Source organism: Elgaria multicarinata, chromosome 12 (assembly GCF_023053635.1).
Source record: "Elgaria multicarinata webbii isolate HBS135686 ecotype San Diego chromosome 12, rElgMul1.1.pri, whole genome shotgun sequence".
In the NCBI taxonomy this organism is placed as follows: domain Eukaryota; kingdom Metazoa; phylum Chordata; class Lepidosauria; order Squamata; family Anguidae; genus Elgaria; species Elgaria multicarinata.
Window position 1 is genome coordinate 25,883,811 of NC_086182.1, and position 69,731 is coordinate 25,953,541.

The window sequence follows — 69,731 nt, forward strand, 5'->3', positions numbered from 1 at the left end:
TGTGTGAAGAAGTCCTTCCTTTTATCTGTCCTGAATCTCCCTCCAATGAGCTTCATGGGATGACCCCTTTGGGTTCTAGTATTAGAGGTAAAATGTCTCCCTATGTTTTTTCTCCACAACATGCATAATTTCTTACACCTCTTTCATGTCTCCTCTAAGTTGTCTTTTTTCTAAGCTAAGCAATCCTAGATGTTCACAGCTTTCCCTTATATAGGAATCGCTCCAGCCCCTTGATCATTTTAGTTGCCCTTTTCAGCAATTTCCCAACTCTACAATATTCTTTTTGAGGTGCGCTGACCAGAATTGTACACAGTATTCTAAGTGTGATCACACTCTAGATTTTTATAAGCGCAGTATGACATTGACAGTTTTATTTTCAATTCCTTTTCCTATTGTGTCTAAAATGGATTTTGCCTTTTTCACAGCAGCTGCCCACTGGCTTGACATCTTCATCAGGACCTTCACCACAACCCCAATGGTCAGTCACCATTAGCTCAGATCCCATCAGTTTATACTTGAAGTTTGGGGTTTCTGTCCCAATGTGCATCACCTTAAACTTGCTCACATTTGCACTTTTGATGCCCAATCTCCCACTTTGGAGAGATCCTTTTGAAACTCCTCACAATCCCCTTTAGTTTTTCCTAGTTCTCACTGAGGCGGATTATGTGTTTGGACTTGTACTACTTCAGGTTGCAGGTGTGTATGGCTCTGTATACAAAAATAAAAATAAAATAAAAGAAGAGCTCCTCACATACAAATATAGTATATAAGGAAAATGGTTGTAGAGTGGCCATCTCCCTATTTTCTATGTGCAGAAACGATTAATGTTATTTTATGGCAAAGCATTCAATGATGTGATTTTCTCCAACAGTCATGGAAAGGGGTATAGGGCATTTTATTATCTCCTTCTATGGAAAATATAGATCAGCCTTCCCCAACCAGATGTGCAGATTGCAAATTCTATTATCTCCAGCCAGCATGGCAACGTTGGGTGATCACGATGGGAGTTGTAGTCAAAACACATCTGGAGGGTACCAGGTTGGAGAATGCTGGTATAGCTGCAGAAATCTAGATAATAATGCAGCAACATGTGTGTGTGTGTTTGTAAATGTGGATGCTGGAGAGATTACCTAAGGCCTCTGTGGCTGTAGGAAGAAACCCACACATGAAGTATGGAATTATTAAGGAAAGTGGAATTACCTAGTATAGTATGAGATGGGGAAGAAAACCACAACAGAAAAATGGCTGAATCAAAAGAGGGGGGAAATCCTTAATGAGAAGATGGATTTAACTGTGGCATATTCTCCCCAAGGGAAGTGAAAGGAAGTTCACCACTCAGCACATCTAAAATTAACTTGAGGAAAGCAATGGAGAATGGAACACATAGGAAACAATGCTATAGTGGAAGGGGGAATGGGTGAGGTGATGTCGTTTGTTACACACAGCCGATTTCCACGGAAATCAACCCTGTGGGCCTTGCTGTTCAGCTGGAAATAACCACTGCTGTTTTATTGATGACTTCAGCCAAGATGGGCGGCGTTCTTTGCAGGGATCCCAACCAAACTAGCAATTCGTACATCGTCTTCTAGCAAGTCCCTGTTTATTGGGGCCTGGAAACCTAGAAATCTCCACATTGCTTTCACTGGCATCTGCTTCAAGGCCCTACCAGAGTTTGTGCGTGCGTGTGTTTTTAATACAAAATATGTGTACGCCTATAAGGCCTAAATTGCTTCTTTTTAAATTGTTGCACATTTTAATCCAAAATGTTGAAATGTTAAGAATACAAACATCTATTACATACAAGGACAGCTGTGAGTTCTACTTCACAGTGGTGCCAGAGGGCCCTTTGCTAGCAATCTAGGGATGGTGAGCAGGTAGGACTCTAAATTAAGCATGGGCTGATATCCCTGTTCACCTGGTAAGTTGTCATGGGCTTGCATTGAAACCTATGAGAACTATGCAAGAATGTGATACCTTTGTAGAGGTGTGGTAGAATAGAGTCCTGGGCCAAATCTACATTACTGTAGCTGTAATGTTATAGATAGCTCTGGATGACATCAGTGATCACGTGATGTGTTCCTTATAACATTATACAGAAAGGTTTTGCACCGTTTTACCTTTCGTTGTAACACTTCTGCGTCGTTAGACTTCTTTCAATGTGCTCCATTGTTACGATGTCTTCTGTGTAGCATTGTGAAACTAACGTCACATGATCCCTCACCAGGCTTCCTGTCTGATGTAACTTCCTCTACGCACCTTCAGTAACCATTGTTAGAACTGGTGAACGGAATGTGTTAAATCTTTCTCATTTTTTAAACATTATTTCCATGGGATTACATGCAACCTACCTCGGGTAAAAACTTAAAAAAAAATATTAAAGCATGCGCATATGTGCATCCTTAATTTATTTTTTTAAAAAATAAATTAAATTAGAAATGCGCATCTTTTAATATTTTTTTTTTAAAAGTTTTTACCCAAGGTAAGTTGCATGTAATGCCACAGAAAAAATGTTTTAAAAAATGAGAAAGGTTTAACACATTTTATTCACCAGGCATCCCTACATTTCCTCAAGAGACAGACAACTCCGACAATCCACAAACCACTCTCTCTGAAGAACTCCCGCCACAAAGATTTGAAATTAAGAGCATGCACATAAAGGAATGTTAGCTAGAGAGGCATGGGAAATTCAAAAACAAGGAAGTGGGAGGCGCAGAGATAGGACAGTCTGGGAATTGCAAAGATCACAGAAACAAGAAGAAACATCACAGACAATGGGGCAACGAACAGTGTGCTCTGCAACAACGTTGCAAGAAAAGGTAAGTAACACTACTGAGCAATGGTATACAAGGTAGCGATACAAGTTACAATGTTACAAAGGCTCCAAAAATCGATATAAGCAGAAGTGTAGATCCACACCTGGATGCACCCTTGAGAACGATGGAACAAATCAATGCTGAGCCAGATTCAAGGAGTGACTGCATAGAAAGCAGCATTGCTCTGCCCATTTGGAATCCTGAAGACTCCATTCCACTGACTGTCCCTGCATGCAGGAAAACCCGGAGATGGGTTTTGTCTTGGGGAGAGCTTCTGTTAAAGCACATTCACCCTTGGAATGAATAGCTCTTTGACTGGGTGTGTATTAGGGGAAAACTTGTTAGCTTTGTTATCTCTGGTTTTGCTTGCTAGTTCAAATATTTTTTTTGCTATAAATGGCCTGATTTATTTATTTATTTATTTATTTATTTATTTATTTATTTATTAAATTTATATACCGCCCCATAGCTGAACCTCTCTGGTCGGTTTACAAAAGTTAAAAACAGTGAACATTAAAAAGTATACAAAATTTAAAACCATCAAAATATAAAAACAACGGTATAAAACAGTATCCATTTAAACAACAACAGTTCTGTGGTCCATTAAAAAAAAAACTTAGCATATGTTGTTAAATGCTGTTAAATGCCTGGGAGAAGAGAAAGGTCTTGACTTGGTTCCAAAAAGATAACAATGTTGGAGCCAGGTGAGCCTCATCGGGGAGATCATTCCATAATTGGGGGGGGGGCACCACTGAAAAGGCCCTCTCCCTTGTTGCCATCCTCCGAGCTTCCCTCGGAGTAGGCACTCGGAGGAGGACATTAGATGTTGGGCGCAGTGTACGGGTAGGTTCATGTCGGGAGAGATGTTCTGTCAGGTACTGTGGTCCCAAGCCTTGTAAGGCTTTATAGGTTAAAACCAGCACCTTTGCTTTAGGACGGGATTACGAGATTCTGCTGAGAACAGCAAGTTCTCTGGGCAAATTCGACCCCTAGCCCACCCAGTAACGTGTGGCAACACTTACTCCATGAGGTGAGATGGCATTGCTACCTTGCACATCACCTTGCTCCAACTAGCCAATGATGTGACTTAGGGGCAGGACAATGAACAGCATGGTGGTGACATAAAACGATACCAGGGAAAGTGTTACTCCAGCTCTGAGGAGGGGGGAGAACTCAACTCAAGGATGCCAATTTCAGTGGCATCTTTGTGTCATTCGTAATGTGTAGTTTTGCTCCTGAACTTTTACCAGATTGCTAACCTCGTACGTAGTATGCTGATGCAGTCTTTTCGTTCTTGTCAATACTGGATTGCGCCATTTGAGGGCACTCTAAGGATGAGGGAAACCTCGCTTTGCATATGGAATTTTGCCGTCAATTTTAGGAGAAAGCTGTGACTAGTATTTCCTAAACCTCTTCTGCAAGATATGCATTCCATTCACCAAGGAGCCTTGTGGATGGGAAGAATGGTCAAGCAAACACAGTTCAGCTATGATCCACGGGGAGGAGGGCTGGAATCAAAGCCCCCATATGCAGGTTGCGCCAGGGACAGGGAAGCCCAGCATTCCCCTTCAAAACTTATTTTCTTCGGAATTTTATTATACCCTGTGTGGGACATCTGGCACAAAGTTTATATGACAGTTTACTTTGGCTCTGGAATGGGTTTGGCTCCTGCTGTGTTTAAATAGGATTGTATGAATTGAACAGTCACCCTTTTTCTATTTTGGGGAGGAGGTAATGCTTCAAATTAAGGCCTCCACATATGCCTTTAATCGATTCACTAACACACTTATTATATGCTAAATAAATATCAGCTGATGAAATAAAACCCATTCACTGAGGATTAACCAAAATATAATCCAGCAGATCCAATACAGCTGTTCAACCCACTAAAACTTTAATGCCGTAATCACCAATTTTTATTAAGATCATAACTGACCTATTACAATAATAAAAGGACTCAAGGAGGCTTCAAACAGGGGCATGTCATCTCTGCAATCTCCCTGGAGCCTTGTCTGGTTCTAGAACTGCATGGAACACAGGAAACTGCCTCTTTGGGTCAAACTATTGGTTCATCTAGTCCAGTATTGTCTGCTCTGACTGGCAGCAACTTTCTTGGGCCTCAGGCAGAATGAGACAATATATATAGTATTTTTTATCTCACTCCTCAGCCAAAAAGGTTCCCAAAGGAGCTTTCATATAGTGCCTTTCCACACAAGGCTGCTAATCCTCTGTATGTACTTTCAGTTTTGTCACAGAATTGAGATGCAAGCTCTAAGCAAAGAGCTTTGCCTTTCCTGCTTTTCTGCTACATAACCACTAGGTGGCACAGTGCTATAGTGGAATGACACAAGTATACAAGTAGGAAGATACGTTTTCTTTTGCTTTCAGAAATAAGACACCATTTCCCCTGTTCTAAAAGCAACAACAGGAAAGTGCTCTTAAAAAACACAAGCGAAACGGGAGGGTCACGATGTTGTCTAAAGAACAACTCACAAGGAAAAAAGAATGGGGAGGGAAGGAAGGGAATTAAGGGTAAAATTCTATGCATGTTTAGGCGGCCGGGGGGGGGGGAAGGCCTACAACTCCCAGCACTCGCCAGCCAGGATTGCTGCTTGGGGGATTCTGGGAGTTTTAGGATTTATTTTCTGTCTAAACATGTATAGGGTGGCACCCTAAATCTCTCAGCAGGGCTGGTGGAATGACTCTCCTTCAGCCTTTCCTATCACCTGCTATTGAATCTTGACCCTTCTGCACGCAACACATGTGCTTACTAATGCGCTCCCCATATTCTAAGAGGTACAGCACCCACCCCTACTTCAGTTTGATGGAACATGGGATTAGGAAATGGTCAGAAGGCACATGAGGCAGCTAACTTGCTGAAGCTAAGCAGGTCTGGGGCTGGTCAGTGCTTAGAGGGGAGACCACATTGGAACCCCATGTAGCCACCTTGAATTCCATGGTGGAAGGAAGGTGGGATATAAATCTAATAAATAAATAAGAACATATGATCCAAAGGAGCTAAGCTCAATCCAGTCACTGTGTTTAACCAGTGAGCTTCCTAAAATATGAAATATTTTATGAATGTCTGTGTTACTATGAACTGGCACTCAATAGATGCATTCCCACTCCTATTTCCATAGGTTGGAGAGCAGCACTTTATCAAACGGGTGTAATCCTAGTGAGATTGTACCCATGTGTTGCTCTGACATTTACAATATTTATTTATTTATTTACTGCATTTTTATACCACCCAATAGCCAAAGCTCTCTTATGCCTCTTGGGCCATAGCTAGACCTAAGGTTTATCCCTGGATCGTCCAGGGGTCAAACCTGTTCACCTAGGTGACACACAGGGGATCCAGTGCTCAGACAGGGGTGAACCCTGGATGATCCCAGGATAAACCTTAGGTCTAGCTGTGGCCTTGGTGTGATCTCTGTGCCTGGGGAGGGTCAAAGGAGATTACCTGAAGGCTGGTCATTTGAGTGATGTGGTTGTAGAACATTGTGCAGACAAGCTTGTAAAGTTTGGAATCTTGACATTTCAAGTATGAATGTCATCAAAAATCTGACGTTCTGGCCACATTTTTTATATTCATCATTCCCAAGTAAAATTATCTGTCTTTCTTGGGAAAGTTTGGAAGAAAGTCTAGACTTAATTTGATTGTGATTCCCAATTGTTATCATATTGTGTATCATAATTGTATCATCTTTATTTGCAGTCAATTGACCAGAAAGAGAAAAATACAAATCAACAGGGAATCATTACATTGAATTAATTACAGAAAACATACCATTAAAACATATATGGAAATAATGCATAGGGATCAAGTGTGGAAGGGAACAGAATCAAAAGAAGGATACATAAATGAATGTTAGGTCTTGAGCTGAATATATTCAAACAATTATACAATCATACGTGGTCTAGTAAGGATGGCCAGGTTCAAAAACTTGGTGACCTGTATGGTAATTGTTTTATTTTGGCCCTGGAGGAGACTAATCGTCAGGGTCTCTGGGGATCAGCCGGGCAGAGCCTGTGTGACAGGACGCATATTGTGTATAAAAGATGAGTGCTTTCTGACCATGCTAGCATGGAGAAACAGGCTTCTATGTGTGCAATGCATGATGCTTCTCTGTACCTTTTTAAATCATCCATGGGTACATTTGGTAATTTGAGAAACTTTTGTAGGCACCACCACAAAATGGCTGCCATTCTCACAGAGTCTGGGTGTGTGCGTGCATGTGCTCATTGTCTTAAAGGAATAGCTTCCAATGTGTTTAAAGAACGCTTTTGTAGCCTGGAAGGAGCTAGTTCCTTATTTTTATTATTTATTTATTACGTTTTTATATTGTCCAGTAGTTGAGGCTTTCTGTGCAGTTCACAACTAACACCATAAAACCCAACACAATGAGCCATGATGTAAAGCTTTAAAAGTTTTAAAATACCACGTAAAATCAAAATAAACCCAGCAGCCATTACTGCCCAGGGAAAGCCTGTGTGAAAAAGTGTGTTTTCATGAGGTGTTTAAAAGACATTGCATTTTCTGCCTCCCACACTGCATGCGGGAGAGTTTTCCAGAGGGTGGGTGCCTCTACAGAGAAGGTCTGCCATTGGGCTTCTTCATGACGATATTCTATTTGCTTTGCAATGGCCAGCAATATCTCCTCTGAAGATCTTAAATGTCATCTGGGTTTATGTAAGAGAACACAGTCTGTTAGGTATCCTGGTCCAAAATTCTTTAAGGCTTTATACGATAATAACATAGCCTCGTACGTCATTTCATCATATTCCTGTCCTGAGGATGCTTTAAAATGCCTCCCTCCCATAATTGCTTCTGGTAGAATTACTCTCCTTTGGCATCTTTTCATTCGGTAACCTTCCCACGCACCATGACGGGAATCGCCATCTCAAACCCTTTTAAAGGAAGTGAAGGAACATGAGAAGGGAGGGGGGGAGGGAAACTGTTTTGGGTTTGAAATAGATGAACTAGCCAACTAGGTCTGGGAGGAAAGCAGTAAGTTTTCCAAATCCTGGACCCATTGACATTGTCCGTTAAAACATCTGTCTTTGGGGCTGGTCCAACCCCATAAGAAATGCAAGCAGTTGCCTGATGTGACAGAATTCTTGGGGATCTTGGAGAAAATAGGAACCAGAACGTGGGAAGTTGCCTGATAGAGCAGGTCATACAGTGGAGACTGCTGACTCCCGTATCAGTGGGGTGGTGAATCTGCTTCGGGTTTCCGTCAGGCCCAGTCAGAACTTTAAAGAGAGCTTTGCACCTTGGATGGTTCCTTGAGTGGAAGCCTCCAGCCTCCACTGAGGTCAGACCATTTCTCCACCCAGCCCGGCATTGTCTACTGCTGGCAGCTGCTCTCCAGTTTCTCAGACAGAGGCCTTTTCCATCCATCCGCTGCTACCTGATCCTTTTGACTGGACATGCCAACCTGAGACCTTCTGCATGCAAAGCATGTGCTCGACCACTGGGCTATGGCCTCTCGCCAAAGAAACGCTGTGCTTGGAGAGTCGCCATTGAAAATGTCTATTACTGTACTCGCATAATTCGTATATAATATGATACTGTCAGGAGCCACCAGGTCTGGTTCCAGGAACCCTTGGCTTTGGACGCTGTAAGAGCTGCCAGATTTTCTGTTACGAACAAAGTCCCCCTTTCGCTAGGCCAGGAGTGGAGAACCCCTAGCCTAGCGAGAGGCCTGGGAGTCAAATCCGGCCCACTTTGGGTCATAATCCGATGCTCCAGGGGTCTCCAAAATGCCTTGCCCCTTTCCTTTGGCCACACCCCTTTTCCCAAACCACCAATCATTTGTGTCTTCCCAACTTTTGTGCAGTTCCCCCTCCCTCCTCGTTCCAGAAGCCCTTTCCTAAAGCTTAGTTTTTGCCAGGAAGAGCTTTAAGCTAAAATACACTGGTAATATGGCTTCACCCCTTTTGCCTTCCTTTCCACCCACCATGGTCATTTGTCCCTTCAGAGCTTCTCCACAACAGAATTTGGCCCTCAGGTGGAAAGAGATTTATTTATTTATTTTTATTAAAACATTATAGCACTAGGATCTCAGTGAAGCGTACAGATAAAAATCAGCTATGTAAAACCATAAATATGCACAGCTAAAAATGTATTAAATCATTAACAAACTTAAAACAACGGAAAAGTTTAAAAGCAATAAGAACAAATAAAACAATTAAAACCATGTGCAACCTTGGAGAATTTAGCCTTCAACGGCTTTAATCAAAAGCCATGTTTTAACTTGGGGCTGAAATGAAGCCAGCGTCGGTGCCTGTTGGGTCTCCAAGGGGAGAGTATTCCACAACTGGGGTGCCACCACAGAGAAGGCCCTCTCTCCTGTCCCACCATAGTGTATGTCTTGCATTGGTGGGACAGAAAGGAGGGGCCCTTCCACAGAACTCAAATCCTGGACAGGCATACAGTATATAGGGAGAGCTACTCCCTCAAGTACCGAGGTCCCAAGCAGTTTAGGGTTGGCGTCCTGCTCTAGGCCCTTCAGACCACAAGGCCGAGGTACGAGGGCAATTGTGCTCTTTCATTTCTTCAGTCGAGACCTCCTTTTTCTCTCATTCCAAACAAATGAATGCATGGAATTCACTTCACTGCCCCTCCTTTTTGACTGTTCCCTTCCCCCCCCCCCCCAGGAATGTAGTTAGGGAATTTTAGACTCTGGACTTAATGAGGGGTTTTTTTTTGGAGAAGGTAAGGTGCATTACTTTACTTCCTTCAAAATGTGGTAAGCCAGCCCTGTTTCATTGGGGGCCCCTGGGTCTAGAAACAAAGGTCTAGAAACAAAGCCCTATGAAGAGAGACTGAAAGAACTGGGCATGTTTAGCCTGGAGAGGAGAAGATTGAGGGGAGACATGATAGCACTCTTCAAAGACTTAAAAGGTTGTCACACAGAGGAGGGCCAGGATCTCTTCTCGATCCTCCCAGAGTGCAGGACACGGAATAACGGGCTCAAGCTAAAGGAAGCCAGATTCCAGCTGGACATCAGGAAAAACTTCCTGACTGTTAGAGCAGTACGACAATGGAATCAGTTAACCAAGGGAGGTTGTGGGCTCTCCCACACTAGAGGCCTTCAAGAGGCAGCTGGACAACCATCTGTCAGGGATGCTTTAGGGTGGATTCCTGCATTGAGCAGGGGGTTGGACTAGATGGCCTTGTAGGCCCCTTCCAACTTGCTATTCTATGATTCTATGATTCTATGGGCCTCCGCCCCAAAGTTCTGTCCTGTTTGCACCATTGGTGCTAGCATGAAACAAAGAAAGTGGGCTAGAAATGGCGGAAACCCAAGAAACAGAACTATCCCCCGCTCTCCCCCTCCCTCCCTTGTGGCATACAATGACTTGGGAAGCAACATAGCGCCAGCTGCCTTGTCCCGCTTTCCCTCTTTCGCTAGAGATAGAAACTGTCATGGCCACAAAGGTTCACATTGCGGTTGAGTGGTGATGCACAGGCTGCGTGTGTTCCAAGTCAGGTGAGATGTTACACAGGCCGTGAGCACAAAGCCGCCATCTTGGCCACGAGAAATAAAGGCAAGCCATGTGCCTCGGAAGCAAGAAATTATTATTATTATTTATTACATTTGTATATCACCTCATAGCCGAGGCGCTCTGGGCAGTTTACACAGGATTAAAAACACTTAAAAGCAATATACAAAAAAAAAAAAAATTAATCACAAAAACATACAAAAACAAACCCAGGCGAATTACATATTGCTAAATGCCTGGGAGAAGAGAAAAGTCTTGACCTGGCGCTGAAAAGATAACAATGTCGGCGCCAAGCGGGCCTCATCAGGGAGATTGTTCCACAATTGGGGGGCCACCACAGAAAAGGCCCTCTCTCTTGTTGCCGTCCTCCAAGCTTCCCTTGGAGTAGGCACCTGGAGGAGGGCCTTGGATGTTGAGCACAGTGTATGGGTAGGTTCATGTCAGAAGAGGTGTTTCATCAGGTATTGTGGTCCCAAGCCATTTAAGGCTTTATAGGTTAAAACCAGCACCTTGAATTGGGCTTGGAAACATGCAGGCAGCCAATGCAAGTGGGCCAGAATCGGTGTTATATGTTCAAACCTTCGGGTCCCTGTTGCCCCTTGAATGGATCTAAAAAGACATGGATTGAATGCCTCCCGCCCACCCTGAGTAGATGGGGATTCAGGGATGTTATCGGAGACACCCACCAGCTTCATACTTCAAAGGATGGGTGTCCAACCTCTGGAGCGCAACCTCTGGATCACATCCTTCCCTGTTTGCTTTGATTCTGCGTATGTGCTGCCATGTTCCCTTATTTTCTGAACAAGGTCCAAGGCTGATTTCCTGTGTGTCTGAATCCCACCAGCTTGACACAGCCTGCCCTGGAGATGAAATCACCAAGTTGGCTTGCATTCTGCCTGAAAGGAGTGGGGGAAATCCCTTCTTCGGGCCTTTCATCCACACAGAGGACGTTGATGCTCCAACCCAGGTGGGTCTCTGCCAAGTTCTTATGGCCTTGTGCCTGAGTAAGCTGGTGTTGGGCTGTTTGGTTTTGTGCATTTTTAATCAGCTTTTAGGCTGCGAGGATATATTTTTTTAACACTTAAAAATGATGAGGAGGGGTGGGGAAGGAAAGAAAAACAACTGTTCCTCTCAGTTGCCTTTGGTGAACTTTTTAAAATGAAGGCGTGTGAGTTATAGAAAGGTCAAGAATACAGTAACGCAGGAAGACAGGTTTAAGGTCAAAGACGTGTGATAAAGTTAGGGATGGTGTGGGTTGTGGTCAGTGGTGACAAGTGCTGGAAGGACAGCTTGCTAAGGGACTAGTCCTCATGAGATGGCATGGTGTGGTGTGCCTTTCCCCAACCTGGTGCCAACCAGATGTGTTGGATGACACTTCCTAGCGTCCTGCCCTAAGGCCATGCTGGCTGGGAGTTGAAGTACAAAACCCCTTTCCACCACCATAAGATCTAGAAACTTGCTTTCCCCCCATGTTCTGTTGTGATAAATCCCCAAGAGTCTTACAGTTCGGAGTTATGGGCTTGAAAATCAAACTCCACTCTTTTGTGATGTAGCAGTGGAAATGTGGGATGCAGAGACCCTTGGTTAGACCATGGTTTGCTGCCCTACCCAGGGTTTCTCTGACAGATGATTGACTAAACTGTGGTTTGTCTTTCCTGGGTTGTTTCCTTCCTCTCTTACCCAATCTTTCCCTACTGGCATGCAGAGCAGCTTTAGGTTTTGACCACCCTTGTCTGATCTCTATGTAGTCTGAGGAAACAACCCATGTTTTTTGGTTCACATATAATGATGACAATCATTATATATGAACAATATATAAACAATCCAGGGTACACAACCACCCCATGGTTTCTCTTTTGGTGTCGTTCGTGATTAACAAACCATGGTTTGTTAGCTTGGCTGGGTTCATACACCACAACAACCGAGATTCAACAACTCATACCAGGGATTAGTGTTACATGCGAAGCCAGACACCGTAAGCCGATGGAGTGTAGTTTAATGTAAAGGGATTTACATTACAATGTTGGGGTTTTTTTGACCAGAAGGAAAGAGGAAGGAAGAAAGGAAAAGGAGAATAACGTTTCAACTTTCCTTAGCTTGTTCAGATCCAACAATATTGTGGTTGAATTGATTTGGATGGGTGGCATTTCTGGGCACATGAACATGACACACCTCTTCAGCTTCAGACAAATCAAGGAATTCCTCCGCTCCATCTGTCCTCTTGCTGCTCCCTTGCAAATCCTATTCTTGGTTAAAAAAAAGAAGAAGGCCCAAGTGAGTCTCCATATGGTTATCATTCGATAGTGGGGGAAGCATATGGCCAGGATTCCAGCTCACATTTTCCTCTGGACCACACTCTGTCTGCCCATTGTTTATTGTAAGGGAAGGCCTGGAAAACAGAATCATCAACTCCGTAAAGGCACACAGTATTGAAATACTAATGATGAAAACAACTCTTCCTAATCAAGCTTGATTTGGTGGGTGAGGTGCCTTTGGCAGACGCATGCTATTCTTGTGTTGGGAACGTGGGCGGCAGAAGAATGGAGGTGCAGTTCTTTCCTCTTGCATTACTTGCAATCCACCGACTCGTGGACAGCTCTGCTGTTAGGCAGCTGTCTTGAATTGGCAGATTTGTGGGTAGGGGGGTTGAGTGGAGTAATCATTAAATAAAAACCAATTGATTGTCCCCGCCAGTCGCATGGATACGGGAAGTGTGACTTGAGCTTGAGGCGGCCATGACACTTAGAATCATAGAATAGCAGAGTTGGAAGGGGCCTACAAGGCCATCGAGTCCAACCCCCTGCTCAATGCAGGAATCCACCCTAAAGCATCCCTGACAGATGGTTGTCCAGCTGCCTCTTGAAGGCCTCTAGTGTGGGAGAGCCCACAACCTCCCTAGGTAACTGATTCCATTGTCGTACTGCTCTAACAGTCAGGAAGTTTTTCCTGATGTCCAGCCGGAATCTGGCTTCCTTTAACTTGAGCCCGTTATTCCGTGTCCTGCACTCTGGGAGGATCGCGCGCTCATCAAGTGCTGCCACACTGATGGAAATCATTATTGGCTGCTTACCTCCTTGAGCAGCCTGCCAGGGTACACTTTCTAGGCCACTGGGGGTGTGAGCTCTTGCAGCTTGGCAGTTTTCTTGCGGAATGTTTTCACCTCCCATTGTACTTCCCATGATTTAAATCAGGAATGTTGAACCTTTTTCTGTCCGGAGGCCAAATTCAGTTTTGGAAAATGATCCGGGGGTGGGGGGAGGGAGGCCCTCTGGGGAACCCAAATTCCAGGTAGAGGCCCCAGGAAGGGCAGATTTGTCCCTAAGCCTGAGGTTCCCTGATGTTGGATCCTGGAGAGGAACAAGTAGATATATCTGCAATATGGTTACTGCTCTAACATGGCACAGTGGCCACTAATTTTTCCACCCATGTACGTCTGTACCCACCCAAGAGCTCTTGTGCATTTCAGCTATTCTGTCTTGTGCACAAGCCAAGAGAGACAGACGAGTGGTGGTAAGCAGCTGAGGTGCTTATAAGAGAAGCCCTGCCAAACCATCTGCAGTCGTTCACTCCGGAGCAGGGAGGCGGGAGTCTTTTGTCTCTGCTTGTGATGCGTGCAGTTGGAGGCTGGAACTAGTCTGGTGGGCCCTCCAGTCTTTGCTCCCTTGAAAATACAGCCCCCATTTAATAAATAAATAAATCCTAGATGCTGACCAAGGCAGTAGACTTAAGACCTCTCTCCTCCTCGCTCTCCTGCCTCCCTTGAGCAGCAACCAAAATCAGCAAGTGTCCAATGCATCCAAAGTGGAAAGTGCTGTCCGGAGATTTTAACAAACAGCAAGAGGACAGAACATCTGGAAGGAGCAGATGGTTTTAATAGCCACGGAGAGTACATTTCAGCACATGCCTGCCAGTGCTCATCTGCCTACAAAGAAGCAGAACAGCAACAATAATAATAATCCCAGACGGAAGTAGCACCCCTTTTTTTCCTTCAGATGTGGGGGTGAAAACATAATAGTAACGGTGCATCCAGACCAGTGCTCTTTACACGTATCTTGGTTTGGTTTGGTTTAGTCCCGGTGGTGCTCTTTGCACATTTCCTGCACATATGTGCTTCCTTTTCCTTTAATTGTGGGTTCTATTTCTATCATTATTTCCCCCTTAAAAACAGCAAATGTACACAATTACCCATGTAATTCCCAAACTGTTGAGGCGCTTTTGTCAAAAGATGTGCGGATTTCGAACAACAACTGTGTTTTGGTTCGTGGATTGGTTTGAAAGTGTGAAATTAGGTAAGTTTGCATTAAAATGGGAAATGAGTGCATTTCTCTCCCTCACCCCATTCCCAGTTTCAAGTCTTGCCCTGGAGGAATTCGGTAGCTGTACTGTTGGAGAGCTTAGCAGTACAGCACATAAGATCCCAGGCCCAAGCTCTGGCATTGCTAGATTTAGACAGGCTCTCAAGTAGCAGGTTTGTAAAAGCTAAGAGCTCTTACCTCAGGCCTTGGAGAGCCTTCTGCACTTAGTCACTATGGGGCTAAAAGGGCCGCCTACCTTGGTATTGGGTAGCATCATATGTTACAAATCACTGTTTAAAAAAGGCTCTGATAAAAGAGGTGGTCTGAAGAGCTAGTAATGACCATGGACATGATGCATGGTTCATATCACAGATCATTAGAAGCTGTGGGGGCCACCACCTGAAAGCCCCTTGCTTCCATCTTGGACTTTGCTTGCTAAGGAAGGAAGAAGTGTGTCTTGGAACTATGATGGGCATGGCACAGACCTTCACAAGGTACTTTGGGGGCATGGACTCCATTTGGGTCCAACCAAGTCAGTGTTGGATCCTGGATTGGATCTGGTTTTTCTTTTTCCACTGTTTTTACAAGTACCTAGAGACCTGAAGAAAGTGAGGAGTCAGCAGAACAAGTATTCTCTTAAATGTCAAGGTCTCAGCTGGACACTTATTGAATTATTGAATTATTGTCTGGAAGCATTTTTTGCAATTAATCAATTAGTGATTGCATCATTGTACAGGGCTATGCTATATAAGTAGCTGTGTTCTGTATGTTTCTTACTTCCCTCCATCTTGATGTATGATGCTGTATATTGATCGTCTGTGAGTATTTGTGTGTGCTAAATTATTTGAAATGCCAGTAAAGGATTTTATTTTAACTACAAAAATCCTTTGCCTCTTTTGAGTCTTTGCTGCGTCCTAAACTGAGAGCCGCTGCTACTTCTGCTCAACTCAGGTTCAGAGTGTGATTTTCCAACAGTCAGGACATAGCCTCTGCCAAACTGCAGAGGGGATGCTGCAGCCATCTTTGTGTGTGGACTTCCATCTTACCAGCCATACTTCCATTTCTGGGGCTTTCCTGGGACAAGTTGCTTAAGCGCCCCCCAAAGTCAGATCTGGCCCTGGTACGGTCCTAATCAAACTGAAGAATACTTTAACGGCCTTTGGGGTCAGCGAATGAGTTAAGACTGTAGTTAACTCTACTACTTATTATTTTACGGGATTTAGAGGAGTTTAACTGTGCTCCTATTTTCCATAGCAATGATAGGAAATGTTGTGGACCTTTGACAGCTTTAAAGGCTTAGGTTGCCCCCCAACAAGGCTTTTATTATGCCTACCCCATTCATTGAATTCTACAGGGGGTCCAGACGTTGTCTTCCACTCATAGCCCTCTTGTGTTTTCCCACGGCCTCTTTCATCTTTTTTTTTTTTCTTACCGTGGGCAATCTATTAAGTAAAAAAACCCAGAAAAGATGGAGCAGCTACCCAGTGCCTTTGGACTGCTAGTGCTAAGACCCCACTGTCTGGAAACACTCATAGAGAAGAACCAGGGATGTACATATTTTGTACAATTGGTTTGTTTATTGTCAGGAGCCTTTCATTCCATCATCCACATGTTGGCAGAATTGGTGTTTTCCCCCCAATTACCCAAATTTGCACAAATTCGTATTTGTGCAAATTCACACTTGCGAAAATGTGCAAATTCCTCCAAATACGGAAATCCCCTCTGAGGAAATGCAGTATTTTGGTTAGTAGTTTTTATTGTTAGGTATTTTTCCACAGCTAAATTTCCATAAAATTCCCAGAAAGTAAAATAAGTTTGCAGAATCTATGCAACTCAGGAAAACCTGGTCTTCTGTGGAATCTGTGGCCAGATGCATAGAAATCCAAACTAATTTTTATTCCATTGTGGATTTCTCTGACATCCTTAAACAGAGCCCAGAAGAGTAGGGACAGCGTTGTAGAATGTAGCCCTAAATCGGATGGAGGCGGGTGTTACGACAGCCCTAGTGTTCTCCTCACTCTGGCCAATGAAATTGAAGTGCTGCCATGTTTTTGCTAATCTCTGGCCACAGATGCAGGGTCAGCGTGTATCCCTGTGACATGAATGTGCATCTCGGAATGACGTGCGTCTTGCTCCAGTGGTTTTATTTTGCCTAGAACGGGTTGCAGGGATGATCACTCTGTTGCTCGGCATCGCTTGCTGATATTTAGCACGGCCAGGTGCAAATCTTCTTGCCCTGGCACAGCACCATGGGCCCATCCCGTTCGTAAGAGCTTCCCCCACTCCTACTAGTGCTGCTACCAGACATTGTCTTCCAGTCATTGGCTTTAAATCTTCGGCTGTATTTGATTAACCCACACCAGCTGTTTTTCCACTTGGACAACAACCATAAATCTAGAAGCTTGTGTGAGAGAGTGTTTGTGTCTGAGAATGCATGTAAGTCTGCAAGGTGTGTGTGTGTGTGTGTGTGTGTGTGTGTGTGTGTGTGAGAGAGAGAGAGAGAGAGAGAGAGAGAGAGAGAGAGAGAGAGAGAGAGAGAGAGAATTCAGTCTTGAATCTGTTCTTGTCAGCATCAAGAATTCTCCCACTACCCCTCTGATTTGGCATCTACCAACTACTCATATTATGGCCGTACAAGACAAAACACGCAGCTAGTGTTTAATGAATTCTTATTCTTATTTTTAACCTGCTTCAAGTCCTTGGAAAAAGGTGGGATATGCAACAAAAGAAGAGCTGGTCTACCTATTCTGCAGATTGAAGTGATAACAAACAAATCCCAAACAAATAAAATCCCAAACCATAAACATTCTCTCTCCCTCCCTCTCCCTCTCTCTCTCTCTCTCTCTCTGATGTGCTACTTTACTATACATGGGGAATTTTTAATGCTGGGGAGCATTAAAAAAATTATATACACCCCATCTGCAGTCTAAAGTGTTACATCCCGTGTAGTGTATAGAACCACATTAACAGCACAATCCTCTACATCAGAAGTAAGCAGGTATAGGATTGCAGTTGCAATCCTAAACACATGTATTAGGGAGTATGCTGCATTGAACATAGTGGGACTTATGTCTCAATGAATGCACGCAGAGTTGCGCATTAAGAACCTCTTCTGATGTGTGGTTCGGGAGTTCGACAAACTATCAGTTTTCATTTCCGCCAAGAGCAGGTTGTTTGTAAAGCTAATGGGTCTTCTTAATTGCGTGTTGGAGACCAAGTCACCCCACAGAACACTTTGCACCAGAACAGTGAATAATATATCGTGGTTGGGAAAATTCATCTCTCCGTTTCTACTGTGAGACTTGCAGCTCAGCTCAGAGGGAACAGGGAAGTCTGGGCAGTGTGTGTGTGTGGGGAGATGATGTCAGAGTCCCTGCTAATAAAAAAGTGCCAGCATTGTGTCCCTGTGAACTCTGGTTCTACAAAACCACTGATAATTAGGAATCACACTTTTAAAATAATAATAATAATAATAATAATAATAATAATAATAAGAAGAAGAAGAAGAAGAAGAAGAAGAAGAAGAAGAAGAAGAAGAAGAAGCATGGGGTCAATTTTTATTGGGACTGCAATGTGTGATGAGGGAGCTTTAACCCTTTCCTCCCCTGCCTTGGAACTGATGACCTCCTCCATCCATGCTGACCTCCAACCCCTCCCCCCCATCCATGCGGGGAAAGGTGAATTGTACCCCAGATCTGAGCTGAATCATGGTGTGGGTAGGAGGGGGCATTAAGGCTTTGGCCCCCACTCTGGTCCCAATCCTGATCAAGACTGATGGGGTGAGAGGTGTGTATCTCATTTCTTTCCCAGCTTTGGAGAAAGTCAGACACAGCATCAGCCAGGTGCAGAGCAGAAGTGGCAGTGCTGTTGATGTGGTGTGAACATTGCCAGACTCTGGCCTCTGGCAATTGCCCAAATTTGCCAACCTCTGGAGCAAGTCCTGGGGCAAAATGGCTTGGGGGAGGGTGGGCACAGCAGGGACCTGCTGTTTGACAGTGTGCTGTTGGGGAGGTCATGGGGCCTTGGCTCTCGGGTGACCACCGATGCATCAATCCCAAAAGAGGACACCGATTTGGCTAAAATTGCATGTGCTAATTTATATGGATAGAAAGAAACCTAGGAATAATAATTGAAATAGAAATACAATACATCTCAGTGTAGTAAAGGGGTGGGCCTTCCAGATGTTTTGACTTACCACTCCCAGCACTCCTCACCATATTCTATGCTGGCTATGGCTGATGGGAGTTGTGGGCCAAAACATCTGGAGTTTTGGTCTGCTATACTGGGATGACTGTCACCAGGCAACCTGTGTGCCTGCTCAGTCATGAGAACCTAAGAAGAGCCATGCTTGATCAAACCAAGGGTCCATCTAGTCCAGCACTCCGTTCACAGAATGGTTAACCAGCTGTCGACCAGGAACCCACGAGCAGGACACGGTGCAACAGCATCCTACCACCCATGTTCCCTAGCAACTGGTGTATATAGGCTTATTTCTGTCCAGGTTCTAACTTATTGGCAACAGACAACTTCAAAGCTCCTTCACTCCCTTCTAGTTCTTTACCTTTAAACTGGATGTGGACAGCTCAGCCCTTCAACTAGAGAAGACCATCAAACAGAAGACTGTCCTGTGTAAAATCGGACACCCGGCCAGCCTGCTTGGCTCACTCCATTTTGCTCTTTTTGAAGAGACCTTCCAGCATTGGTCTGCATCTCAACTACAGCAAAGACCTGTAAATGTTTATAAATTAAATACACATGTGGCAGCTCTTAAAGTCCTGGAGTTGCCAAGCAAGTCGGCCTTTCCATGTCCGAGCATGAGGTGGGAGCAACATGTGTGTGTTTGTAACACAGAGAGAGAGAGAGGGAGGGAGAACGGCTGCATTTACACATGTGTGTTCCCCATCAGAGGAGGCCGTATGTTTTCCAGAATGAATCTTCCCTCTTGCAAATAGTCAGAATAAAAAGGGGAAGCGAGTTTGATCATCACGTTATGCATTTTATTACCTTATGCATTTTGCTAGACGAGAGAGGGCATGAGAGAGAATTAAGAAGTGTTATCCGAAGGCTATAAAAGGCAAACGTTTGGACAGAGACGATGCGTAGGGTTGGCCAAGGGACTGGAAGGCACGTGCGTGTGCGGAGTTGACAGTGCTCTGCGGACAGCACTTGGCGCATGCATTTGCACTTGTATAAATCAGCCACTTGAGCCTGATGGCTGTTCTTGCTGACAAGCTTTCAGCCTCCTTGGCTGGGTGAGCAGGACATGTGCTTTATATGCACTCGCAGAATAGTAAACTGTTATTAAAAGCTGGGGCGGAGGGAGAGTGTGCGAGAGAGAGTGAGCGAGCGAGAGAAATTTCCAGTATGATTTACGTGTGGCTTTGCCTGCTTCGGCTGTCTCAGAACAGAACAAACTCGTCCATGCCCAGAGCAGAATGTGTAAGCAGGAAAAGGATCTGGCTGGGATTCTCCAGCCAGAAGTTTGCACAAGTCTGCATTTTTGAGCTGTGTTTGTTTTTGTTTTTCCAAACCTGGGAAGAAGGCAAAACTAAGCAAGGTAATTAGTCGCTCACATGCCGGAGTTTGCAATAGGCCAAAGCCGAGCAAAACTGGGCATTTCGTTTCTGTTCTTTTCTTCATGGGTTGCTTTGGCTCATCCTCATAATGCTAGAGTATGGTTTAGGGTTATGTGTGAGTTGGACCAGTGCAAAGGTGCCTTAACACAGGGGCCTCCGAGACTCTGAAGCCAGCACTTGGATCAGAGAACAACCGACTGTTTTCTTCTTCGCTTCTGGCTGACGTGTGATAGGCTATTTCAAGTGGAGGCTATTGGCTCCGATGTCAGTGAGGTGGTGAATCCATCCCAGGTTTTAGTCAGAACTAATTGGAACTCTAAAGGATCTATGCAAGGTACGGAGCACCTTGGACAGCTCCTTTAGAGTTCTGACTGACACCCGGAGTGGATTGATCATCCCACTGACATCAGAGCTACCAGGCTCCATTGGGTTATTTCCCAGCTCCCCACCATAAGGTTCCTGGTTTAAAGCTGAGGAGTCCATGAGAGAAAACTGCTCTGGTGAAAAGAGCTCTAATTGGGGGCCCTCTAAGGTGATGTGAAAATGAGTTCTTCCATAGCTGCCCAGTAAGCATAATAGAAATCAGTCCATGAAGTTTTATTTATTTATTTATTTTATTACATTTATATACTGCCCCATAGCTGAAGCTCTCTGGGTGGTTTACAAAAGTTAAGAACAATGAACATTAAAAACAGATATACAAAAATTTTAAACCATCAAAAGCATAAAAACAATATCGATTTAAAAACTACATCGATTTAAAACATTTAGAAAATGAAGAAAAGAAGAAGAAGAGAGAGGACAGGGCTCCCATAGGAGGACAGGGCTCCTATATCTTTAACAGTTGCATAGAAAAGGGAATTTCAGCAGGTGTCATTTGTATATACGGAGAACCTGGTGAAATTCCCTCTTTATCACAACAGTTAAAGCTGCAGGAGCTATACTAGAGTGACCAAATTTAAAAGAGGGCAGGGCACCTGCAGCTTTAACTGTGGTGATGAAGAGGAAATTTCACCAGATTCCCCATATATACAAATGACACCTGCTGAAATTCCCTTTACAATACAACTGTTAAAGATAAAGGAGCCCTGTCCTCCTTTTCATATGGTCACACTAGCGATACCACCCCCAGCCTGGCTCCAAAACCATGCATTAAACTTGTCAAGTGGGGTGGGGTGGGGGTGGGGAAGTGGCTGCAGGAGAAGAAGGTTAAGCGCCCACCTGCCTTTCTGTCCTGCAAATGCTATCACATTCAACATCTTGTTTGGTGCTGAACTTCACATTCTTGCTGAAGTCATTGTACTATTAATCTTTCACGAGCACTATATCTATCTATCTATTTTCAAAGCATCAATTGTAAAAATGTCTCTACAACAACAGTTTTAAAACACAAGCCAGTCAGTAGGAGCCTGTTTTTAATTAGGCATAAATTATTGTACTTTGGAGATTTTTTTTTCTTGTAAAAATGTGTTACGTGTTCATTAAAAAAAGAGAAATAACATTCTGCTATAAAAAAACGAGTAAATAAATAAATCCCTTAAACTCTAACTTAACTGTCAACCTATGATGATTTTTTGCTTAAGAATGGTGGGATGTATGGAGTCCGTTGAATAGAGATGACCATGCTGTTGATGGTGTGATCACTTTGGAGGATTTGTGGCATATCCAGGCTTAATTCTTGATTAACTGCAAGTGCCAGCAAAGAATGATATTGGGAAGTAAGATGAACAACTGACTGTATTTTTCTTTGGTGTGGGGAGAGGATAGCTAAGTGGTGAAGACGTTGAACTAGAAAAGGTTAAGGGCAGAAACTCCAACTGTGTTCTACCTGAAGCCCTTTCTAAAGACAGCTTTGCCACAAAAAGTTCATTTAGAGAGCCATCCTATGCCCCTAGACAGCATCTGGAGGTAATAGGATTGCTTGGTTTCCTGGCTACAAGGTTGGAAACAGGGCTCTGACCTCAGAGCCAAGAAACCTCACTCTCTACCCCCACCTCCAATAGACGGTTATTCAGTTAAGTGACCTGTTTTCTTTGACTAAAGTCACACTGGAAATGGGTTGTAGGGCATCAAATAAAATGTACTGTTGTTACAAAGTGAAATATTAGTTTGGATCCAGGATTTTCCTTCTGCTAGAGCAAGGGCACCAATTTCAAAACAAACAAACAAAAAAGCCTCTAACTTTTGGGGACCTCTCCCCCCATCCCAACTCACCCCAATCAGCAGGGTTTCCTGAATCTCTGGTCGGGTTCACATGATCACGGCTTGTTAATCACCCTGCGTGTGTCAGTCATGTGCAGGCTGATTTGATTTTCACCCTCAACTGCCATGGCTTCTTGTGTTGTCCAGACCTGGCAAAGATCGCTTGATGGGATGGTTAACAAACTACTCAGAACCCATGGCCTGCTGTAGGGTTGAGGGTGGTTTGTTTGGAAGACACAAGAAGTTGCAGCAGTGGGGGGCTTGAATCGGCAACTTGGTGCCTGCGGAGGCTGCAACCCACCATGGCTAATAAGCAAGGTCCCTGACTGGGTTTGCGTAATTACGGAGGGGGAAATAAGCCACAATGGCTTATTTCCCCTGCTATGCATGCTGGGTTTTGGGTTTTTATTTTGCATAATTACCTTTGCCCTGAAGTTTGCTGTGTCACATGAAACTGATGAAGGTGGCTTGCTGCTGTGGTTAACATGCCAAACAAGAACCCATGGGCTGTTGTAGGGTTCTGGGATGGCTTGTTAGCTATGGCAACAAACCACCTTCACCAGGTTCACGATGCAGCAAGCTGCGTTGGTGAGAGTAATTACGCAAATCCCTCTGGACACATGACCAACACTCACAGCAGGAGAAATAAGCCTGGCTTATTTCGCTCTCTGTGATTGTGGGAAGAGGGCCTCTGTGTAGCATTTTCAGTGAGCTGGACGGGCTGCCACAGGAAGGACATCTACTTCCAGCACAGTTGATCCAGCTTAAATCTGGATCCAAACCCACGTAATTGACAGTTCCACTATGAATGTTATGCATAAGCAACAGTGCTATTCGATGTAGGTTTTTGTTTTCGATCTAAATTTGCTGACTGATTTGCAACCCCCCTTAATTGGACAGAAGATGGGGAAAAATCTATTCCATTAATCAATTCCCCAAAGGCCAAAGTCTGAAGAGGTTTTCGCTTTGAAGAATAAACCTGGAATTTGCTTTTTTCATTCTTTCTCTCTTAACTACAGGCTGCTGGAACAGCTGGATTTCTTTATTCGAGAGAGTATCGGCAGCATTTACCGTAAATCAGCCAGTTTTCCTGCTGTGAACCGGCTTTAACTACTGCAGGGCAGGCGCTAACTTGTACCACCATGGGAAAAAATCCATGTATGGTAAGTGGGCCAAGCTGCCTGGCTTTGTGTTGGAGAGCAGGGAACTGGATTTGATATTGTGGGTTCCTCCCAAATTTGATTGTAAGAGCAAGCTTGTGGCTGCAGCAATTTGCTGGAAAGGAACTCCCTCAACTCCAAACACTCGGGGGGCCAACTGGTTAAGAGAAAACTGCAGCCTGGCCTGCCCTTTCCCCTTAACACATTTCATGACCTAGAAATGAGCGCTATCCTCTGCTAATGGCTCAGTAGATCAAGCCACTGTGAAAGGGACAGTTGCAGTTAAGGATGTACAGATTTTTCTTTTGCATTTCATGGATTGTCAGGTGCTTTTAATTCCATCGTCCACTCAGTGGTGGAATCAGGTGTTCTTGTTTTTTTTGACTTCTTGAATTTACACAAATTTGCCCTTCTGCACATCTGCCCAAAATGTGCACGGTTTGCACGTCAGCAGAATCTGTGCAACTTGGGAAAAGGCCAATCGGCTGTGAAATCTGTGGGAAAAATTAATAGAAATCTGAACTCACTTGATTCTGTTGTGGATTTCTCCGACAACCCTAGCTGCAGGGGAACAGTTCTAAAATTGGCAACCCAAGCTGACACCTGCAGTTCTGACGACGACTTCTTCTGATGATGGTGTTTCCACAATCACTTGGTGTTTCGCATGTAATTTTCAGGCACTGTCCCATGAACTACAATCCTTCTGGATTCTCCTCCCTGCCCAAAAGCTTCTCTGAAATGGAATTTGGAATGGAAAGAGGTGCCACACCCTCCCGCAGGTGAAGTTTCATTGCAGGCCTGCATGAAGAGCCCTGCTAGGATAACCTAGCCAGTATAGCCAATGGTGAGGGATCATGGGAGTTGTAGGCTAAAACATCTGGAGGGACACAAGTTGCCCATAAACCATTAAATCTACCCCACAGGCCTTCTCGAACTATGACAAAATATAATATTAACATGAACTTGCCTCTTAGCATCCAAAAGGATCCTTCCAATCTTCTGGAAGGAAATTTCTCTGACAATCCTTCAAGCCAGCATTTTGGTAGGATTTGTGTTCATGATATACAGTGGAAGAAAATCTAAGACATTTATTTAACTTTACCAGTTCTCCAAAGAGCTTCTTTCCCTTTTTTCTTGGTTGCTCTTTAATTTCACATCAGTCAACTTGTGGTTACATAACAGTTGTTTGTAATTTGTCACATCAGCCCTGAAATGAATCTGCAGCCTGCCAACATTACATAAAGGAAAATTTCCCTTAATTGGGGAAAGTGAAGGGGTCCATGCTGGACAAGGCTGATCTAGGAGTGAAAATGGTTCAGGTCAGACTTCCCAGGGACTACACAGGTTCTGTTCTGCTTTGGGAGAAAAGTTTGTGTTGCTTAGGTTCACATTTGTTTTAACTTGAGAGTCAAAATGACAGTCAGGTTGGCTTCTTGCACACGGACTGGATCCCATGTTAATACTTCCAACATGGAGATTAGTTTTTCTCCCTATCCACTTTATCTACCCTATGCATAATTTTATACAGCTATCACATCCCCTCTTACCATTTTTCTGCGTAAAAAAAGCTCCAACTTTTATCACTTTCTCCGCATAGGGGAGATGCTCTGGTCCTTTCATCATTTTGGTTGCTCCTTTCCACACATTATTCCAGCTGTACAATATCCTATTGGAAGCGTAGTGATCAGAACTGTATGCAATACTCCATAGAGTTGTAGAAAGGCATTATGATAGTGGGCAATGACAGAATTGTCATTAGTCTTTTGAAAACCCCAAAGTAAATATTAGTCATGCTTTATGTACAAAACATTTTTAATACATAAATTATGTTTTTCATCTTGTCTCATGTGTTGGTCCCCATCCTATGCCTCTTGTACCAGCTACTAGAAGGTTTTAAAGTATTCTAACAGATTTGGTGGCAGAGGAAAAGGGTCAACTTGTGGAACTCTTGAGTTATAGTGGCAAAGAATTCCTCAGGTCCAAAATATAAGCATTTACTATAAATAAGAAACCCCATAAATGGGATTACCCAGTGAAGGAGCAGTTTCCCCATAGGTGATGGCAGTGCTGGGGAGAGAAAATTCCCCATAAAGGGTTTCAGGTAATACATTCCTTGTAGCACATGAGAAAATTGCTAACTTTGGTTATTAACATAGGCCTTAACTACATTTCACTTCCAGCTTTCAGCTTCCACAGCCAGGATTATATTTATGTTCCGGACAGTTTCCCTATTATAGCACTTAAGTTTAGCTGGCCTTAATCCATGTGTGCAGGAAGGTAGCCATGAGCATGGGAAGCATTGCCTCTATAAACGGTAAGATATGTGTGCCCTTTGCATTTACCGAAAATTGTATGCACAGAGATATGGAGAAATAATGACACAGAAGTAAGTGCTTACTCCATAAAACATTAATATTTTAATGAAAAATCTTAGCATCATGTTTCTATCCAAATACACTCAAAACTAGTTTTTCTTCCCTCTCATTTTTGACTTATAATGGGACCAGTCTGGATAATTTTTTTTGTTTGTTTTTCAAGATTTTTTTTAAAGATTAAACAACCAGGCTAGCAAAAAAGGTACCCAATACATATTCTTCTTATATCAAACAAGCTAATAGTTCAGTACAAGGTAACTATACAGAATATATACATTACACAGAGAATCACAAAAGCGAACACTACAGGCTCAGAACAGATTTTGAAAAAACCATGATATTCACATTGATTACAAGAACTCTAGAAATGATTGTAACAGTGAAACGGCACTTTAGTTTACAAAAAGTCACAAAAATATATATATAGCCACCAAGAACTATGGGTTCCTGAAAAATACTAATAGCCAGATATAGTATATAAAATGCAAAGTGTATTTCAACATTAAAAAAAAAAAAAAAAACCAAACTCAAAAAACATTTTTTTTCCCATTAAGTCAATAAACATGCCAAGTAGCCTAGCTGTGGTCAGCACGGACAAGAAAAGCTCTATGAGATGGCGGCTGGTGACTGAAGACTGGCACAGTTAAAAGGGAGAGGGAGACTCACACAGTTGCTGGAATGCCCCGTGGGAATTAAGGTCCACACTTCTGACTCCAGCATTCCTCTCGCCCCCTTTCAGGATTCTACAAAGGCCCAAAGACAGACTGCACTGCAAAAGTGGGTCCAGGAAGCACACTCAAGCTTCCACTGGCTGGGGCTATGTAGTCAGAATAAATCGGCAGCCTAAATCAAACAAACACGCACAACCCTTTTTATGTATCTCTAAACTCTCCAGAAAGCAGCTGAAGTACTCTGTTATCATACAGAGAACTTAAAATAATAAAAACAAACCAACCAGAGAGCTTTGAAACCACTGATTTTTGCATTTAAAAATATTTGCATCGATTTGTTTTAAAATACCAGTTTATTCTACCGATGGAAGTTGTAGCATTTATTGATTTTTTTTATATTACCCCAATTCCCGGCCAAATATGAGCCCAAAAGCCTTGTGGTATAGCAGAATAGAAGTCTGGATCCAGATAAGAACCACTTGTTCCTACAGAGTCTTAGGGTCAATGACTGTAACATTTCGTTCCGTCTGTTCTTTATTGGGATAAGAAAAGCAAGCCTTGTCCTTTTGCATCGAGGCAGAAAAGGAACAAAATTTGCCTCTTCTTTATGTCAAACACCATCCAAACCATTCCTGGTACTCCAAGTTCTGCAAACTTTTCAGAAAGAGGCAGGGATTCGCATCTTAATGCTCTATCATGAGGCTGGTGAAGAAAAATTAGTAACAACCCCCTCCCCAAATCCTGGCCAAAACCACTATTTAAAAATTTGCAAATGCATTGTTAAAAAAATACAGTTTTAATCTCTTTTGGGATCTGGGGCCTAGGGACTATAGTTTTATAAAATATAATATATATATATAATATATATATATTTTGCTACAGTGGCACTGGTTACTTAAAAAAAGATTCACATTTACACTTTTCAGACTAAGGATAAGTGCCAAAACTAGAACTATTTTCAAAGACATTGCTGACTTTTGTGTTCGTTATTAGAACTGGGAGCATAAAACTGGTCAGTCTGAGAAAAGAGGTCAAACTATTTCTAAAAGGGGAAATGAGCTAGAAGCTGGTGATAGAAGTACAGCTGTGACATGAAACGGACATCTCACGTTGTGATGGGGGGGGGAACATGATCTCATTCTCCCATGTACACACACTCTCCAGAAGCATTAGGGTGCATCATGTGTCAATACATTGAAACAACCCATCTTTTAAATCCCATTGCAGAGTGTAACATCTGCTCCTTTTGTAGGAGAAATGAAGAAATAACAGGTGTAGATATTAACTCCCGTTTATGCCCCTCTTTCCGAATTCTGTGTGGGAACAGATGCTTTCCATCTTAATATCAACCTCTCTTTCTCACAAATCATGGAAAGACTGTATCACATGTGTAGCTCTCATCAAGCCACCACATGAATAACTTGGATACTAACCATAAAACCCAACAATTTCAGAGGATTCTGTCTCACCAAAGTAAAGTCAATTTTACTATGAAATTTGTGTGCTGATACCTTGAAAAAGATGGAGCAGAATGAATGTTTTAGTGAATTTAACACAGGGGTAGGCAACCTTTTAAAACCTGAAGGGGCTGGAAACTTTGATCATCCATTTAGCTGGTTGGGGGCTGGTTCATTCATTCATGTTTACTTCAAACAATGACTGTGGCAGCAACCCAGCAAGACCATGGTCATTCTCTTTTAAGAGCCCAAGCTGGGATGGGTGGGTGAAGGCCAGCTGATCAGACATAGACAAGAATGTGTTGCTGCATGGCGGGAGAAGAAAATGATTTCCCCACAGTGCTGGCTAGAACTCAGACTTTCAGAAGCCTGACAAAATTATCTTGGAGGCCAGATGTACCCCATGAGGCTGACAGTTTGCTATCCCTGACTTAAAACATGCTGTATATATGTATGCTGTTTAAAATAGGTGGGCTTACATTTTCAAGTTAAACATGTGCATTATTCAAGGTGTTCAAGATCTGCCTGCTTCCACAATGTTAAAGCATAAGAATCAGGGGGAAAAAGAGACCTTTTCATTGGTAGGTAGCTTGATGGGGAGGGGATGTTCTTTCAACAGGGGACTTTTATGAGAATATAAAAAAAGCCTCTCTCTGAGGAAGAGAGAATTGTGACTTGATTTTTGCTGGGCTGAGATTTTAAAATAAATATGACATGATATGGACTTTTATACTGTGACACAAAACAGTAGCCCACGGTTCACACAAACATCAACTATGTTCATTTTTACCTTTTGTATGAAGAATAAAAATAAACTTGAGCTTAAACACAATTATTATTTATCTCTTCCTTAGTGTTTTCTTTAATATTATGTTTTCAGAAAGACATTTACTCTCTGATATCAAGATTTAAATCTCTTTAAAATCTTTTAATGTAGATTACCTGCTCTACATTTGCACATATCAAATGTACAATCTGCACTAGCAAATTATGCCTCATAATGGACCTTACAATAGGTAAAATACACTCTGCAGGCAGAACAAATACCTCTGTGGGTAAGAGGTTAAACAAATGCACAACACTTGTCAGATTATCTGGCATGTATGAATTTGTATATAAGTGGTGTGCTTCTAAACCATTTAGATTCATGGTTTCAATGTGATTTGATTACAAGACAAAACACTCATATATTAAAATGTGTTAATTTCACCCTACATTTATGGGGAGAAATGAATGGATAGCCCCTAAAAAATTTATACTGATCCAACCTGAAAACAGGGACAAAGCTTCAGCAGCAACATACTTTGCTGAATATATTAACTTTATAAATCTGGAGTAGTGATTTAATTTGTTGGTTTCTTTTACTTAAAATTCATGTAAAGAAAAACCTAACTTTTTTAACATAACACTTAAAATTTAAACTTTGTTAGTATTTCCCCATGAAGCCCTTTATAAGAGTTGCAGAAAAGTGCAAGAAGCAGTTTCCTTAGATTTGATGGATTTGCTATTAGCAGAAACATCACATTTCTTTGAAACTATGTCTAACAAAGTTTTTCTCAAACTTCAACCATTGCTGCATAAAATAACAGCCCTGTTATTTGACCTATACAGTTACTCAACCATATTTTCCCCTATAAGCCCTTTTCTTTTCTATTCTCAGTTTGATGATCATGTGAAATTCAAGTCACTGGTATCACTTCAAATGAATCACACTTTTTTTAAGCAATATGAATTATGAGATGGTCAGGACGCTCAAATCCAAATGAACAAAAAAGAATATAGTCCAATTTAAATTTCCAATTTAAATTTCTAAGCTTTACCAACAACAGAAGATGTTGGCAACAAAATGGAAACTGCTGGCCTGAATATGCCCTATCGTGTGTTTACAACCTTTTATAAACATAGAGGGGAAAAAGAAATGGCAAGTCTTTCAGATTATTGCTTTCTGCAGCTGTGTTTGTAGCTGGAGTAATAGCTTTTATGAAACCAGCTTGGCAAGGGTATAAAAATGTTTTAGAATATGAACATTTTATCATTGCTAACAGACCTTTTGTAAACAACCCCTGTTGGGTTAGAAACTTGGCCTCTAAAGGAGAATAAATTGCTTGTTTTATCTAAAAACAGGCTAATAAAACCGCACCAAGTACACACACAGATGTATAACCATTAAAAACTACATTAGTGTACTAAGCTCTTTTGACTTTTGTAAACTCCCTCTTCACCATATTTTCTACTATTCCAAGTTGTTAAATAGAACTGGGATTTCTTGACTAGAGAGTTTTTCATGTACCACTTCAGAGAATGAAATCCGTATAAGGCCTTTTGCATGAGCAGTTTCTAAATAGGAGTGGCATACCAGAGGTGAGCATACCTGGGCATGTTCCCTCTTGCTCTGCCAAAGTCAATCAATCATCCACTATTAAAAACAGAGGTCCAGTAAGTTTTAGAAATGGTTACAGTAAGCACGCCTAAAGAAAGTATGAGACCGAAGTGATTCCTTCTTGGCAAAAATACTCACGTCTACCAACACTAATAATTTTACTGCTCGGTCCTTGACAGCGTACTCAAAATGGATTTTAAGTACCATCAATTCTTCTTCCTTTACCAGACGTTCTGTGAAAACAGGGTGGCACAACAATCCCTAATGATTAGGTCTAAATTTTAAAATAAGGAACTACAAAAGTAGCTTGCGTGCGCTTGGCTTTTCTTTAGAAGTGCATGTGATGTTCTGACAGAACCTTTACTGTGCATTTCAGCCTTAAAATGTTTCCACAGACGTGACCATTTGGTTATGAAGAATAGTGTAACAATCTGTTGCAGTTTATAGTTTTAACAGCATAGCTTACAAAATAAAAAGGGGTACATTCTCCCCCCTCTTCTGAAAATTAAATTAAAATGTACAAGACCAAACACAGGCACTTTCCAAAAAGACAAAAATGAAACCAAACTTTTGACTTATTCAATAGTAATAGACGAGAGCCCAGGTTTTGGGGGGTCATCTCGACTTGCCTCGGCACTTGTAATAGTCTTTGGCTGCTCTGGCATGTCTTCTTCTTTTTCTGCCAACCCACCCAGAGGCCCCAAGGAGAAAGTGCTTTCACAATTCTGAGTTGATGAGACCTGTGAAATAACAGGCATTTGGACAGAGGAGCTGCTTTCAAATCCATGCTCTCCTAGCTCATACTGGCCGAGGGTCTCTTCTTGTTCCTGGTTTAAGTAGTCCGGTACTAGGAAATCACTATAAGGGAGGTCAAAGATCAGGAGAAACAGTTACTTGTTAGTGAAACATTGAATATGCTTGTGTTAACTACAACATTGCATACGGGAATGAAGATGCTGAGTTCACAGCACCAATGCCCAAGGATTGCCCCAGGAAAAGCTGCCATAGTCTACATCCCACGACTACCATCTGGAGGATCCTTCAAATCGCTTTATGGGTCATCTGTCATCACAAGTTAAGTCACTCCTTTAGAGCAGCTTATAATGTGGCTCAGGTATTGCCACTGTCTCAGTTCTACCACCAAGATTTCCTTTCAGATGTTTATGCTAGCATGGAAAATTACAAAATGCAGCCAACCCAAGAGATCTCCACGTAGGCCAGAACTTGTAAACTGCCCCTAAATTGCAAGAATTGCAGGCCAATTTCCCCCAGTGATAACTTCATATCTGGATGTGGTTTAAAATTCTGACACCTCTCAAACTATGAGAAATGTGTGGTTCATAATCAGCTACAAACTACCTTCATGCCAAGAAGGATTGGTGAAGATTTTATGTTTTTTTTTTATTTTAAAGAAGGGGGACAACAAGAGAAATAGACATTAATAAAAGGATAAAGGCATGGAATCAGATTTATCCTGGATCAACTGCACTGGTGGAAGTGGATGTCCCAACTCCCTCCTTCCCATGGCAGCCACCCCAGCCTCCTTAAAATACTACACAGAGGGTGAGGGGACCCTGCTAAATGGAGTGAGCTGTGTTGTGGGGCAGATCTCTAAAAATTGGAAGGAGAGACCTTCTGTGAGAGAAGCCCTTCCTCTTGCGGAAGGCACATCCTGGATCCAACCCACAGAAAACTAAACAAGAGTCAAACCCATGAGTAATATTTACACCACCAATGCCTTCCCCCTGGCTTGAAGAGCTCCATGCTGCTATTGTGTGGTGACTCACCTGGGAGCCAGTTGCAAACACAGAGTGAGGGAAGGGGATGGAGAACTTACCCAGGGGAAAAGCCTTGGTGGGCCAGAAACAGACTGGGGATCTGAAATTGCTAACCATATATAGGGGGCTGCAACAAAAGTATAACAAGAGAGGGACTGCAGAGGTTCTGAAACAGTAAAGTATAAAGTAACCTAGGTATTACACAAGGATTCAAGGAAAGTTTCATTTCCCCATGACACTAGATGGTCTTGTCTTGCAAAGTCAATGGGTCCAACCCAATAAAGAAATATTTTTACTGGGCTAGAATTATAGAAGTTAAATGAATACGCCAGGGCTTGTTTTTTTTTTTTTAAAGGCATTTGGACAATTCAAAATGTTTACTTAACTTGGTGAGTGGAAAACTGAAAACATTGTGAAATCTATCTGCTCACCTAGGAAAGTATTTAAAAGTTTGAGAAATATAAAATATAAACAAAAATACATACCAGCATTTTGCATATATGACAGAATCATAAACCAACATGGTGTACATAAACATTACGTAAGGTTTCAAAACAAACTGAAAAACAAACTGCTCCACAAAAGTCCATTAAATTTGATGTTTTGTGGCCAATTTAATATAAGATGGAATGGATAAATTAATGTTGCAATAATACTTAACTCAGAGTAAATCCCACTAAACTCAATGGGGCTTACTTCTGGGTAGAGATACATAGGGCTGCACTGTAAAAGTAGGCAATGCAATAATGCTGGTAATTTTTTCTGTGGAAGTTTTGAGTACAATCCAGGTAAAAGACAGCACTTTTAAGTCTCACTGATTTTAAAGGGCTGAATGTCTGTGGATCAACTCCGCCTGATGCTCTTTCTTTCTAAAACTGGTATGACTATCGATTTCATGTTAGGTGCATTTAATTCCTACTCACAGCGTAGTATTTAAACATAACTAGACCTTTCAAACCAAATCAGCCATTTTGTTGTTTTTGGATGTAGCTGTTAAAACAGCTATGAAAACAATGGCTGGAAGGGAATGTTTTATGTAACTGTTAACCTGCTCATAGATACTCCTGCCCAGCAAAATGAGTGGCTTATTAGCGTGAGGCAGTTTGAATGTAGCATGTTTTACTCTGAATATCCGATATAATACACACACACGATTTACACACATGAAAAGCAGAATAGAGATACTGATAATAGGGACGCAGTAGCCTATTGGGATGCAATAAATTGGCAACCTGATGGTAAAACAATTACAGGCTGCCCCAAATACAAGAAGAAATGGTTTAGGAAAAAAAAAAAAAAGCATGTTTCTCTGATAGGGTTTTTTTTTTTCTTTTGCGGTGCACCTCACCTGCTCTGGAAGTAGTTTGCTAGCTCTGACGCTTCATGGTTCAGACTCCTCAGATGAACGATTAAATTTCCAGAGTTGGTGAACATGGCGCCACATGTTTTGCACTCGTAAATCCGAGGCTTGCGGATAATGTGCCGGGAAACCCGCATATGGTGTTTATATTCCCCGAAGGAAGTGAAAGTGGCACTACATATCTGGCACCGGAAACAGCGTTTACCTTCGTGCTTCAGGCGATGCATCTTTAGCGAATAAGCCCGGGTGAACTTTTTCCCACAACGGTCACACTGAAATGGTTTAATGCCTGTGGGAAGAAAGGGAGGGAAGAAATTGACTCTCCACAATTGACAACCACCTAGGTGAAATTCCAGCCTCTACTGAGTGTAGTGACAGCAATTCTGTCCATTTACGCAGAAGCGGTGATCTGAAATTTCTAAAGGGAGAGAGGGGAGAGCCTGTTAAAGCTTTAAAGCAACGGAAGCTATTCCCAAAAGGCTGGGAATATAAATCTTTGAATCAGGTATCAAGCTAGGTTTGTAGTGACCAGGCACAGGATGTGGAACTTATATCTGATGTACAGTTTGAGCAGGGAGCGCCTCAATCACCTCCAATGGTATGATTGTTTTTTTAAAAAGAAATTTCTGTTTAAAAAAAACACAAACTATTTCACTGGGTCACAAAACACTCTTTGCAATCTTTACAATTTTCTCTTTCCTCTGCTTTTGATTATAAATACTGACAAAACCCAATCCTATACACACTTACCCAGGAGTAAGTCCCACTGCACTCAACAGAATTTACTTCTGCGTTGACATTTATAGCATTGCACTGTTCAGTTATAATAAAACTGCTTTACAAAACTCCCAAACCCATATGCCGGCACAGACAGTGTCCCTTTTAAATATTTCTAATGTCTCCTTTGAAGACTTAGTACTCTCCGTATCTAACAAGAATAGCAATTTTAAAGACCGATCACTAACAAGGAGACTCCTGCAGCAATGCCTTCACAGGAACTGACAGACACATTTAAGTTGCAGGAACAACTTTCAGAAATCTTAATTTGAGATAGCTATTCATTGCACAGGGGGTGGGGGGTGGAACGGTCTAATGTGCAACTTACAGTTTGATCCCAATCATCTTTGCTTATGAGATGAATACTGTTAATGTACTTGAGCATTTATTTATGAAATGCCTGGATTGAGAGGTTGCAAGGACCTTTGGCTATACACAATAAAGGCATGTTCCTGTTCCTGCTCATGAAATAATTCAATTGGATCTTATTTCTGAGGACATGTGCTTAATATTTCAGATTTAGGTTTTCTCCCCTTTTCCTCAAAATTTAAAACTTTTAAAATGTTTTTAAACACCTTATTTAAGCTGCAATCCTATACCTAATTATCTGGGAGTAAGCCCCACTAAAATCAATGAGACTTACGTGTGAGTAGACATACACATGATTGTACTGTTAGAGGCTCTGTGTTCCCTCTTCTCGAACGTACATCTCCTAAGTTATATTTAAGGTAGAGGGGGAAAATAGCAGCATGACTGTCATCCTGCAGCAAGGGCATTTCCCCTGCAGCAAGACAGCTGTCCCATATTACATGTAGATAGGGACCACTATTATGTGGGATTTGTGAAAGTACTGCATAATGGCTAAAATTAAATTGCAATACTCCGCAAGACATGTGGAAAAGTCTTGTATTGTGCCAAATCCACAACTAACTACCCTCAATGAGCACAATAGTTCTACAATTAATGCTAGTACTACAATTTTTACAACTAGAAGTGCTAGTTCTTTCATTTCAATCCCTCAGGTTTCCAGAAGCCTAAGGCTGATTCATTCTTAGGTTTTACTGGGTTTTTACATTTCTCCAATACATTCTGTTGAGAAAGGAAGAAAAATATTGCTGTTGGGTTGTTGCATATGCAGGAACATGGGCTTTGAAATAGAAGAAGCTGCATGGGCTCTCATGATCAAATCATGCTTTTCGGAAACAATGAAGATTCTTACCTGAGTGGATGAGCATGTGCTGTTTTAAGTTCTGAATACGGGTGAATCGAACACCACAAGTTGGACACTGAAAAGGTCTATCAGGGCCATTTGGGCTGGGTCTCTCTGTGCTACTAGTTGAAGGAGCAATATAGAGCTGGTAAGGATACTGGACATTCTCCAATCTGAAGAGACAAGCAATCGCTCTTTTAGAAGCAGATTAGGAAGGGGGGGAATGTAAAATATCAAAATACAAATGTTATAATTTTTTGACACGTATTCACAAGCAATTAAGAACCAAAATGCAAAATCATACTTCTAAATCAGGGGTGGGCAACACACAGGCTGTGCGCTGCATGTTTTGTTTTGTTTTTGCAGCCCTGGCTGGGTTCCCTGCTGCTGTAGCCATGGCAGTAATCCCCAGGCATCCTGTTTCCCTGCAGAAAGGGGATTCTGCTGGGAAAGAAGGTGCACAATTCTCACTGGGAATCTGGCCACACAGCCAACTTCCAACAGAGGTGGTGAGGGAGGGTGTGACCTACGTGTGTGTGTGTGTGTGTGTGTGTGTGTGTGTGTGAGGTGGAGCAATGTACCTGCGCCAACCCATCGAAGTTGCCCACCCCTGTTCTAAACTGTATTAAAAGTTGCAAGCCTTTGGAAGATGGTTTTGCCTACACTGGAAGTCCTGCGGAAATGAATAAACACCAGGTGAACCGTTTCCATTAGCACACTATCACAATGAATTTGTAACTGAATAACTTCTACATTAAGCACTTCAGAGAACCAATAAATGTATGTAAACCAATTAAATTTATGTAAAAATGTACAATATTTACAATCACATTTAGGTGGGGTCAGTAAAATCAGCATGGCTACGGTGGTGAAGTCTGGACTGGGACCAGGGTTTAAATTCCACTTCGCGTCTGAATTACTCCAGATGGCCTTGAGCAGACCTATCAAACAGGACTGTTGTTTTGATTTAAATAATAATAATAATAATAATAATAATAATAATGATGTTGCCACCCATAAAATTAACAAAGCATCGAAGACAAAAATGCCACCCTCATCCCTACTAAAAACAAACAAACAAAAAACTTAAATCTAACGAAATAAAGCTCACAATTTTTAAAAGCAGCAAATTGCACAATAGGGAGACTAGGAGCCATGGAGCAGCATACTTCTTCCCACCTCTGGCTCAAATTTCTCCTGCCAGCCTTAACAATTGTTCGCTCTTTGAAAGCAGTATGTTCCGAGGGTGGGGATATGAACGGTATACCATTATCATTAATTATGTATTTAAAGCACACAATCTGCTAATTGTTACAACGGCATCCAATCCTTCCTCCAAGAAGCTGTGTGAACACGAGTTAGGTTAGGTTGAGAAACAATGACTAATCCAAGGTCACCCGGAAAACTATGTGGCTGAGCAAGAATTTGAACACAGATCCCCCTGGTCCAAGACTAACACCACTCAGCATCATAGCCAGTGTCATAGCACCAAACATATAACTGAAGAGCTTCAGCAAATGAACAAACTTCCTAACAGTTGTGCTTATGAATGTGGGCATTTTTCACTTTTCTTGTGAATCCCGAAGCACACTGCTTCAATGTGGTTGTGATCCTTCGGTTTTCTTTTTGTCTGCCTGCCTTCAGACCTGAAATCGTCTGTTTTTATTGTGACCTTTGTTTCCTTTGGGAAGCCTTAACAGCATTTTTTTTCCTTTGAGTTAGGAAGGCTCACTAGGGGATTTGAAAGCTCCTGAGATGGAGTAAGCTATGGTGACACTGAAAAACACTTATAAGTGTACATCTCTCTCTTCTTCAGTTGTGGAAACACTTAGAAACACTTCAGCATACAACCAAGCATTGCCTTTCATTGCCCTTCTAAAGCATGTGATCCCTTAGACACGAACTGTACCTTATTCAACACAGAAAGTATACATGTGTGTGCAGTCTCAGATTAGGGAATGTTGATCACAGAATACCAGGCCCTGCAGAATACTTCACAGACTGTGTTGGTACATACCGATCATCATCATCTGCATGAACGTTACCACCAGAGGTACTCTGGAGTGTTGGCAAACCTTCAGTGACCCCTTCATCTATTGAACCTGGGTAGTTAAAGAAACAACATATATTACTCTGCAATTTAATGGAAGTATATATTTACCCAGGTGTGAGCCAATTCTGGCGAAGTGTCTCTACGTTATTTTTCTTGTATGAGCAGTGGCTAATGCTGTTTCACTAACATCAGACTTCAGAGCACTTTACTGACACATTTCAAGATTCAGTGATCTGATAGGATGGCTTAATAAACAGTTCCATAGTCAGAATGTATGCCTCAAAATTATAGGACCAATTATAAACAGTTTGGCTTATTTGGTTTCAATTATCAGAGGATTCTTGGATGGGAACTGGACTGAGATACGCATAATTGAAGACAGGTCTGCCACTGCAAAGCCAAATTTATTATTTGTTTCAGTATTTAAAAATTGTAAACCGCCTTGGGTGTCTTGGCAGAAAGGCAGTACAGAAATGTATTAATTAAATAAAATAAGACAGCTTTGTATATTCATACAATTAGTTTAGTTTTAATACAGTTTTCAAATTGTGATTGCACGAAACAAAAGAGGTTCTGGACATAAATAAAACCAACAGAAATGTTAATTATATGCCCTGAACTTCAGCTTGTTTGTATAAATTAGTGGGTTTTTTGTTTTTGTTTTTAAAAAGACACTTATGATACGTCCAAACTAAATTCAAACTATTAGGCAGTGCAGGGTTATCTCTGTAGCCACTTTCACAACTTTTTGTGTGTGTGCAAACAATTAGCAATGCCCATTCCAACTCTAATTAGCCGCCTTGGGTTCCTTGGAGGAAGAAAAGTGGTTTATAAATGTAATAATAAATAAATATGCAAACAAAATGCTAATGCGCAATTAGTGGCATGAGGATGTAGATGGGGATTCGTAATAAAAAAAGTTATTCTATTTAAAGTAAGTGCAGAGAAGACTGTATCACTTTAATACACATCTGGATGGGCATCCAAATTATGCTGACAGGCCACAATCCAGTGAGTGATATGTATACTTAAGTGTGCTTATGCACATGGATCTTGCTCAGGTGGATCAGGGAAGAGGTCCTGGTTTATCTTTCTTCCCTTTTCACTAAATGTTTGCAAACTATTTCCTTACATGGCCTGCTTTCCCACTCACTTCTTCATTTGCCTTATGCGCATCAAGGGACTACTTCTTACATGGTGGTTGATAATTGGATAACAAAACCCTTGTACAAAAATGTTTGGGAACAGAGTCCCAAATCTTTTCCCCTCATATGTATTTGAAAGGGAAAAACAATGAATTATACATGCAGATCTCCTTATTTGATATACCAGATCAGATACACCTGTATTTTCTACCTGAATATTTATTTAAAGCCTCTTTACCGCACTCTTCAGCCGAAAAGACTCCCAGAGTGGAGCCTACAGACATTCAATCTAAAAGACGTGATAAAAAGACTCCAAGACAGACACCCAACAGCAAGGAACATTTTATTGGCTAGTGCCTTGTGTAGTCACTAAGACAACTAGCAGGAGACTTATCCTGCAAATTTTCAGAGGAAAATTCTGGGCCTGAATACTGAATTTTGCCCCAGATCACAGGACTCTCTCTGAAATACCACCTTACAGGACTGTTACTTAAAAACATAGAGATGACCTCAATGGCCATCTAGTCCAATCCCCTAACTATGATGACAAAAAGGCAGCAATGAAGGAGGGAAAGCCACAAAAAAACAACGTTAACAGAGAAAACAACTTAAGAATACTCTTTTGACATATAGATGAGGTACCACATATAAATACTGGAGTTTCTAACAAACATATCAAACAAGTATGTTCCATGCAATACCTTAACTTTAGATTAGATAAATGTTAATCTTTGAAATAACTATGAACAGTATTGCCCATAACTGGGATGTTAAATTTGCATTTATGCCTCCAAATTGCCAAGAGAACTGACTGAAGTTTGACGGTCTGCTACTGCAGCTGCTTGACATGCCCAAGGAGCTTGTGCATCACTTCCAATATGGGAGACAGCTCTAGTGGTGAATGTCCACAGGGCATGCAGAACTACCCATGACACCGGGGGTGGGTGGGGAGTCCGTCACTGCTGAGAGCTCTGTGTGCGACTGTAGCTCCTGGATCTTTCAGGATATTGTTGCTGTTGTTATTATTATTTACATTTATATACTGCCCCATAGCCAAAGCACTCTGGGCAGTTTACAATCAAAACATTGAACTTTTAAGAGAAATATGGACCTCCTTAAAGCTGCCCTTCCCCTTTGACATGGCTTTTAGCTGGGTTTTGTTTGTTTGCTGAAGTTTGTTTTCCCTTAAACGATGAAAGAAACGATATTCTATTCTCTTCATGTAAAGATTTTGTATAACTGATCATATGTCACTGGCAACTTCTCCCTTAGCTCCCACTTCCATGTGTTTAGCGGTATGGATCAGATTACATCAGTCTAGGGAACCAGCTTCTTGCTCAGGGCTGCCAGAAAATAAATTCTGTCTCCCCCATTAATTTATAAACCACATTCTCACATTTCTGGCAGATTAGGTATAAAGTGTCTAGTAAGATAATGAATAACACATTCACATTTGCATGCCTTCTATGCAAAGAAGATCCACAACTATTAAGTCTGCAAAAGCTCTGGTAGGTGAAACAATTTAATTTGAGCAGAAATGCTACCAATATAGAATGTCAACATAAGAGCTATTCAAAGCGTGATACAAAAATAGCAACAGAAATATGTCAAGGCATGTGCCACTGGAACACTGTTCCTGCTTCCTTAAAGCAATGATGCAGCTGAAGTAGTATGACTGCAGGGCTCAGACATTTCCTCCCTGAAAGTAGCAAGGCAGAGACAAGAGTCACACCCCCTATGTTACAATACTCACATGGACATAAAACTCATTGAACTCAATTGGACTTACTTTTAGTTTAGCTTAGCCTAGCTTATTATTTTTGTCCAGCTTTTCTACTAGAAGTCTGCAAAGTGACTTATAAAAAAGGGTAAAATATCACACAAATCAAAGCATCTACATCTGGGTAAATATGCTTAGGATTGTGGTATAAACAGAAGATTTAAGTTGCAAGACAGCAGAGTCAACAATGAGTTTTAAAGGGGATTAGTGACTACACACTAATCACAACACTTCGGTTGATGTGTGATGAAACGAACCAGCATTATTATATAGCTTTTTTGAGTTGTTTGAAAAAAACTACACTTGAGAACTGGGAACCCTTGCATACAGCTTCCAATAAAACCACAATGTAAACACACAGATTTAAAAGATCCTACCTATAGAAGATGACTGGGGGCTGATCAAGAGGTCCTCCTGAACTTGCTCGCTTCCTGGAACCGTCTGCTGATCACTCAGTGAACTTTGGGATGCGCTGACAGGCTGTGACACTTCCTCGTGGACTTCTTCGTCACTTAACCTTTCTACTTTTACACGTACATCTTCTTCAATCACCAGAGGCGAGCTGGCCTTCGTGCTCTCACAAGTCACATAATCAGCAATTCTTCTAGACGCTTCAGATGGACCAGGCACTTCTAAAGTCCGAGAATTTTCTACTTGCTTCACCTTCTCTGACTGAAGTCTTCGGTCAATTCCAAAAGGGAAAGTCCAAGGAAAAGCTAAGGAAGAGTCTACAGGGTGACTTCTAGACTCTGCATAGGAAGCTGAAGGATTCAGAACCTGTGGGGAGTTTGTCTGGGTGCTACATTTAAGTGGACTTTCTGGAGACATTACGATGTAGCTTTTGCGCTTCCGCCGGGATTCTCTGCAAACAGGAATGGTTCTCTCCACCACACTGCATTCTGAGGAAACAGGAGAAAGGCTGCCATCTCGAGAGGTAAAGTTGCAATTTGCACTGTTTTCTTGTCCAGTATCTAGCACCTTTTCTTGTTGGCTACTGGGAGTATTCCATAAAATGCTTGACTTCATGAACTCTGAACAGGTGCTAGCAACACTGAACATTTGCATATAGCTAGCTGCAGCCAAGACATCAATAATATTTTCTGTGTTAATAGACAATGTTGCTGTGTATGCATATTCCAGAAGGGGCATAAACCCGGTCACTGTCACATGATGTAGGTCAAGTACACTTTTGCTGTCGTCTTCTGCTTGGCCAACCAACTTGGAACGAAAGAAGTCACTACAGGCTGCCAGTACTACCTTGTGTGCTCTGAAAATTTTGTCTTGGACACGGATGGTGATGTCGCAGAAATGTCCGTCATTACGAAGCATGTTAAGCTTTCCAAGCATCTCCTGGCTGTGAGCAGGGGAATTGTGGGTAAATGTTTTGACACCCATTTTTCTGCTTTTTGCTAATATCCACAATACAAGAGGATCAAAATCAACCTAGAAAGAAAAAAGTAAAGACAGTGAAGAAAGTAATTTCCACAATAATAAAACGTATATTTAATCAATAAAGCATAGATTTATTATGAAAAAAAATCTCAATCCCTGTGAACCATGTGCTCTAGCCCAACTCCAAAGGAACATGCCAGTCAATAATATCCTTTCAGTGCTATCAACCTCAATAAATTATTCTATTAGTCTACTATCCAGCCCAAATAACAGGAGTACAAGGCTGAAATCCTGTGTTCTAACTGGATGAGAAAGAAAGACGAATCCTTGAGCATAGATGTTAGTGTTTCCTGCTCTCTCCTGAACTGGTGTAGTCTCAATCTGGAAGCATATTTTGATGCTAAAGCAAAGTTTAAAGTATAGTTTATTGAAACAAGCCAAGATCAAAACCTTGTTTCTAACATTGGCTTGTTTCAGTAAGACATAGTTCAAACCAACTTTACCCAAATTGGAATAATAATAATAATAATAATAATAATAATAATAATAACAACAACAACACATTTATCTCTTACCCACCTCTCCGTTTGGATCGAGGCAGGGAACAACAATAAATACATAAAACTGAATGAAAAACAGTATACATTATTAAAACATCCTAAAATTCCACTGGATGGGTATCCTCCAGATGTGCTGGACTACATATACCTGGAGGGCACCTGTTTGGGAAAAAACTGTTTTAAACTAACCAGAGTTCCCAGTTTGGGTGCAACAACAACAAGCCAAGGAGCTGGACAAGGAAGCATTGAAGGCAGCGTTCCCTAACCTCCAGATATGTTGGACCAGCTCCTATCATCTCCAGCTACCAAGGCCTGTTCACAGTGATTTAGGTTGCAATGCTGGGAATAATTCCCTCTGAATGCAGTGAATATGCTTTTGAATGAACATGCATAGGACTGCATTTTCATCAAGTATCTAAATGCACCCTCCCCCCCTTTTTTTTTATTTAAGAAAGTGTAATTATAGCAGTGCAAAATTTGCATCTAAATGTAGGGCTGGCATCAGTCTGGCTCCAAATACAAAGTTTTGGGAGGAAAGAAGAAACAAAATACTTTACCTAAATGTTTAAGAAATCTTTACCCTCAGCTGTGCATTTAAATGAACAAGAACTGAAAATTTACTTTAGTGCCTGACTATTCCTCCTGGTAAACTACTCTTGTTACTCTATTGAAAAACAGCCAATTTTGACCTCATTTCCCTGTCTTGTTCCTGCTTTTACACTCATCGTATTGTAAATTACTTCAAGAGAAAGTAATTTGTCTTCTGGAGCACAAAATCAACTGACTTGCATTATAAAGATCACATGGCTCATCTATTTCAATAGCTAGAAATTATGAAGGAAACACTAACAATTTAACAAGGTAGAATTTGACTAGTTGGTTTAAAATGAAATTGTGCATCATTTGGAAAGGAAGAATTAAGCATAAAACTTCCTTTGAGTGAAAAACTGTTACAAAGCTATTTTCATTACATAGGCAAATGGACATATTCATTAGCTAATACAAATCAGATGAAAAGATATCAACTACACTACGTACAAAATATTACGAACTATAATTTGCTTTTGGAGAAGTCTTCCTTATATTTCTTCTCAGTCTTACATACACTTGGATCAAATGAGACTCTTGTACAATAAAAAACACTTGATACTGCCATTGTTATGGCTATGATCAATTCTTACAATTGAATATCATTTTTACGATAATTTGCGTAATGTTTATTTTTATCTGTAATTGTATTTTTAAGCTGTTATATTTCATAATCCAAAGCTGTTCAATTTTTCAAAAACAAAAAACAGCCTGGGGAGCAAGAGCTGGAGTTTTTTCCCTTGAAATTTTTTGGCTCTTCACATCTCTACCTGGGACAGACTAAGGTACGTCATTCTTTTCTCAACAGCAGTTAGCCAGATGCCTCTGGAAGCCCACAAACAGAGAATATCCAGTACATAGAACATATGAACATAGAGGTTTGAGTAAGTTATCATAGCTAATAACCATGCTATGTTTCTTCTATGTGCTTTTAACCTGTTGGTTGTCTTACTATGATTTTAATTTTTGTGAACCGCCCAGAGAGCTTCGGCTATTGGGCGGTATAGAAATGTAATAAATAAATAAATAAATAAATAAATGAATAAATAAATTTATTTCTGATCTTCCTAATCAGAAGAGCTATCCAAAATCTTGTCAGAGGCAGGTATAAAAATTCATAGGTTCTTATGGAAGAAATGGATATGATTCTTGTGTTGGGCTACTGTGCAATATGGCTACATTTTGGTGAAATTGGGCCCTTGCAGTCATTGACATCCTTGAAAAACCCAAGGAAGGTGTAATTGAGTGCTATTAACTCATTTGGAGCAGCTACTGAAAATGTGACAGAAGCAGCTACATGGATTGTTAGTGGGGCTGCCTCAGTATTGGAACTTCCTTATGGTGGTTAAGTGTCCTAAATCAGCTGGGGTCACACACCTGCAAACAAAGTGGCTCTATAAGTTTTATATAGACTTTTATATAAGTCTATATAAAAATCCTGAGATTTTTTTTTCCAGATATCAAAGTGGGAAAGGAGCATATACGATTCTATATACCACGCTTATCACAACCGAATGCTATTAAAGGCTGGCTAAAAGGCACCTGTGGTTTGCCAGGACCTTCCAAGCTATAAAAAGCAAAGAAAAATAGTCAATGAAGTATGATACTACTTTGACTTCAGTAAATAATATGAGCTCTAAAAGGTCAAAGTCAGGCAAGACAGCTCAATATCCTTGCTTTGCAGGTCCTAGTCATTGTATGCAGTCAGCCTATATAACATTTTTAGGGGAACCAAGAAACCAAATTAAAATTATTTCACCACCACGATTTTATAGCTGAACTTGCATTCCTAATAATGAGGTTTAACTGGGAACTTTACTAAAAACTGGCAGCGAGTCTCATACACCCAAGCCTCATGCCGTTCTGTCATGTGTTGCGGCAGTGGTATGGTAACACAAGTGTTTCTCTCACATGTGGTTTGAAACTACAATGAAACTACATTCACTGACTGCTACAGTACCTAATCAGAATTATGTCTAGAAACACAGGGCTCTATAGAACAAAACCCAAACTGTCAAGAATGCGATTTCCCCCCACAAATTATGAAATGGTAAACCTAGTCACATGATGGAAAACTAAACCATGACTTGGAGCATCCATCAGCAAGAAACATTAGATCAAGGATGTTGAACCTCAGGCCCACGGGCCAAATCCAGCCAGTCTGGAATCCCTGAGATGACCATGTCTCCTTCCCTTCTCAGAACTTTTAGCCCAACTGCCAATCGTTTGGTGGTTTCCTGGCCTTTTTGTGCCCCCCCTGCCATTCTTAAAGGTTGAAATGCCTCTCCTAAGGCTTATTTACTTAGGGTAAGCGGTTTAAACTCAAATATCCTGGTGCTTTGTGTATTTTGACCTGCCGCTTTTGTTGTCAGCCCAGCTGACCACAGGGGAATGGGCCTCCAAATTTCTCCAAAATTCAATTTGGCCCTCACGCTGGAACAGGTTCAACATTTCTGCATTACATCAATAAACTTAATAAGAAATGGAAGAAATCACTATGCTGGGAATATTACAGAGATGATTAAAACCTTCCTCTGCAATAGCTTCAAAATCTCCAAAAATTTACATCTCCAGTGTTCCTATTATAGTTTTTAGAAATTGTTTGGTGAAGTAAAGGCCAGGTGGCAATACATGAACAGATTGTCTTAAACATGTTACTCATCATTCTAAAAATAAAAATAAAAATCAGAATCTAAAATTCTTCAATTTTTCAGAAATGATAAAAACTGTCCGTGGGAAAAAACATTCCCCCTCAATTTTTTCCTGGCCTTTCACATCTCTAACAAGAATTACTAGAATTAGACTCCTACTGTGTTTATTCTATAATGAAGTAATTAACTGAAATAATGTGGAAGAGTCTTTCAATGTTAACAGCAATTTCATACAACTAAATGTTTGGATAAGTCTTATTGTTCTTGGTTTTTCTTCATTATTTCAATGTCATGTATTTGCCCAGCATTAACAGTATCTTTTCTTCCCTTCCCAACATTTTTGCAATAATCTATTTTCATTCTGAGGTCCAATAAATCCTAGTGTGGTGTAGTGATTAGTGTGTTGGACTGGGACTTGGGAGATCCAGGCTGCAGACCCCACTTGGCCATGAAACTCACTGGATGGCTTTGGGCCAGTTCCCGATTCTCAGCCTAACCTGACCAACAGGGTTATTGTGAGGATAAAATGAAGGGGAGGAGTATGTAAGCCGCCTTGGTTTTCTTGCAAGAGGAAAAAAAGTGGGATGTAAATGTATTTAACAAATAATAATAAGCTTATGGCAATTAACTACCGTAGAATTGTTTTCTGGGACACTTTAGGCAAATGCCATGCACTTCTGAGGCTGGTTGAGTTTTAATATTTAAATGCTGAACCACACAGTATTTAAGAAGCCTAACAAGCCAAGTATTTTAATGTTATCTAATGTTCAACTTTTGACTTTCTGTCCTAATCCTATACCAAACATATAAGATACCCAAACTGCCTCAAAGCCATAGCCATGGCTTCTTAATCAGCCTGGATGTTTTAGTCTAACCTAGCACAGAACCAAGAAGTAATTATCCTCCTACAGCTCACTGGGTCCTGATGTAACTGCTTCTAAAAGCAATGATAACTAGCCTGTCAACCTTGAATATAATACAGAAAGTGCATTTCTATTTGAAAAGATTAATATAGCAAGATGGCTACCTTTCCAGTAGTATTTCTTGAGACAGTGAAGAAATCACAAGAGGTGAGTCAACAACATTTTCAAGTGTTGTAAGAGTTTAATTGCTCTACCTTATACTGCTGCTGCTCTCAGTAATACTCATGGACTTCTAAATATAGCACAACTTTCTCCTTATACTGGAGTGGGCATCTAAGGTCAGCTTGTTAAGACAGTCTTATCTGAAAGATAACGTTTAAGTATGAATGGTTGCCTTTCCAAACTTGTGCTATCCAAGATAAACCTTAATGGTTCTTAGTTGCTTATGTGGGCTGCAGTCCTGCACAGAGTTAAGCTACATAACTCCCATTGAAGTCGGGAGGGATTTAACTTATTTACTTTACTGCCCCTCATAAATATATGTCCCAAGGTAACTTGCAATGTAAATTAACAAAATCAATGCAAATATTGTACAAGATATTGTTAGGTTAGTTAAACTTTATATAAAAATATCATTTTTTTTCAATAGGTTCATACCAATCTCTCTGGAAGTAAGCCCTGTTCAGCTTCATAGGACTTGCAGCCCAATTCTAAGTTTATTTACTTGGAAGTAAGTGTTATATGTCTTCCTTAATCCATCCTTGAAAATATAGCATGATTTTTTTTTCTTCAACTAGAATCTATGTCTGAAAGATCTGAAGCTTCTTATTGTGAGTCTTCACTTTAAGCATCACAGATGTCAAAGAACTGAAGATCTTCTTTAACTGAAACAACTTTATCAACTCTTTTGCATGTAATTTCTCAATTATATTTTCAAACTTTCATCAGCTGTTCACTTAATGCAGGAGCTGGAGGCAAGTGAGAAGAGTTAGAGGCCTTGCTACCATACTGAAGAAATATGTTTGATAGACTCACAGACTGCACTCCTGGAACACTGCAACACTGGAAAATACTTCTACGCATCAAGTAGGCTAACTGGTTAGTAATCAAAGAGTTGGAATTCTGTTATTGCTAAATATTGCTACCTTTGCATCATGGATATGAAATTTGCAGCTGCTTTAATTGATTGTGCAACTATTTTTTTAAAAAAAACTGATTTTAAAAATTTGCATTTTCAAAGACAATACAATTTAATGTGAGGGTCATTAATTTCCCCCAGAAGTAATTTTTCCATTTCAGGCCACTGAAAAGTTCGCTCATTGCAGCAACGTATTTTCTGGATTCAGCAGCACTTGCTACACAGCGCTGCTGTGTTCAAGGTGTGTATGCGTTAATTTACCCACCCACTCCAATTACATAAGCCACTTCCGTAAAAAGAAGTGACTTTCAGGAATCTTGCTCAAGTTTAAACAAGAAAAATATCTGGTCCTGTCTTCACCCTCTCTGTACTGACGTAACTTTATATGGAATCAACCGTCTTAACAAAACTATACACTGAAAGACATCTTGATAGGCCCTCCCAAAACAAGCTTTCTGTTTGTTGCTGCATCAACACAGGCACATCAGCACAAACTCGGCTGTCTTAAAACATAGTGCGTTCAAATCAGAAGTGTAGCTCTGCTGTTTGTATGCTTTTTTGTGCTGAGCAAGGCCCAGTAAATGAAAATAATGATGGAGTTAGTAGATGTCTGTGCTCTTAAATGTGTGTGTTCTGTTTCTGGAAGGAGTTCTTCCTTTTATCCTTTCCTTGTCCTGAGCTATAGGGAAAGGTGTCAAGTGAAGTCTAATTAGCTGTTTGCATTTGTTGCAGCTGCCTAAACAGAAATAGCCAGCAAACAGCTTTTGTATGGAGCCTATGTTTATGGTTACCTTGTGAGTAAAGAGGGTACTTCACTAATGCTCAGAGACAGTCTATATATTGGATACATATTACTTGTATTGAACCTGGCAGTAAAAATTGTGTGTAGGCCAAATTCTAGCAAATCCTGGTTCAAATTAAATGGGGAGGGAAGAGATGGAAGAAGCCATGCACAGTTTTTGTTGTATATGGGTGCCAATTTTACACATTTATTAAAATTGTTCAATCAGAATCAGTGGCGGAGAACTAGTAATAAGAAGACCCAAGGGAACTGTGGTCTCCAGGTCAAAGTAAGACAATATTTTTCTCCCCACCTGTATCAAGTTAAGAAAAGAGTCCTCACGCTTCTTCCCCTTGGGAGCGTGTTTTTAACATGTAAAACAAGAACAGCTGGGCTTTTTTTTAACCCTGCATGTTAAAGTTGGAGGTCATCCCCCCCCCCCCCTTCAATAAAGTGATTCTTACATTCAGGTATATCAGTAAGTAGTCTACTGAAACTTTTTGTAGGTTAGTAACTTGTGGACTTAATTGCTAGGGTGACATAACTAATTATTTACAAGGTTCGACAAATGGTCATCTGTACAATCTCTTGTGTAGTGGAAATCTTGGCTATTTCACTCCAATGGAAAAATTAACTCTGGGGAAAAAGAACCTTACAGGATACAAAACGGGGTAATTATTTTTTGAAGGACAGGTCCAATAGGTTGGTAAGCTTCACTTACAACACAGTTCTATGCATGTCTACTCAAAAGTAAACCCTATTCAGTACAATGAGGCTTACAAGCATAGGATTGCAGCCTTAATGTTCTTAAATTTCCCACATGACACTGTGTCTTTGATATGGTGGGTAGAGCTAACGTGGTAGATAGTTCATGCTGACCTCAAAAGTATTTGCTGGATGATTATCATAAAAGCCAAGGTGTCTGAGAACAAGATACTTTCCCGTAGTTGTTGCTGCTTAGCAATAACTTCTAAATTCCTTTCATTTAAGTTCCATGCCCTGTGGTTATAGACATATCAGAAATCCAATAGGAGAGCCGCTAACCACTGGAAGCTAAATTTCATTGGATAGAGTAATTTTCAGAACATATGAAAGTTTTTCAAAGGTCAACTGTGTTTTTTTTATCTGAAGGTATCAAATGGTCAGAAGCAACACCTCTACCAATTGCAACTTGGCATTTTTCACTAAGAAAATACCTTAAATATTTAATTTAAATCAATATTTGAAATTGGTTCTACTTTAAATCACTGAACAAACTGCCTATGCCTGTTCAATTACTCTCTGCTTCAGCTTCATTACATGGAAACCTAGGGTAGTATTCAATGGTGTTCCAGTACTAGCAGTAGTGATGTTGCACTAGCATAAACCAAAAGGCAGCAAATCAGCACCTTTTCCAATTGTGTTTGGTTTATGCTAGTGCAACATCAATAGCACTAGCCAGAGCCCTACTTCCAAGTAAATATGTTTAGGAAATGGTTACTATTTTCAACTGAGATAATGGAATTCCTGGTAAGCACGCTTATGTTTGCAGCTTTAATACTGTGAGTTACCTATCTGCTGTGATAATTTGTCACAGACAGGAGGCCTGTCCCACAATCTACAGCAATATAAACAGGGGAAAGCTGTCCACTTTGGTTTGGATCAGCTGCCTTTCTACTCCTGAACCAGTACTAGATGGACAGGACTACTGTGCCGAAAAGGAGAGGAATGTGTTCTTGTATAACCTGTTCTATCTGCATGACAGCAAGCTAGCTATTCTCACTTTTCCTACATCTGAGTACTAAGCATCTGCTTCTGAATTTCACCAGAAATCTGTTTCCAGCTACTAGGTAATAAGTTAATAGCATATTAACTTAGCATAGGTCTAACTATGTAGATGCTGAATTAGTTCCATTATGAGCAAAGGTCACAATTTTTCTCTTCTCAGTCTAAGAACTTCTAGAATAGTTTTGGATAAATATATTACTAACAAGGCACTTGACTCAAAATACTTCTACTACTAAATTGCAACACTTGAACTAGATTTTACAATGATAATTGATTCTAATAATAAATAATCCTTTGGTATTATACTTTGAAGTATTCAAAATGCTTCACATGCATTGCCTATTTGTAAACTTTAGAACAATCCTAAAATGTAAGTCAGCATCGCCTCCGTATTGCAGGTGGAATTGAGGTGTGTGTGTGTTGCCAAAGATCACTCAATGGCCCAATTCAGAAGACACCTTAAACTATGGCTTTAACCACATTGCATAAGGCTTTTTGCCTTATTCTGAATCAGGGACTTCCCAATTTGTAACTCAGCCTCTTCAGCCACTACCCTACACTACCTCATGATTCTAAGTACACCACTTATTACTCTGCTGACAGTTACCACTTCCATCTAGTCCAGCACAATACAATTTTGCCAGTCTGGAAGAAAGGGACACCAGCTAGAGAAAGCAAGCAAAGGAATAAGCACAACCTGCAGCAATATAGCCAAAATAGTTACCTGTATACCATTACACACTTCCACAGTTCAGGCTCTAATATGTTATTCTAGCAGTTAAAGGGTCACAACAACACACATTTATCAGCTGGATCCTTATTCACTTGTGGCACTAGACAATACAATGTCTTCACCGATCAAAGGATCAACTTCTGAGGAGTAAGGGAGCCCCTATTTTTTTAAGCCTTCTACCGCAGCACATCCAGACACGCTTCTAAATATCTCTTGCTTCAAGAAAAATGCCCATATACCATTTCTTAGCACACCTGTGATTTATCCTTGGACAAATGATACAAACAAAGTAATGGTTTAAATGTGGTTATGTTTAGATGGAAGACGTCCAGAATTTACTTTAAGAAGCCAATGCCCCAAGAGTAACACAAGACTAGGAGCAAACTGCTATGATTAATATACCCCACGATCCCACCCACCCACAACATAAACATGGATTGTTAATTCAACGTAAGCTTCAGTCAACAATACTATGAAACTCTGTAATCTTGCAAATTGATCCACTGCCTGTAAAACAAAACATCAATAGTACCTTACATTGTTTTATCCTGCTTTGTTCAGTTGGCTTGCTAACATTCTTCTTTATTACTACCCTGTATTTTAGGCTAACCCTACTATGGGGCAGATATTCCTTGGCTATGTCTTCTAGGGTATGTCTACCTCGAATGATACTCATGATTAATTTTTGGTACCTTATGGCAGAAATCATGAGTGTGTTCGAAGAAGTCTCTCTGAACATAATAAAACAAACTTCTTTAGTGTACAGCAGATAGCTCTGATTATGAAAATTGCATCATTAATACAGCACCCATACCATGTGTTGGGAAGTTGAGTCTAAAACAGTGATATTGTACAACCATATTAAAGACCTTTCCATGCATTCTACTAAGATGCCTAGACAAGTAATTATCCATTTATATCATCATACTTTAAGGCTGTATTTATGATGATCACAATCAATAGGCTTAAGCATGTAGAACTCTGTATAGGATAATGCTGCATATAGTTTAGAATCCTTATTTTCTCAAAACAGTCCTATAAATTAGATTGTTTTCAAGTGAATAACTCAGACTGAAACAGAACACCATCCAAAACCATCCAGAGTCAATGTTTCCGATGAGATTTAATTCCACATTATCTGTATACAAATACTATCAGCTAACCAATGCGACCTAGCCATATATAGGCCAGAACACAACCAAATCTTTGACCACACTTGCTGAAGAAATCAACTTTCTGCACTGAGATGTCAAACTTTGTACACAGAGAGAACAATTTTAGAGGCCCATGGGAAACAAAACCATACAATACAGCCAGGAGACTGTTTATTGGGGAGAGATAAAATGATGTTAAGAAAGGAGAGCTAAAGTCGTCTTAAGGAAATTGTTCTGGGGATACAGAAAATAATAGCACTGGAGCAAAAGGGTAGGCATCTTCCCTGAATTTTCAGAGCTTTAAAATAACAACCACAAAGGTCTCTGCAGTTGGTATTACTCATTCTCTCAGTAAGTAGAAACCTTCTCTTGACTTCCAGTGATCTGGATATCTATGTTGCCCTTCCCTCTTTATCCTTTAGCCCACTACTACCACAGAATGTTAGGGCTGGTGATAGATCAAAGCAAAATGGACAGAAGTTGAGAAAAAAAGGAAATGGAACTTAAGAATTTGTTTAGGAATTCTGCAACAATGTAAACAATGGCCAAATAAACTGTCTATATAACACGTTATGGAAATGAGATGAAATTGATGCCAGGCTGTCCTGTCCCCGCCCTGTCCCCCCCACAAAAAGGGGCAGGAAGAGGGCAAGGCAAAATGCAGGCAGCTGAAAGTACAGGAAAAAATGAAGAGGCACCAAGAGATACAAAATCAGACTTTGTTGGGTGGATAATGGCTATGTTGGGGCTAAAGATAACCTGAGAATAGAAAAAGACAACAGGTTTTGTTGCCTAAAGGGAGAAAAAAAAAAGGAAGGGGCCACTGGGCAAAACCAGTATGAATAATGAGAACCAATGCCAGCTTTTAGAGAATGATGGACTATTCTTGACGGCATTTACTGACATTTGGAGAGGACATATGTTTTGAAAAATACGTAAATAAATCCTAAAACTCATGGACAGGTGAATAAATGCAGAGGAAAGGAGATATAAGGGTTATGTCTCTGAGTATGTGCCACCTTGGTAAACTTAAACCTACCTAAATTTGCTTATTTTCTGACCCCCTTTTGTCGCTGCTTTCCTTCCCCCTCCCCCCCCCTCCGTAATACCACGTTAAGTCATCCTGGCAGGTGTCTCTCTCCCGCCCCCCCCCCCCCCCAATAACACTTATTCAACCGCATAATAATGAAGACGAAACAGAGGAGGAGGCTTTCACGCAGGGAGGTGAAGACTGGTTAGAGAGATGCCGATAAGCAGAGCCACAAGGGACGAGAAGGGGAGCCGAAGGCAGGTGTGTGTGTTTGGCGGGGGGGGGGGGGGAGATGATGGGATCCTTAAAAATGGGGGCGGAGCAGGTGCCAGGAGTGGGCGGGGCTTGTTTGCGAGGCTCCCTCTGCCCTCCCCTCCTCCACATAACCCCCCCCTTACCCACCAGCCCCCCCCCATCTTTCTTAATCCCCATTACCTGTTACTGGCGAGGCCCTCTCCTTCTCCGGGCCCGGTAGGCGTGTATGTGTGTATTTATGTGTGTGTGAGAGAGAGAGAGGAAGGGGGGGGGCGAGAGGGGGTGGGTTTTTCGTTTCCTGACCCACTTCCCCAGGCCCAGAGGCGCCGCCGCCGTCGCCCCCTATCTCGCCCCCCATGTAGGCCCCTGCTGGGCCATGGCGGCGGCCGCCGTCGCTGCCACCACAGCCGTTGGCTCTTCTGGGCTCGCGCCGCGGGCGTTGAAAAAGAGGAGGGGGGAGCAGAGAAAGAGGAGGCAGGGAGGCCCGCGCGCCCGTACGCAGGCGCTTCCGCGGCGACGGTGGCGGCGCGGGGCCACTCGCGCGCTGGCTGGCTGGCTGGGCTGGCGCGCGGGACCCAGGCGCTGGAGCTCCCCGCTCCCTCCCCCCACCCCCTGTCTCACTCCAGGCAGCCCAGCCTAGCCTAGCCTAGCCGGGCACTTTGTTTGTGTCCCACAATGCACCGCGGCGGCGGCGGCGGCGGCGGCTACAGAGGGGAGGGATTCCGAGTGAGAAAGCAAGTGGGCGGGGCCACAAGCGTTGGGAGGGGGCGGGGATGAAGCCGAAGGTGGAGAGAGAGAGAGAGAGAGAGAGAGAGAGGTGGAGCGCGCGAAAGGGGAGCCTGCGCGTGCGCGCGCCTGCCTGTCCGCCTGCCTGCGGCGGGAACGAGCCGCAGGTAGAGCCTGCGCGCGGGCGGTTTTCTGAGGGGATGTAAACACCCTGGAGCGCATCCGCTCTCTCTGTGTGTATATACGCCCTCCCCACACAGATATAGATATATCTATATAGATAGATATCTATATAACTAGGTATATAGATATATAGATATGTGGTAAAAAACAAAACTGTGTGTGTATTATATATGTATGTGGTAAAAACAACACGTGTGTGTGTATTATATATGTATGAGGTAAAACAACACGTGTGTATATTATATATGTATGTGGTAACACATATGTGTGTGTATTATATATGTATGGGGTAAAAACAACACGTGTGTATATTATATATGTATGGGGTGAAAACAACACTTGTGTGTATATTAGGGGTGTGATCCGCTCCGATTAGGAGCGTAGAAGCAGTAGCGGATTGGCCTGCTCCGCCTTACCCAGAGGCAGAGTAGGAGCGGACCGCGGACCCCTAGAAGCAAGGCGAAGAGAAGCGACCATTTTTCGGAGCTCCTAGTTCAGGCGGAGCGCTCCGGTCACCATCTTGAAAACATTTCGCCATAGGATTGCATTGCGGCAAATAATCGCGCATAACTAGGTTGTTTTTGAAGCTATCGTTCTGGAAATTCTTGTGCTCAGAGAGTCGTGGATGGGGGTCATTTTGAGACCACTCTCACCTCTCTGCGTTGTGTGGGTCGCGTGCTATATTTTTTTGAAAATCGGGTCAACCGCGCGGCTCAAACGGCGTTTTTGGCTTTTCGCCCATAGGATTGCATTGAGGGAAAGAATTGGGGATAACTGGGGGGGTTTTAAGCTATCGTTCTGAAAATTCTTGTGCACAGAGAGTTGTGGATGGGGGTCATTTTGAGACTACTCTCAACTTTCTGCGTCGTACGGGGGTCGCGCGCTAGAAGTTTTTTAAAAATCGGCGGGAAAAATACCTTTTTCAAAGGGCTGAGGGGCAGAGTCAGCTCCTGGTCATGATGATCCCAAAGTTGGAGGAGGGCATAGGCAAAACAGGTAACTTGGGATTCTGGGAAACTTCTCTTTCTTCATCTGAACGGGCTTTTCCCCGTGTTTTTTAACACAGTAGCCCCACCAAATGCACAAACACAACCTGAAATCATATACTAAGCCAAGAATAAGAGATAGAAGCACAGCACTGCTCCCCACCCTAACTTTGGGGAACAACTGAAAAGATGTGGTGCAAGGGGATGAGCTCCCCTAGGGCATCTCATCGTGGACGTGCCCCCACTCTCTCCTGCACTGGAAGGCCATAGAGCCTTCCAAAGAGAGTAAAACGGTGGAGCAATGCCTATCATGAGTTGAAGTGAATGGTCACTTTTTAGTGGTGGAGCGATGCCTGTTATGAGTCGAAGTGAGCGTTTACTTCTTAATCTCAGAGCTGTTGGTGGCTGTCTTGAGTTGAACTGGCAGCTGCTTCCCCCTCCCCCGGGCACGTCCCCCTATTGCTGGTAAAAGACAGATATAGCCTTTTTTAAAAAAATCTTTTTGCTGTTTATTCAGCAACACTGCTGCTTTTAATTCCACCCCTCCTTTGTTTATTTATTGATTTATTCCATTTTATATGCATTACTGGCTTATCCTTGGCTCACTTCCTTATGCCCCCAGAAATGCCAGCTGCATGCCTGCCTGCCTTCCCTCCCTCCTCCCCTGCCCACCTCGCAGGGATGTTGTGTGTGTGTGGCTTTGACTCAGGGGAGAAGTCCTTCCTGCGCTCACTTGGAGTTTATGTGTTTGTATTATATATGTATGGGGTAAAAACAACACGTGTGTATATTATATATGTATGGGGTGAAAACAACACTTGTGTGTATATTATATATGTATGTGGTAAAAACAACACATATGTGTTTGTATTATATATGTATGGGGTAAAAACAACACGTGTGTATTATATATGTATGGGGTAAAAACAACACATATGTGAGTGTATTATATATGTATGTGGTAAAAACAACATGTGTGTATATTATATATGTATGTGGTAACAACACATATGTGTGTGTATTATATATGTATGTGGTAAAAACAACACGTGTGTATATTATATATGTATGGGGTAAAAACACGTGTGTGTATTATATATGTATGGGGTAAAAACAACACGTGTGTGTATATTATATATGTATGTGGTGAAAACAACACATATTTGTGTGTGTATTATATATGTATGTGGTAAAAACAACACGTGTGTATATTATATATGTATGTGGTAAAAACAAAACATATGTGTGTGTATTATATATGTATGGCGTAAAAACAACACGTGTGTGTATTATATATGTATGGGGTGAAAACAACACGTGTGTGTATATTATATATGTATGTGGTAAAAACCACATATTTGTGTGTGTATTATATATGTATGGGGTAAAAACAACACGTGTGTATATTATATATGTATGTGGTAAAAACAACACATATGTGTGTGTATTATATATGTATGGGGTAAAAACAACACGTGTGTGTATTATATATGTATGGGGTGAAAACATGTGTGTGTATATTATATATGTATGTGGTGAAAACAACACATATGTGTGTGTGTATTATATATGTATGGGGTAAAAACAACACGTGTGTGTATTATATATGTATGTGGTAAAAACAACACATATGTGTTTGTATTATATATGTATGGGGTAAAAACAACACGTGTGTGTATTATATATGTATGGGGTAAAAACAACACATATGTGTGTGTATTATATATGTATGGGGTAAAAACAACACGTGTGTGTATTATATATGTATGGGGTGAAAACACATATTTGTGTGTATTATATATGTATGGGGTAAAAACAATACATATGTGTGTATATTATATATGTATGGTAAAAACAACACATATGTGTGTGTATTATATATGTATGGGGTAAAAACAACACATATTTGTGTGTATTATATATGTATGGGGTAAAAACAACACGTGTGTGTATTATATATGTATGGGGTAAAAACAATACATATGTGTGTATATTATATATGTATGGGGTAAAAACAACACATATGTGTGTGTATTATATATGTATGGGGTAAAAACAACACGTGTGTGTATTATATATGTATGTGGTAAAAACAACACATATGTGTGTGTATTATATATGTATGGGGTAAAAACAACACGTGTGTGTATTATATATGTATGGGGTGAAAACATGTGTGTGTATATTATATATGTATGTGGTGAAAACAACACATATTTGTGTGTGTATTATATATGTATGGGGTAAAAACAACACGTGTGTGTATTATATATGTATGTGGTAAAAACAACACATATGTGTTTGTATTATATATGTATGGGGTAAAAACAACACGTGTGTGTATTATATATGTATGGGGTAAAAACAACACATATGTGTGTGTATTATATATGTATGGGGTAAAAACAACACGTGTGTGTATTATATATGTATGGGGTGAAAACAACACATATTTGTGTGTATTATATATGTATGGGGTAAAAACAATACATATGTGTGTATATTATATATGTATGGTAAAAACAACACATATGTGTGTGTATTATATATGTATGTGGTAAAAACAACACGTGTGTGTATTATATATGTATGTGGTAAAAACCACATATTTGTGTGTATATTATATATGTATATGGTAAACAACAAAACATATATGTAGTAAAAAAACAAAAAACACATATATGTGTGTATATTATATATGTATGTGATAAAAACAAAACACAAACCTCGTCATCGCCCCTGGACAGAATAATAAAGGCGACCAAACTCATCTCAGTTTTATATATACTGTCCCTCCCCACACATACATTAGATCTCTGTCTCTCTCTATATATCTACATGTATGCATAGAGACAATTGAGGTATATAACCTGCCATTGAGATGAGTCAACAGTGGGATCATCTATACTAAGCATATTCCATTATGAAAGTGGTATATAAAAGGCAGAAGCGACATCAAACAGAATATAGCGATATGAAAGCGGTATATGGTATGTGTCAATGGGCCCCAACGGGTGTCAGTGCACTTCAATACCGCTATAAAGCAGTAGTGTGGCTCCTACCTTTTATATACCACTTTCAAACCACTTTCACAGTGCAATATCCTGCTTGGTGTAGATGAGCCTATCATTCTGCCCAGTGGTGATAACGAGTTTTGTGTTTTGCTTTCACCTCACATCGGACGCCTGTGCATCGGCTGGGAAATTAATAAAAAGACCGTCCACTTTTCCTTTTACCCAGGCTTCAGCGAGGATTTGCTCCTGGGTAATAAAAGTGTCAATCCTAAATGGCGCCATCCTATGCATGTTTAGACAGGAAAAAATGTCCTACAACTCCTAGCTGGTTGAGGCATGTTGGGAGTTGTAGGCTGTTTTTCTAAACATGTATAGCATTGTGCCCTTGGAGTAAACCCTAGTGGAGACAAAAAGGACTTCTGAGTAAGCTTGCACGGTAAGGGCAAATAGGGAGAAAGGGTTGCAGGCATACAGCACAATCCTATGCAGGTCTACCACGTCAGAAATGAGAAGACTCACTGAATCCAAAGGCGTAGTCCCCAGGAAAGTTGTATCGGTTCTCCACTATTCCATGTGAGCAGACCTGTTTATTGCAGGTACCAGACTGAGCAGAATTTTATTTTTTTTATTTTTAGCAAAACAAAATTAAAAACAAAACACAACATAAAAAGACAGATCAGTGCACAAACAAGGCACAATAAAACATTTCATCTGATCTCAGTTTGGCTTAAATCAGCAAATATTATTAGAGTAAGGGAAGGTAGATAAGCAACAGGCTTGTTGTAAAATCATGTGCTTTGGAATTAAACATTCAGGACTCTGTTCAACAACATGTAATGTTGGGTGTTATTTAAGAAGTTTGTGGAAATTGTTCAATACAACAATGTAATATCTATCAACAGTGAGGATGAGTCAAATAGCAATTCAGTTCATCTGCATAAGTACATTTTAATAAATGAAGTAAGAAGAATCATTATTTTTTTAGGAATCAATAAGCAGGAGTCAATCCATTTCAAGAAGCCCATATAGACAAGTGCTGTGCCAGATGGCAGGCACCTGATTTATTGTTAAAAAATCTCTGTTGCTACTTATCATAATGGTCATCTGTATCAATCTGAACTCAAACAGTTGGGTTGCCGCCATTTATATATTTACTTAATGCATGTTTACATCATCTTTCTGCTAATGCATCCAAGGAAGTTTACAACTTAAATACTATAAAGAAAAGAAGAAAAACACACAGTGGAATTTCCTCAGGCTTTTAGTGCTTTCTTCAGTATCAGACTTCAGTATCAGAGTCTGGCTCTCTCTTGCTTGTTCCTCATGGCATATAGAGGTCTAAAGTAGAAATAGTTCATAGTTGGGCTTACAGTAGCTGTATTTACACCAAGACAGGCAAATACATTTGGTGACCATTTCCTCAGACTGAGATTTGCAATAGCCCTCCATCCAGCAGCTGTCTCCAAAGATGGAAGTTTTATTTAGCTTTCGATAGACCTCTTCTTCATGAATTTGTATAATCCCATTTTTAAACCATCTAAACTGCTGGCTATCACCATATTTTGGGGCAGTAAATTTCTTAAGTAAATTATTCATTATAAATTGTGGTACTTTTTTTTAACAAAGACCTAAACAACTTAGGACAATTTAAGAGATTGCCTGATCCCCTACTGGCCTGCTCAGTTGCTGTGCTCATCAACAGATACCCTCCTGGTGGTACCCAAGAACTTGGAGGTATGGTCCATCATGGCTCAGAATAGGGCTGTTCATATTGTAATGTGCACTGTCTGGAACTCCCTGCTATTACAAATCAGGCAGGTGCCAACCCTTACCCTCCTAGAAAAAAGTAATCTTGTCCTCCGTATGAGAACTTCCTTTTGTACATGACTTAGAAATTTCTTTAATGTACGTGATTTATAAATATTGAATAAATAAATAAAGTAAAGATTACATGGTTGTTGTGAAGGCAGATGAAATGAGAATTGAATTTTATATGTGGAAAAGTACGATGATTAGGTAAATAATACATAGCTTACCAAGCTTTTAGTTTCTGGCTTTTTTTTATTTTGGTCCGTCAAGATGGTCCCTTGCCTTTTAATTCTATTAGTTTCTTCCTTTTTCCTTGAGCTCTACAAATTTCGCTTGCCACAATTCCTAAAATGCCTGCCCAGCTATTTCTAACTTTCAAAAGAGACAGTCTTACTATTCTTTCAGGTGCTACCTCTTAGCTATGCCTTCCTGCTCCAGGATAATGTCTCTTTGTCAAATCCCATCATAATCCAGCCTCATTATGACCAGCCAGCTCAGAACCATTGGACATGTTCATTCTGTCCTATTGATTGCTATCAGACCAGAACATTCTACTTACCTGTGTATAAGCAGCAATGGAGAAATTGCTCGCTTCTGCATACATCATTGCTTATTATCAGTTAACACAAATAGTTACTCACAATCCAAAACAAATCAGATAATGATTATTGTGACAGGAACATGAAAGAGATGTTGTTCAGAGCTCCTCATGGAGAAACAATGAGCTTGCCCTCACCATGATAACATGTTGAACTAACATATAGGCCTGCAGCTGGATTTTAGGAAAGCTGATTTTAATAAACTCAGAACTATGATAAGTAAGGTCCCATGGCAAATGAGCCTAATGAGAAAAGGAGTGCAGGATGGGTGGGAGTATTTAAAAAAGGAAATTTTAAAGGCACAGTTACAAACAATTCCAACAAGGAGAAAAGATAGAAGACAACAGAGGAAACCAATGTGGCTCCACAAAAAGCTTAGAGATGACCTGAAAACAAAAAGGGATACATATAGGAAGTGGAAGGAAGGCCAGGCTACAAAAGAAGAGTACAGACAAGTGGCGCAGAAGTGCCGAAATGGCGTCAGGAAGGCTAAAGCTCAGAATGAGCTGAGATTAGCGAGGGATGCTAAAAGCAATAAAAAGGCTTTCTTCAGATATGTGAGTAGTAAAAGACAGAGGAAAGAAATGGTGGTTCAACTGCTTAATGAGGATGGCAAATTGATAACAGATGACAAAGAAAAGGCTGAAGTGTTCAATTCCTACTTTGCCTCAGTCTTCTCCCAAAAGCGGGTCTATGACCCCCTGGAAAAAGTGAAACAGAAGTTGAGGGGGCAGGATTACAGTTTGAGATTGATAAACAAATGGTCAAAGAACACCTAATTTCCTTGAATGAGTTCAAATCTCCTGGGCCCGATGAACTGCATCCTAGAGTAATGAAGGAGCTAGCGGAAGAACTCTCAGAACCTTTGTCTATTATCTTTGCAAAATCATGGAAGACGGGTGAGGTGCCGGGCGACTGGAGGAGGGCTAACGTCCCTATCTTCAAAAAGGGCAAAAAGGAAGAACCTGGGATCTACAGACCAGTCAGTCTGACATCCATCCCTGGGAAAATTCGGGAGCAGATTATAAAGAAGTCAATCTGTAAACACCTTGAAATCAATGCGGTGATCACTAGAAGCCAACATGGATTTGTCAAGAAAAAGTCCTGTCAGACAAATTTGATCTCATTTTTTGATAGGTAACCTCCCTTGTGGACCGTGGGAATGCTGTGGGCATCATATATCTTGACTTCAGCACAGCTTTTGACAAAGTACCACATGACATTCTGATTAACAAACTAGCTAAAAGTGGGCTAGATGGAACAACTATTAGGTGGATTCACAGTTGGCTACAGAATCGGACTCAAAGAGTACTTATCAATGGAACCTTCTCAAACTGGGGAGAGGCAACGAGTGGGGTACCTCAGGGCTCAGTCCTGGGCCCAGTGCTCTTCAACATTTTTATTAATGATTTGGACGAGGAGGTGCAGGGAACACTGATCAAATTTGCAGATGACACCAAATTGGGTGGGATAGCTAATACCCTGGAAGACAGAAACAAACTTCAAAGTGATCTTGATAGGCTGGAGTGCTGGGCTGAAAACAACAGAATGAAATTTAATAGGGATAAATGCCAAGTTCTACATTTAGGAAATAGAAACCAAAGGCACAGTTACAAGATGGGGGATACTTGGCTCAGCAATACTACAAATGAGAAGAATCTTGGAATTGTTGTAGATTGCAAGCTGAATATGAGCCAACAGTGCGATATGGCTACAAGAAAGGCAAATGCATTTTGGGCTGCATTAATAGAAGTATAGCTTCCAAATCACGTGAGGTACTGGTTCCTCTCTATTCGGCCCTGGTTAGGCCTCATCTAAAGTATTGCGTCCAGTTCTGGGCTCCACAATTCAAGAGGGACGCAGACAAGCTGGAGCGTGTTCAGAGGAGGGCAACCAGGATGATCAGGGGTCTGGAAACAAAGCCCTATGAAGAGAGACTGAAAGAACTGGGCATGTTTAGCCTGGAGAAGAGAAGATTGAGGGGAGACATGATAGCACTCTTCAAATATTTGAAAGGTTGTCACACAGAGTTGGGCCAGGATCTCTTCTCGATCCTCCCAAAGTGCAGAACACGGAATAACGGGCTCAAGTTAAAGGAAGCCAGATTCCAGCTGGACATCAGGAAAAACTTCCTGACTGTTAGAGCAGTGCGACAATGGAATCAGTTACCTAGGGAGGTTGTGGGCTCTCCCACACTAGAGGCCTTCAAGAGGCAGCTGGACAACCATCTGTCAGGGATGCTTTAGGGTGGATTCCTGCATTGAGCAGGGGGTTGGACTCGATGGCCTTGTAGGCCCCTTCCAACTCTGCTATTCTATGATTCTATGATTCTATGATAGGCCCTAAACCATCATGCTTAAAGTGCTGCAAGCAAAAGGATGAGCAGGACTAAAATCTTCTGTGGTAGAAGAAGGTCAAGAAGTGTAGCAACGTGTACTTGTAGGGAAATAAATAAATTTAGCAATTGCCTCTTGTCTTTGGCTTTTGAAATACATAATGACTGTAAGGAAAGGGTTAAGTGTACAAAGAATTGCTGTTTTTAAAGTTTTATTCATTGTCTATTGTCTGTTATAGAATTGGAGAAGTACCGCTTATCTCTCCACCTGGCCGTGGGCGTGAGGCCATCTCCTGGCTCCGTCAAGGCGAGAGAAGTGGCCTTGGGGCAATTTGCATCTGTGAAGGGAAAAAATGGCCCATCCGGAGGGAGGGGGGAGTAGAATAGCGGAGTGGCCATAAAAAGTCTATCAAATGTGGGGCCTGGCGCCTGAGCTGAAGGACACCTGGCTGGGGAAGTATATTCTGTAACAATGTATTAGTTTGCTGGTGTTGGGGTTCAGGGTGTTATTTCTGTATCAATTTTAGTAGCTAATCTGATGTGTTGCTTGCCTCTTACCCTTCCAATTTCAATAAAGGATTGGGCCTAACCCTTTCAATTTGAGAGCTGTGTGCTTTATTCCAAGATCTGTGCAAAAATCCAGTGGACAGCCGGTTTGGCTGAGTGTGGTTTCCTTTACAATGACAATCAGTTAGATCCTGTCAAGCAAAATCTGTCTGCTAAGTCTCCCTCAAAGGAAATTTTTATAGTTGAATTTTCTGATTTCCAGACCCAAACGCATTGGTACACTGTGCCAGTTCCAAATGTAGTTTGCCTTTGTTGTGGGAGATGGATGGTGTAATCCAAAAGCTTACTTACATGGAAGCAATTCCCGTTGAAATAATGGGGACTTAGTTCTCAATAAATGTGACCAGCATATGTGCTTTTATTTATTTAGAAAAGAAATGTGTCCAAGCTTGTCCCACTTTAAATTGAAATGCCAAGAAATGTTGCTTAGCTTATACATTTCCAGGCTGCCAAGGAGATCATGCCACCAACTACCATACTTCTGCATTTAGAAATAACTGCTCACTAGTTCATTATTTTTTTTTACTAGTAACAGAGCAAGGATGATTAAAAAGCCAACTTCTGAAATCTCAGCCTCCGAAACAGTGGAATCAACACTGTTATCTCTGATCTCAGATGGATATACTTTAGTTTCAAAGGAAAGTGCTCCACTCCACTAGGATAGTTAACAAGCTGATTTTATTTGTGTATGCACATGTGTGTTAGGCTTGCAGCTGGATTAACTCAGCCCATTGTGACAGCTACTTGAATGATGCCAAGTCGATTTCATTGGCCCATTGATTCAACACAGTTGAGAAGGATCTGCCAGTTCTGTGAACCGCCCCACTCATGTCTGCTACATTTCTCAACTTGCATTCCCAGCACTATTTTCTCATCCAATACTGTTTCATTTGCTCAGAATTTGGCAGCTGCTTATGAGTGAAGTCAATAGCTGAATATGTATGTGGATTCCATTCTACGCACAGATTCTGCAGAAAGATACAGTTGGAGCTGGAATGATTGTTTTATGTAGTCCTTTATGTGCTCCATGTCAGGCAAATGTACCTAATGCTCTTTTAGTTACAGCCAATTCACATGACTAGTGTCTGAGAACATCCACATTGCATTAGAAACTTGTGGCCAAATAACTTCCTTCGATATAGAAAAAAATCACGGGTAAACTGGAGAATTGGGTAGAATAATGAAATAACCACTTCAGTGAGAAGTGACGGTTAGGATAAAAACAGTTGTAATATATTAAAAGCAACCTGTGTGTATGCGTGTATGGTGCCAGTGCTCCTAAGAACATAAGAGCTGCCATGCTTGATTAGACTGTGGGTCCATCTAGTCCAGTGGTTCCCAAAGTGGGCGGTACTGCCCCCTTGGGGGCGGTGGGATTGCATAGGGGGGCGTTAAGAGGCAAAGGGGCGGCAGGGGGCGCTCGAGGTGGTCATTTCCAAGAAGCACCTCTCCAGAAGGTCTTAAAACCCAGGGACATTTTTATGGGAGAAGGTAGTTTGGTCCCAAGCCATATAGGTGAAGAATCCACACATGTATTAATACCGTTTAAGAAGAGTCCTTTTAACGGTGAATTGAAATGTTTCAAAAGCACCAAAACGCTAATGAAGAGACATACCCTGCTTGGTGTGCCCTGCCACGCCGGCTGCAAAACAGAGGCGTTCACTTTCTTTTTCCTCCCTCCCTCCCTTGGCAAGCCTGCAGCGGGTGCTTTGGATTTTGAATAAATACTCAATTAATTGTTACTGTTTTGAATTTTATTGTTATTATCTTCGTTAGGGGGTCATTGAAAACCGCTATTCTGAGTAATGATTTTTATAGTGTAGGGTACGGGGCACTGGGCATGAGTTTGTGGAACCAAGAGGGCGGTTACCTGAAAAAGTTTGGGAACCACTGATCTAGTCCAACACTCTGTTCACACAGTGGCCAACCAGCTGTCAAGCTCCTAGTGGTGAAGTTCTTGCATCTTATCTTTTGCACTACCTTCAGTCTGTTTCCACTGCAAGTCTGAGAGACTGAACTCAGTGCTTCAAGGATGCCATTTAGGCTGCGGTTCCTGTCTGCCTGAGGATTCAGTCAGCTGACCTCGAAGACCTGTCCTCAAAGCTTTATAAAGGCTCAGAGATGGCTCCTCAATCCAAACAACTTGTTTAGTGTGTGAGGACACTGCCTAAGTTACTCCCTTTCTCTGGTTGCTGCCTTGGAACTAAAATCCCTATCTCTTTTTGACTATGCATCTGCTTCTGGCCCAGCTGGGTTGACAGCCAGTTCCCCCACAACCTGGGTCATCGGCCTGGATCCTGATCCTTGCCAAAGCTTGTCATTTCCAGACATATATTTTAGAAAGTTGATCAGCTGCTAGTCTTGTCCCTTTCCTCATTCATCATGTGGGCTGCCCTCCCTTTTTTGTATTTTTTTAGAGCAGCATTGTTCATCTATATGCCCATCCTTCATCTTACACCCCCCCACCACACACACCCCATCATAAACTTTAAAAATACCCTTGGTAAATCTGCAGTTGTGTTAGTGATTTCATGAGCAGTAGCCAGTTGACATCCTGCACAATGGGCTTTTCTTTGACTTAAACTGACCACAAAGCAAACTTGGAAAAGGTTTTTCAGAGCTCAACCACAGCAGGAAGAAGAAGAAGAAGAAGAAGAAGAAGAAGAAGAAGAAGAAGAAGAAGAAGAAGAAGAAGAAGAAGAAGAAGAAGAAGAAGAAGATTTGGATGTAGTGGGTTGTCCTACCCCCCAGCTACAAATGTTATGTCTCCTCAGCCTGCACAGACCCAGAATTTGGCCTGAAAAATCAACGTTAGCATTTCTTCTGTTTCCTCCACTGTCTGCACTGTTACCCTGCTAGTTTTCTGTTGCATCTTTGTTGAGGCTGATCTGAACAATGTGGATACAAAGAATTTTAGTATGCTTTTGATCTGTATTGTGAAGACAACAGAACTATGCACATTAGCTTTTCACCCCGTTCCAGTTTTACTGCTTGTCCTTAGCAACACCTGAATGACACACCTGTTCTCAGAATCCTGGCAAAAGTCTCCACTTGCCTCATTAGGGTGTTCGCTGACAACACTGATTTTTTGGTTAGACGCTTAGAGCAGGGGATGGCTAATGAGCTAAGGCACTCTTTTCTCTGTGTATTATACATCACTGTATAGAAGTTGAAAGGAATAGTTGTGTAACCTTTGCCCAGTAATTGGAAGTAAACACCGCAGCTGCACTGCATATGTTCCAATTGAGCTTGTCATCTTTGCATCCAAGAACTTTTAATTGTGAGAGGCCCCTTGATGCAAGCCTCCCCTTCTTTGCTCTTAAACAGCAGATATCCCCCCCCCCCCCCGGGCAGCAGCAGAGTGGCATCTAGGATTAATATCCCCTGAACTCTTCAAATAAAGATGCCTCAGCAGCTGGCCTGAACTGGCATAACAATTGATAGAGCTTAGAGCGTCGCCTCTAGATGCCAGCTGGGAATCTGATTTCCTGTTCCTTAGATACAGGATCATCTCTTTTATCATTTCAGCAAAGACCCATTCTATAAACCGTGGACACCATGCAGCCGAAGTGAAGCATTTTAAAGTTCCATTGATTTAAAGGGTAGTGTTGACCATGTGCAGTTCTAAAAGGATTATTTGCTGGTATTATTCAATGAGTAAGGGAAAGAGGGTTTGAATACTGGAAGGACGCCCTGTACACAAAAAGACTTTTAGCCTCCTTGTGGGTGAGAGCTAGCCTGAACCTGTTTCTTAACCCAGATCATTGCATTCTTCTCCCAGTTCATCTGGATAGTCTCATTTCTTGGTCATGCTAGCATGTGACAGAATGTTGGACACATATAAACCCTGCTTGGACAGTTGGGGACATTTCCCAATGGCACTGTCTGTGACACATTCAGAGAAGGTGACTAGGCAAGACATACAAAGAGCCCAGTATGAAGCATCCTTGCCACCAGTTCAGGAGGAAGGCAGTGGCTGGGGCAGGAGCTCAGGGAGAATGGTCAGTGGGGCTACTGCCACCCTCCTCAACATCCACTACCTGAGGCAGCCGTCTCACTCTGCATAATTGCAGGGCCAGTTTGACTCAACCTGAGAGCCAGTGTGGTGTAGTGGCTAAAGTGTTGGACTGGAAGTCGGGAGATCTGGGTTCTAGTCCCCACTCATCCATGGAAACCCACTGGGTGACACTGGGCCAGTCACAGCTCTCAGCCCACCCTACCACAAAGGGTTGTTGTTGTGAGGATAAAATGGAGAGGAAGAGGAGGAGGATTATGTACACTGCCTTGGGTTCCTTGGAGGAAAAAAGGCGGGATATAAATGCAATAATAAATAAATAAAAATAAACATGAATGTTCAGAGAGGCTCCTTTTTATATTATACTCATAGCGATGTATTAAGTTTGAAGAACAAGGTTGCCTGTGAAAATGCCACAGGAGCAGGGGTTTTAGCTGTGATCTTTCTTCTGTTCACATGGAATTAGTACTTGGTCCTCTCTCTCTCTCTCTCTCTGAGCCTTTATCATGAGTTGTTGCTCTCAAATCCTCAGTGGCGAGACTATTTGTTGGCGATCTCTTTGAAGTCATTGCCTGAAGCCCACCCTTTCTTATCGGAATTGTTTTGTATCGCTTTTCACAGCTTGTAGCACTTCACAATGGCTTCCTGTGAAATGCTCTGAGCTTTGGCTTGCACAACTCCTGGAAATCTATCCTTGGGCTGCTGCTGCTGCTGCTGCTGTTATTATTATTATTATTATTATTATTATTATTATTATTATTATTATTATTATTATTATATACCCAGTCATAGGGAACATTCCATCAACAATTTCTGTGAAAGTCCTGGATTGGGGAAATCTAAATGCAAAATCTTGAGCTTCCTGTCTGCGTGCTGTGGACACCCAGTTCTATCTCTTGGCTCCGCAGTAGCTGTTGTGGTGCCGTTGTCTTTCTGATATCACAATTTGGAGGAGATGACTAATTTTTTCATGACGACTGCTGACAAGCAAGATCTGTGATTGATTGGTCCCATGCATCCTCAGCACTCTGCTCCCCGCCCAGGCTGTTTCCTTTCATGGCAGTTTTTGTTCTTCCTGCCACCAAGCCTTCTGAGGCTGGGATTTATTTTTGACTGCAGGCATGTGGAGCCTTCATTCTTCAAAGCAGGCTCCCTGAGGACAGTGACAGGAATCAGCCCTTTGCCAGAAAGTCATTTTTTTTTCTTATCTCTGTCTTTTTGCTGTTGCTTCCATGCTTCTAAAATTGTATTTTTCAAAATGCCCAGCTTAAGAGAAACCCTTTCTGTGTCAACTTGTCTGCCAAGGAGCTCCTGAATGTCTGCAATAGAACTGTTTCAGAGGAGTCTGGGAAGTGCCCTGGGATGTACCTCCAAACGGCACATCTCTCTGCATAGCTCATACTGGTGTTTGCCAGCCTCACTGTTGCACAGGTCAAAACTGTTGCACAGGTGGGGATGTTGCTAACTGGACTGGTGTCAAGAGTAGGCCTGGATGAGCCCACTGACAAGAGCTGCCTGGACTGGCTCCTCTTATCAATGGCGAGAATGTGGAGGAGGAGAAAGAACAGCTGGTGACAATGGTGGTGAGAAGGTAGACCTTGAGGGTGTCTTGCCTGAGGGCATACAAAAACCTAGAGCTGGCACTGGTTGCAAACTAACCAGTAAAGAACAGGACCAATCACAGAAGTCCTCTTTGGATTCAAGAAGAATTTGAATGCTTTATTTTATAGATCTCATGAGAAATCCATTGGAGTCAGAATGGGATCCTTCATCTTAATATATGATCTTCGTTCTCCCCCCTCATCACTCTTCCTCTGAAGCTTCAACTGCCATCACTAGTGACCAGATATTAGGTGGCATGGAGATCCATCCAGTTCTAGTTCATGTACTATCGCTTGGTAGCTGAGTCACAAAATGATTAAACCCCCACCCTGGTATGATTGTATGTTGCATTTTTCCTACACTGAATGATGCTATATTTATTCCCGTGGAAATATGGTACTTTCTTCATATAATCCATCCATTGCTGCTGTGATTGCTG

General features: G+C 41.4%; 1 protein-coding gene across 2 annotated transcripts; it reads right to left on the bottom strand.

Moving 5' to 3' along the window:
- Positions 1 to 25,952: 25,952 nt before the first annotated feature.
- Positions 25,953 to 53,881, bottom strand: ZBTB44 (zinc finger and BTB domain containing 44). Of its 2 annotated transcripts, none has more exons than XM_063139529.1 (6): positions 53,637 to 53,880; positions 40,922 to 41,987; positions 37,584 to 37,668; positions 35,576 to 35,739; positions 33,568 to 33,868; positions 25,953 to 31,299 (listed from the first exon to the last, which is right to left on the bottom strand). In XM_063139529.1, the coding sequence occupies exons 2-6, from the start codon at positions 41,937 to 41,939 to the stop codon at positions 31,017 to 31,019; spliced, it is 1,851 nt and encodes a 616-aa protein (XP_062995599.1). In that variant the 5' UTR covers positions 41,940 to 41,987; positions 53,637 to 53,880; the 3' UTR covers positions 25,953 to 31,016. The 2 variants fall into 2 exon arrangements, with proteins under 2 accessions (XP_062995599.1, XP_062995600.1); XM_063139530.1 differs by having other exon boundaries at positions 31,206 to 31,299; positions 33,785 to 33,868; positions 53,637 to 53,881.
- Positions 53,882 to 69,731: the final 15,850 nt, after the last annotated feature.

Coding starts and splice junctions, on each gene's coding strand:
- ZBTB44 (XM_063139529.1), bottom strand. CDS start 41,939: ATGGGTGTCAAAACATTTACCCACAATTCCCCTGCTCACAGCCAGGAG. Junction 37,669..40,921: donor CCCCCAGTCATCTTCTATAG/GTAGGATCTTTT, acceptor TTAACTACCCAG/GTTCAATAGATGAAGGGGTC. Junction 33,869..35,575: donor GCACATGCTCATCCACTCAG/GTAAGAATCTTC, acceptor TTCTTCCCACAG/GCATTAAACCATTTCAGTGT.